This window comes from Medicago sativa, chromosome 1 (genome assembly GCF_051527215.1).
Source record: "Medicago sativa cultivar Bolivia chromosome 1, Bolivia_mono, whole genome shotgun sequence".
NCBI classification, from domain to species: domain Eukaryota; kingdom Viridiplantae; phylum Streptophyta; class Magnoliopsida; order Fabales; family Fabaceae; genus Medicago; species Medicago sativa.
The window spans coordinates 89,863,586-89,916,982 of record NC_140749.1 but is presented as its reverse complement, the minus strand read 5'-3'; the positions used below and the strand labels follow the sequence as shown (position 1 = coordinate 89,916,982).

The following is a 53,397-nucleotide window of genomic DNA, read 5'->3' as shown; positions in this document are numbered from 1 at the left end:
CAAAATATTCAATTTCCAAATACATTGTCGAATATTCTTCGGAAATCCATCTATTAATCAAACAAAAAATATGTTATTACATTTATAACTACATCAAGACTAAAATTCAATGCAAACTATCTGCAATATACCAATAAATTCAATCAAATGCATCAAATTCATCTAAATTTAAAGGCACGAACTTTAAAATCAATCACCAAATGATTTGTTTATAAATTACTTTAAAAAATATCTAATCAAATTATGTGTTTTCTAAATTTCAAAAAAAAAAGTCACCCCCGTGAGCTTAGCTCAGTTGGTAGGGATATTGCATATTATATGCAGGGGCTGGGGTTCGAACCCCGGACACCCCACATCTCCACAATTAAATTGTGTGAGCTCTAGCCACTAGGTTACTTGACAAAAAAATAAATTCAAAAACAAGTCTTATCCTACTCAAAAACAAGTCTTATCCTACCAAAAAGATCTTTATCAATTAAAGAAAATAAAATTCTTTTAATAAAGTTCACATAACTTAGGTCTACATATAACAGTTTTAATAATAAACCAAAAAGCAAAGTTTTATCAAAAAACCATATAACACATCAAAGATAGTTTTATCAAACATCATATTTAATATTTAATATATTACATTCACAGTTAGCATGAAATCAACTTTTAATTAGATAAGCTAACTTAAATAAAGAATTTCACAAGAAAAGTGACCATCAGCTACAGTTTTTTTTTCCTCATAAAAATGAAAACATTTCTCAAAAGTTAACCTAAACCAACACTTAATTAATTAAAGAGTTTTACATGAAAATTAGGGTTTTTCATAAAAATGAAAATATTTCTTAAAAGTAAACCCTAAATTATTGTTTAATTAAAGAATTTCACAAGAAAATTGACCAACAACTACAGTTTTTTTTTCTTCATAAAAATGAAATATTTATCAAAATTTAACCTATATGACCATCTGGTTGCTCAAAAGTTAACCTAAGTCCACACTTAATTAAAGAATGTGACATGCAAATTAGGGTTTTTCCATAACCTAAATCAAAACTTAATTAAACAATAACTAATAAAAACCGACAATACCTCTCATAAGTTTTATGGTACTTTTATTTATTTCAATGACACCAACAATATAATATTTAATTGATTCTTACTTAGTTTTAAAAATAATTATTTTTCACTACAAGAAATCTTGCATCTTGCCAGGGGCGGAAGCCCTGACAAAATGCATAAAGCCCTGGCAAATGGACGTTTGCCAGGAGTTTTGCCAGGAGCAGAATACCCAGCAAATCCGCTCATCGCAAATGACCCTGCCAGGGCTTTAGCTCCTGGTAAATGCGCTCCTGGCATAGGCCCTGGCTCAACCCCTGGCAAATTGCATCTGCATGATTGCAGGCTTTTATGACGCATCCTGTCTAATGCAGGCTTTTGCAGGTGTGTCAACATCACATCAGTCATTTTCAAAACATGCCAGGGACATTGTGGGGGTTAACCCCTGGCAAATTGTGTACGAATTTTTTTTTTAAAACGTTAATAAAATATTTAAAATAAACGTTTTTAAATTGTTTTTTTTATTTCCTTTTTTAAAAATTGTTTTAATAATAAAAATAATTTTAAATAAAAATTATTTCAAATGTTATACTTTTTTAGGGATCATGCTTTGTTATATTTTTAAGTATGATAAATGTAAACATATAGACTTAACATGGAACAATGAGATTCAGAGTCAATAAGAGGACAATACAAACATAAACAAACTGCAAATCATTAGTATAATACTATATATTGTTCGTGTCTACAATGGTATATTGTTGCAGATACATGCTTAATTTCTAGCATCAGTAAAGGTGTAAAAGAAATTAAAGATGTTACACAACAAACTATGAAAATAAATTAAACAGCTAGCATGAGTGGACACCGACGCAGGATACCTTCATTGCCGCCCCTACATCGTTCTTCTCAGAATCAATATAGGCATAAGAGAAAAAGAAAAAACAAAAACATATTAATGATAGCTTCAATGAAATTGAGAATTAGTTTGATTGTTTTTCTATTCAGGAGCAACACCAACAAAAAAAAAAGGAAAAAAAAACTGATCCAAGTATGCTTCAATGAAATAGAAAATTGAAGATTAGTTGATTGTATAACATGAAATAAAAAATTGAGCCTATAAGTATATACATAAGTTTATTAACAGGAAATAGAAACATTTTTCTGCAGTTTCATTGTTTTCAATTAAAAATTGTACCTTCGTATTGAAACTTGAAAGTAATGAAGAAAGGAAATAGAAAACTCTCATTTTTCTCTCATCTTTTTCAACAACCCCATAAGCTTCTCCTTCTTCCTCATGTTCTTTCCTGTTTTTGCTCTTACTCGTCAGATCTAATGTTACTCCCAAGTCCCTACAACTCCGTCGAAATCCAAAATGAAATAAATATAGCAAATATGAGTTTCAGGAAATTGGATGTGATAAACAGGAGAAGAAAAAAAACAAAGTGAACACTGACATCCAAACAAATACACAAGTGTTCTCAGTTTGGAAGAGAGTGTTTTGTGGAGAGTAGTTTTTGGTGATTTATGCTCTCTGTTAAGAAGAGAATTTTTTTTTCCTCTAAGTGTTGTGACTGAAATGAAAGGGAACGATGTAATTGTATAGATGCAATTTGCCAGGGGTTATCCGAGGGTCTTGCCCCTGGCAAACTGCCACAGAGCCCCATGCCTCTTTAGTCAACTCATTTTAGCGCTACTATACAGCTATTCACGTAGCCTTTGCAGGCTTTGCTGATAAATTTGCAGGCTTTGCAATTTGCCAGGGGTTTTTGGTGGCACAACCCCTGGCAAAGTGTTGTACCGTCCTGCTTTTTCTGACCACACAAGAATCTTTTTTGCTGCATACATTTTGCCACGACTTTTGTGAGGGGTTGCCCCTGGCAACTTTGCCAGGAGTTTTCCCTGGCATAGCTCATGGCAAATTTGCCAGGAGTTCTTGCTCGTGGCATTGTTCCCTGGCAATATGCAAGATTTCTTGTAGTGTTTTTCAAACACAAATCATACTTATTAGTTGTGAGAATTGCTCGTATAAAATTGATTGGGTATGTTTAGATCCACATTTATCAAATGTCAAGAAAAAATTATCTTTACTTCAACTCCTTTAAACAAAATTAAAGCTACAACTATGATATTCAACTGATATTAGATACACAGTATGAAAATTTAAATGTTGAGACTACTCCTTTACCAAATTGAAATATTGATGTTGAATATAAGATCAATATTCATTGAACCATTATTATAAGTAACTAATTCTGTTTAATATTTGAAGATAACAAAAAACAAACTTTAATTTTACAAATATATAACATTAATTAGTTTTATTGAAGGAAAAAATAAGAGTAATTAAGAAGGATATAATTGATAAATTGTATCCTTAAAATACTAAAATGACAGTTAAATAAGAACGTTAAATCCATAATCAAACAATACTTAAATACGGACGAAAAGAGTACTTTCTTACAAAATAGAGGTAAAATCTTATAATTTTTTTTTTTTTTTTGTATTTCAAACTGGAGGTAGTTGCTTTGGATGAGGTTTCTCATGAAATTATAAGAACATTAACCTTCAAAGTCACACGATTGTTTGGTATTCCGAAACACTTAAATATTGTTTTTCAAAATTCTCATCAGATTTGCATGAAGTATTAGAACTTAAATATTGTTATTCTTCTCCTTTTATCAATGACAAAACATAATCATTAATTGGTTTAATATAATCAAGTGTTCCTCGTGAGCATAGCTCAGTTGGTATGGACAATGCATAAAATATCCAAGGTCAGGGTTCAAACCCCGGCCACCAAAAAAAATAAAAAAAATCAAGAGTTGACAATTACTCCTAGTTTTTGTCGATTTATTAACGGTTCAGATATTATTCTCATGACCCACCAACGATCCAACACTCATGGTTGGGATTTTAATAGAGTTTGATAGTATATTTTTATTTTCTTTGTTTCAAAGAAATTAAAATTTGATAACAGAAAATTTACAACGATTAAATTCAAAGGAATTTTTGAAGTACAAATAATTATTTTGGTCTTTAGTGTATATTTTTTCTAGCACAAATAATTATTTTGATAGAGTAATAGAAAACGAAATTTTGAAAGGGAATGTCATATTTTACTTTTCATGGTGACATGTTGGTACCTTTGGACTTGGCGAAACAAATCCATTTTTGAAGAGGGCTTCCGACACCCAAATGATCCACTTTTGGTGATCATGAGGAAGGTGAAAGAGATTGAGACTTTTGAGCAGACTCGTTTGGCTGGAAGGCGTAATCAAAAGGAGACCATTTACATCGGTTGGAAGCATCCGCATAGGGATTGGATCAAGCTTAATTGCGACGGAGCTTACAAGGGTTCATTGAACATTGCAGGGTGTGGAGGTCTTTTTCGGGACTCGGATGGTCAATGGCTTCAGGGGTATACGCAAAGGATTGGAGCTTGTGACGCCCTTCATGCTGAAATGTGGGGAATGTATACAGGAATGCAAGTGGCGAGAAGACAAGGATACACTAATCTTATAGTGGAAAGTGATTCTAAGTTTTTGATTGATATGGTAACAGGGAGTTGTAAGCTTAATGGCAATACCCCTATTTTGGTTCGTCGTATCCAAGACCTCTCAAAGTTACAATGGCATGTTATGTTTATGCACACCTGGCGTGAAGGAAACAGATGCGCTGATTGGCTAGCTAGTTATAGTCTTAACCAGAGTTCGTATGATGTGAGCATTCTTGAGGTTCCACCTAGAGAGCTCCAGAATCTCCTCTTTGATGACTTTTCTGGGGCTTGCATGCCTAGGAGTGTTAGCGTGACTTTGTAGTGTGTTCTTTTCTTTTGGGTTTTGGCCCTCTTTGTTCACCAAAAAAAAAAAAAAATTCTCAGAATTGAGCCAGAACAAAATATTTAAGTTCCTTAACTATTTGATCCATGGTTTGATCCTTAGCCGGTGTATATTTTTGACCCAAAAGAAAAACTGGTGTATGTCAAAAACCATTGTTTGAGAGATATCAATCCTTTAAACAAGTCTTAGATACTTTAACATGATTAAACAGTGCAGTTACACAAGGATGATACATTTAGTATAAAAAAAATACTTCAAGACCCTTGATATTGAAAATTCATGAAATTTATTATCCAAACAAAATAATTTATATTAAAAAGTTTAAATTACTCTTTAAAATTACATTACCTCGTAAAATTTCCTTATCCTTTGAAAACTAATGAAAGATTTCGGGAACCAATAACCCTTAAATATATTTGCAAATTTACCAGGTATATATGCATGAATTCAAGCATGCATATTCGTTGGGAACTATGAGAAGCATGTTTACCACAACATTAGTTAATTATTTAAAAGCAAATATTTCACCGGCCACGACCATTAACTTCATCATCTTTCTTTATAAATAGTGAACCAGGTATACTGTGTTTGTACAATACCACTATCCATTTAGAAAATTCTTATATTTCAAATTGTTTTTGTGATCATTTGAAACATGGGTGGCAAAGGTGGTAGCGGTGGCGGTGGTGCAAAAGGTGGTGGTGGAGGTGGCACAAAAGGAGGCGGTGGTGGAAGCAAAGGGTCCACCGGTGGCGGTGGTGGTGGTGATTCAATGAAAGCACCGGGAGGTGGTGGATCATACATATCTCGTGGTGCATTTGAAAGCAACCCTCAGGGCTATTTTAGTGGTCTTCATGCTGCTGACAAGGCCAACAAGTAGTGCTATTTCATCCAGCTTTTACTTGTTTTTAACCCGCCTCTTAATTTTCTCATTAATAAATAAATATGTAACTGTTTGGTGGTGAATGTGATTTATATATGTCACTATTATTATCACTATAAATAAACAAAGTTTGCTTTTGTCATCCCTGTGTTGTGGGGGGACTCCAATTCCTTAATTTCCTATAAATATTTGCACACGGGTAGATTAAATTAAACAATTTTTCTCTCGTTATTTTACACACAAAATTAAAACACGCTATATTAATTAAAAACTGAATAGATGTTTAGTTCAATTATGATAAATACATGTCACAATTTCAAAAATACATGCATAAAACTTTAATAGCGGAGCCCTTCATTTCTTTTAAGAAACGGTGAGATCCCTTCTCAAATAAAACAACTAACCATCATATGAGGAAATGACGGTTCTTATTTATCTACTTTTATTTTTGATAAGATCGTTCTTAGTATAGATATCACTCAGTTGACAGGGATTGTTATATGCAGGGGTTGGGGTTTGAACCCCAGACATCCCACTTATTCATCTTGATAAATGTGAATTCTAGCCGCTAGGCCACCTGACCAAAAAAAGATATCACTTGTATATGCGCAAATGAACAAGGAGGGATACAAGGCAGATGCTAAAAGAACCAATGAGAAAAACAAGTCCAATTACACTAAATGTCAATCCCATAATCTCTATGGACCGTGATACTATACTATCTTTCTTGTACTTACAGTCATAATAAAGCTTATAATTCCACCCACATGTATGTGTAAGTGTAAGCCTCTCCATCTTTCTTACTTGTTGAATTTTTTCCTTTAAGACACTCAAGTTTGCATCAACACTACTCTTTGCTTGCTTCCCTACCAAAACAATCAGATAATCAATACAAAATAGCATATGGTAGTACAGTCAACGTAATAATAGAGAAGAAAGAGAGATTTAAGGATTTGTGGAGGACAATAAATTTACAAGGGTCAAAGTTAAGACTTATAAGAGGGTTATTTTGCTAGGAATTTAAGTTTATAGTGCATATTGTTTTCGAATAATTTTGTGCTGATAGCTAGGATGTAAAGTATCTATATATTACCATTATCCCTAAAGCCATGAGATCTTATTTTGGGGTGATGGAGAGACTTATGCGTGAAAAAAGCACGGTTTAAGCTTAAGCATGCCATAAGATATTGGATGGACACTTGCTTTTTATTCTGTTGTGTATTTATATATAAGTGGTCATCCTCTCGAAATTGAACTTGAATGAATCTACTATGTAATGAAAGTGCCCATAAATAATATTTTATTTGAGTATATGCATGCATGATACTGTCTTGGCTTCAAGCTGAGTGATGTGCCTTTTGATTGGATATTATTATTATGAAGTTGGGGGACATGTGTATTGTTCGAAGGTCTTACACACGGAACCACTTTATCCGATCTAAAAATTAATTGGAGAAGAAAAAACTACGAATTCTAGTTTTAAGTTAGAACCAATTCTTTGATTATACTTAAAAGAACATTCAAAACTTGAAACAATTTTAGCTCCTCCAAAATAGAACAAACATACATGTACATAGTGCATCACTGAGATCGGAGAGAATTACATGTTTATGTTATTGTGTTATACAATAAATTGAATGTAACACCACACCAAATTTGTATGAACAATGCTAGTAACATATTCTCTCCAAAATATATATGGAACGCACCTGATGTGGTGCAACTACTATTAATTTTAATTGAGAGAACGCATTAAAAATACGTGTCAAAGACAGAGGGTGTGTAGCCAAAAACTCTTATAATTATATATATGCATGAAATTTAAATATGTCTATTTATCATTGTTGTTCATAAACGTCGCTCGTAGTGTATTCAAGGCCCTCGTTTTATACATCAACATTTGTTAATCCAATTATTTCGTATAAATAAGAGACCGAAGAATGTATTACATATGTATAACCCAGGCAAAGCATAAACAATACAAAAATAGCTTTTCCCATACAAAATTAACACACAAATAGCCGGCACGGTTTGTTGAAGTAGTAGGTAGACAATGTCAAGAACATCAAAACCAAGTGTCACCAAACTAAACCGCGTCCATCTGAGCCAGATTCCTAGACAAATTTGCGATCCTATCTTATCCTTTTAATGTGTATGTATAAATAATATAGTGACTTAAATTATGAGAAGAGAACAAAAGAAAAAGAGGTAGAAGTACACTTGTTATTCTCATATGATCATGTAAAAAGTGACAGAAAATATATCTTACTGTAATATTGTATTTGTCTTTGCTGTTCTTTTTCTCCACTTAGTTAAGTAGACCGATGGACACGTACACAACCACTTTGCACTTTCCAATTAATTAATACAACCAAACAAGCATATCAGCATTAAAACGACAAATTTAGATTACGATGTTTGCTTTTAATGAAAATATTGATTAGTATCCTTTTGTTTGAAAATAAGATAAATTTGTTTGTTACAAAGCTATTTGACCAACACGGTAAATATTTTTAAGTAATTTTTTTTTTAAAATTAATTAACAAAGAGCGTTTTTATCAAATTAACTAAAACATTATTTGTGTGTTACCTTTACACATACACACACATCCATCCATATGATCTAATCTTCACTCGGGTGTCAGATATTCTGGAAACGCAAAAAGATTGATCATCCTAATTCCATTGTCGATCAAACACCTTGTCTTCATTCACCAAAAATAAATTACGGTGGATTAAACAGGATTTCTGAGTAATGTATTTTATTAATATCCCATTAATAATCGTGGCTCCAACGAATAAGTACGTTTTTGTTATTACTGCACTAGAGGTGTCCTGACTAAGATTAGTTACATGCACATATAATATAGGTACAGATTCCAAATCTACTATGGACACTCAAGAAAGATAGTATGATATGCTAAATCTACAACATGCATACATGAAGGGTTGCAAGTAGCAACCTAGAAATACCACATCTATGACTAGGGCGCCACATAAACTCATTATATTACATAACTGCACATAGATCTTGCACTACAGAAACTGCACATTGGAGGATGGGTGTCTGGATATGCTAACATAATAGATATTATGTTAACTCAAATATCCATGTCAGCAAATATTTCATCATCGTACTCGTCGCGTATCTCATCGAAAGAAAATCCATCAGCAATCAAGTTACTGCCACAGACAGCATTGTTCAAACAATTAATAAAGATGCAAACAAAATGTAACTAGACACTTAATGAAGATTATAAAATCTTAGACTCACCTAAAACAACTTAAACGAAAAGTCACAATCCGCTTAAGCTTTCTATTGTAAAACAAGAAATTAAAGGACCAGCTGCAGAAAACAAAAAGATGGTTATTAGGATGATCTATAATAGATATTGTGGTGCTAATATTTTAAGCATATGTAGCAAAAATATAATAATTACATGGCTCCTCTCTCTGGTAACGGATCTGCCTCAGAATCAGGTAAATAACCATAAATTTCACAATCGTCCAATGACACCACCTGCATCACAAAATAAAATATCACAAAAAAGCCTCTCTTAGATATCACTTCAATTCATGTTCTAAATGAAACTCACCTCATCAACGGCCTTGAACAAGGCATCCAGCAGAGAAACACCCCCAAAGGTTTCAGCCCATTCCTGCAGTAGACAAGTCATCCAAAACCAAAGGTGCCTTAAATCGCAGTAGCAAAACTAATCATTAGTATCAAGCAACCATGCAATACAATTTTTGCACCAACAAAAGAATGACAGACAGAATGAGATATGTAGAATCCACTACACACTATAATTAATGTCAATATAGGAATAAAAGAAACCATAGTGCCCTACTGCCCTCTATCCAGCTAAGATGTTCATTCTGGGGGATGAGATATGCCTTTTCCAGTTCGCGAGAATCTTAGATGCCTAAGGACATAGTTGTTCTTGAGCAATCTGACAGTACTATACTGCTCTGGTAACAGTATAGTACTTGACCAAACAAGAATGAATATTATTGAGCAAACCTGGATGGTTACCAAACTGGCCAGATTGTGGTCGGGGACTGATAATTAATTTACCAATTGATTAGAAATTATATAGAAAAATGAGAAAATCATTGTGCACATTAAAGTTTATAATTCTAATTAGGTTTTTAAAAACATAATTAGAATTACACCGTCACTTACCTCCACTCGCTATTTTGCACCGTTCCACTAATGTTTAATAAACAAAATCCCTAAAAATATATTTGTCCTCTTCTTCAATACTGTTTTTAGATAGTATTTTCTAGATATTTACTAGTAAAAAAGTTTTCACAAAGTTCCATTGTCACCATTGAGGCATTGACGTTACTTAATGTAGAAGGACAAGGAGTCCTCCACAGGTAGAACGTTCATCATCCCAACCCTCATACACTTGACAAATTGTGCAGAACCACTGATTGAAAATCAATACAGACTAGGCAAATCACAAGCGAAATAACACATAGCTGAACTTACTAGGGAGTGACACTAACAACTCCCAATCTTCACTTGTCCTACTTTGAAACCTTACTAATTAAAGTTTCTCTTAGAGGGGGGAGTGTAATTTCCTCTTCATTATAGGTTTATGTCTTGGTATAAGAACAACAGGAAAATGTATAGTTCAGTGTAATATATTAATAACTGAATAAAAAAAATGGGGAATTGATTAGCACATAAATAAACATCTAATAAAATCATCACTACTGTATCTTAGAATAGTTTAGAGCATCTTAAATGATAAGATTGGGCTCCAGATGTCACGGACACAGCATATTTCCTGATATGATTAAGACTAGGAATCTAGTACTAGCATAAAAAAGATAAGCATTTCGTATCTGGTATCACATCATTATACATAAGATCCCATTTCTCAAAATTATTTTCTCCCTTTTTTCCTTCCTTACTTTAACCATGTAATTTCAACACAATGTATTATCAATGTGGTACCATCCTCAATAACCTAGCTACACTATCACTATTTCATTAACTAGAGCCCTACCCTATTGTAAAGATCTAGTTATCTCCATGATTATTTTCTTCCAATTCCCGTGGCTCTCCCAAACTTGTTGGACTTTGTACTGTAAGAATTAAGAAATCTAGTTTCCATTTTGTTAGATGTTGCTAGCCATTACAGTGGACTCATCCATCTTCTGTTAAAAAATATAACAGAGATCTGTTTCAGTTTTTCTTTGTAGTCACTTCTCATAGGTGCACTACGTGGCCATTTTGTAGCACCCTCTTCCAGCTTCAATAAGTCTGCTTTTAGGTAATCCCTCCAAGTAAAATGTCTGCATCCACCCTAATCATCAAAATGTCCCTCCCATTTCTCTCTTCTTAAAAAACTGCTATCTCTAATTTGCACTTCTACTTTCCATCTATCCTCAAAACATGTTTTCTTCAACCATCAGATTCTCTATCCTATTGCTTTCACGTCACGCAATGTCTGCCGCTAATTTGGGATTGTGTCGTCCTTCTCTAGTGTAAAAAACCCAGCAAGTGACTAAGGTGATGGCGTTGCAGCAGGAGCAACGGTATGATGGTTCCCGGATACTGTAAGTTTAACCTTCGTCATGTGAGAAAGTGTGTGATGCGCACTTCCTTGGCACTGTGGCCTCCCACTGTCTTTCCTTTGTGTCTCCTATCAGATTCAACCTTTCTTAGTTCCCCTTGATCATCCCTTTCCCAAGCTGCTTGGCTCCCATGGGCAGCACTTTGCCATGTTTGGTTTGGACTCGTCAAACCAAGTGTGTACTTCCTACTTAATCAGTTGAGTTTTTTTTCTTTCAGTTGGGTCAGGTATTTCTTTGTTCTTTAAGTTGCATGTATAGTATGCAAACGTACCACTCTACTCTGTCATGTAACAATTATACAAGCTCTTCAGCCTGATGATGATTCAAGCTATCTTCTTATCCACCAACGACACTCGTCCCTTAGATATATCTAGAGCTCCTGGGTTGCCTTTTCAATCATGTTTTGCTGGGCCATCTTCATGCTAATTTGAAGAGCCTCGTGATAAGTGATAACATTATTGTATATAAGATTTTTTCAAATGATCTCTTAATGTACCATTATTTCTACCGATTTGTTTCCTTAATATGAAACAATAAGAGTGTGGTATTTAGTTAAATATGAGCTAGTACTTTGTATTCTGTATCATGGTATTATCATATAATGCACTTATCATTACTCCTTTTGTACCTCCTAAATCATACAAGTATTTTTAGACATTGAAAGAGCATACACTATTGCCAAACAATGCCTAGTACTCTTAAGAGGTAATACAAAATTTGGAAATCTTGTATAAAAAAGCACAAATTTTAACCCCAAGCATCTTATGCCCTAACATCCAAGATGCTTATAAGATTTATGCACATTAAACGCCTGCAAATACTTAAAGAAATCTTAAAACAACAAAAAGACAATGTTTAATAGTAGCACCTTTGAGGCTTCAAACATGTAGGCGTCAAAAATCTGCTTAAAACTGTCCCATGATTCCTCTGTGAAAAACTGGTGAGCTTTAACTGCGCTAAAAACCATTATACGCGTATGGTATTATAGGAAAACTAAAAAGAAGGATGCAAGAGCAGAAACACAAAGTAAAAGCAAAATTGTTAAACCACTTATTTGACCACAATAGTATTTGGGAAATGGAGAGACTTGAACTCTCAGCTTCAAGAGCAACAGTATTTAACTGTCTGTCAAGCCTTTTGACAACACTCCCAATGAAATAAAAAGGATTATATAGCGGGTTGCCATGTCGCAGTCTAAGCTGACAATAACATTACCCATAATCCTTCTTTTTAAGTTTTTTTTTTATTATTATATGGACGATCTTCAATACATCATAAGATACTAAGGTACCTGAAGTCATAATCTGGATACATGTGATAGAGGGCAAGAACTAGGTAAACCAATGTCTTCCGGCTGGAAAAAACATATAATTAAAACATGTGCGAGAGCTCTCAGTAATAATATTCTCTTTGCAAAACTTATCTAGGTAGTACGTAATGGCTACCTGGTTCTGGCTGATAAGGAGTCAACCGGTGAGGATAAGGAGTCAACCGGTGAGGGAGAGTCATTGTCCGATGATTTTCCAAGATAATCAAGAATCTGAAATTTAAGAAGTTCAATAAATAATTCATAAATTGACAACAACAAAAATTAAATAAATTGAAGTGCCAAAGGCATGTCATATGGCATGTGCATGAACATGAACAGATAAACAACTAAGTTTAAAACACGGAGAATTAAATTACCAAAAAAATCCTTAATTAGCAATATCCTTAATTCTACTTTTAATACTTGTTAAGTGTATGTTTGATTCCGCTTTTGGAGGAGTCAAGATTGATTCCAGAGGTGTAGAATTGATTTTGACATGTTTGGTTCTTCTAGAGTAGAATTGATTTTGTCTCAAAAATCGATTCTAATTAAAGTTAGAAATTGTATTTGTTCATATTGAATTCAGTTTTAAAGAGAATCAATTTCATACATAGAGTTAACTCACTCAAGATCAATATTTTTTTTACATAGAGTTAACTCACTCAAGATCAGCTTTTGTCACTAAAACCAAGCAAACACTAAATCAGGTTGCTAAATTAATTAACAAGATCCTTAATTATACTATTAACACTTACCAAACCAGCTTCAGCTGCATTAAAATTTTGTAGGGATGCAAAATTCGGCTTACCTCATTACTCAAACTGATAGAAAGTTTCTTATCTGCTCCAGAATGTTTACCTATAAATTAAATACAACTAACATTTATTATTCACTACCCCAACCCAACAAAATCCAAAAAACAAATTTCATTTATGCCACCAATTCATTCTTACAACTATAAGCTTCAATGCATCCTTTGATAGTACGTTCTCCCAGATTCAAATTACTCAAGAAATCGCTAATCCTGAAAATAGTTTTTTACCAGACTCTTATCATATACCAAAATTATGCAACAGAATATCACAAAATTCAATTCAAATTCGTTCGAAGTTTCAATTACCGATCCAAAGGAGCACATTCAAGGAACTTCATGATGAACTACGTTTTGATAATTCAAATTTGACAGCGATAATCGAAGCTAGAACCCTGTAAGATAAAAATTAATCGAATATTACGAAAATTTAACGAGATTAGAAAGTTATATAACAGATTGCGAAATCAAAGCATGTGAAAATGAAAGAAATTGAATTGAAATTGGAAATAGGAGTGAATGATTGAAGTACCGAAGAGAAAGAAGACGAAAATTGATTGGTTTCTTGAAGATTTGAAAAGATACAAACGTAGATTTGCGATGTTAGGGTTTGAAAATTTGGGGGAAATAAAGGGATTAGGAAGCGGTGAAAATGGAATATTCTGTATTTTGATTTAGATCAGATCGTTACGTGGAAGATAGAGAGAGGTTCGTAAACGAATTTTTAGGTTGACAATAAAGCATATTCCAGATTTCCGCTAGAACATTTTTATTTTTTTTATTTTGTTTGAGTAAATCATCACTATCACTCATTTAAGAATTTTAATCATCTCCCAAAGCACCAATTTTTTTTCCGTGAGCTTAACTCAGTTGGTAAGGATAATGCATAATATATACAAGGTTTGGGGTTCGAACCTAGACACCACAAAAAAAAAGCACCAACTTTTTTCTAAGATTTCAATATTTTTCCCTCTAGTTTAATGGTTGAACTTGAACTTCCATTCCAAAAAAATTGAGAGAATTCGTTTTTCTAATTTAAAGTGTGGTTGATTTTTTTGACAAATATGATTTTGAGATATATTTCTTCAAAAAAAAAATGATTTTGAGATATATGTTTGAATATACAGTGATCAAAATTTATTTTAGTTCTCTCAAAAAAGAAAATTAGTTTTAGTTATGAGTACTTTTTCTTTTTACAAGTTTAGTTAGAAGTAAGTCTAATGTAACGTAATTTAAAAAAAAAACATAAGATGAGATTATTAGTTAAAAGTATTCCTCTACTCAATGTGACAAAAATAAATGATATTTATACAATCATTTTGTAATAACTTTTAAATAATTTTCTCTTTCGTACTTACATGAGATTTTTATCATCTCTCTTCATTTTTCCATCTCTATTGTTTTTAACTAATAATAAGAGAGAGAAACAAGGCTGTTATCAAATAGTTGTTCAAATATTATTGATTCGTGACAAAATTAGACAATTACTTGGCGTTCACAAGATAGAAATAGAGCACCAAAACAATTAAACAAGGTGGCTACAATAAAACCCAAGATTCAAAGTGAGTGAGCATCAAGACCTAAACATTTGAAAGGTTCTAATCTCATCAATAACTTGTAATGAAGGCACAAGGTGTATAATTCAATGATAACTTTTGCATTAATTCAAGAACGGCCCAAGCAAATTCACCACGTCAATAATTGAACTTTTATGAAGAAGAAAAATGTTAACTTGTGCTCTTAAGACACATATTAGCAAGTCAAAAATAAAAATATTTTGTTGTAATCGATGCGTTTGAATTTAATTTTTTACTTTTAGTTAGTTGAATGTACAAAATTTAAAAAAATGTTTTTACTTTAGAGTTGTTTACCATATACCTTTAGACACAAGTTAACATTACCCAACTTTTATTACGATTCTTTTGGCCAAAAACCATTTTGTTACGATATTCACATGTTGTTTTACCACAACGCATCAAGTTAACTTTTATTGAAGAAAAAAAATGTTACATATCTAAGTGAGTACGTACTTCTTAATTGGTAGGTGCATTGTGTTGTGTGGACCGAGTTTTAAATTCTAAATTCTCCAAATGGAATTCCAGCGATACGTTATTTGAAAGAAATAAAAAATAACAAAAAAAACAACATTTTGTATATAAATCAAATTCCTAATTTTTTTTTTTTTGTGAATTCAAATTCCCTGTATTCGATTACACATTTCTAGTTCACATGAATATCACGATTCAATTGAATACTACCCCTAATCTAACATTTTAGGTAGCCCCTATTCATAAAATACATGGCAGTACAAGTACTTCTTAATAAAATCTCGATGGAAATTAAGACAGGAGAGCAATTTTTAATTTTTTTTGTTAACCCTTCAATTTTGAGAGAAAATGAGTTATGATAATGTAGAGTTTAGTTCGAGGTAAGTAAAGTATGACAAAAAAATATTTTCACAATAAATTAATTTAGAGGTTATAATCCAACTCACACATGATAGAAATTAACATACACTTAACAAAACCATTCGGTCTCAAGAAATTTGACAATTCATGTCACAAGAACTTCAACAACAAACCATTCATCTAGTCTCCATATAGGGTTGAGAATAGGGCAGACCGGCCTACATGGGCTTACGATCTGCTATGGCATGACCTGACCTGTTTAGTGGAGAGACCTATGCTATTTACAAATCTTGCTTAGTTAAATAGGCTCGACTTAAACTTTCAGAAAAGCTTGTTAAACTTGATAGCCCGAACTATTAATACATATCTATTAAAAAATGTTTTTTTATATTAAAATAATTACACACATCAAAAACAGAAACACCCTTTTCTCTACCTATCAGTCCTAAAATAGGCTTTAATGTTGTTAAAATTTGCTTGCAGTGAAAGACACTTTTAAATAGATTTTAAGGTCCGTTTAACCTATTTAATAGGTCAAATAAACAGTTTGATGACCTTAATGCGAAATAGGCCAAGAAAAACGGCCTATGATAGAACATAGGTCAGACTCAAGCTTATAAATTCTTTCGTAGGGCAATCTCATGCCTTTCAAAACTTAGCCTATCCTACCTATTCCCACTCCTATCTCCATATAAAATTCAGTCTCTAAATCAATAAAATTTAGTTAGGACAAATAAAATTGACAATTATCCAATTCAATTAACAAGAAATTTGACAGGAGCCATCTAGTCTAGTCTACTTGGTAAAAGCTTTTGATTATACATTTAACTTTGCAGGTCAGTTCATAATTCAATGAGTTAGTACTGTGTTGTTAACAGAGAAAAATGAGGTAAAGTAGTCAAACATCCATCATCAAGCCTTCAATAAAAGTACCATCAGCCAAAGGGCAAAGGCATTGACTTAAGATGATTTCCAAAATAGTAATTGTATATCCTCTAAAAAAAAAAAAAATTGTATTTCTCAAACTCAAAGTACCGTTTTCTTTCATTTATTTATACACGGACACTTTCTTTAATGAAAGGAATTTTGAGAATAAATTTAATTTATATTCTGATTCTTTGAACCACAAAACATGTTTTTAAATATTTCCTTAAAAAAAAGAAAATGCTTTTAAAATACAGTATTTTCTTAAAAAAAAAAGAAATATAGAAACATTGAATGATTATTTTTTTGACTGGATAAATAATGAATAATGAGTTTCCATAAAATAAATACTAAAAGCAAAAAAAAAAAGACAAGAAACGTAGAAGAAGAGAACCAGGTATAGGAGGAGCAGAGGGGGTCCTGTTTCCTCCATCTATGTCTTAAGCCATTGAAACGTAAGTAAATCTCCAACGGACCCTTCTCCTTCATCTCCATCAAAACAAATATCGTTGGTTACACCAAAATCTATCACATTCACATACACCAACGAAACATACAATTAAAATAATAACAGATCCATTTTCTGAAACAATCCACAAAACCCTACTCTTCTAACCCTTCATTCCGATCCATATTCGTCATGAATTTATTATATTTGGCTCTGTTTCTGTGCACGGTTTCTGTTTCTTCTTCTGCTACTTCCTCCTCTTTTCCCGGTCGTTCGATCCTTCGTGAGGTTAACGACAAGGATCAAACTGGAACAACCTATCATGATTATGCTGTTGAGCTAAATGCCACTAATTTCGATGCTGTTTTGAAAGATACTCCTGCTACCTTCGCTGTTGTTGAATTCTTTGCCAATTGGTTAGTCTTTTTAATTCTTTAATTATTTTCCTGTATATCTTGAATTCTCTTATAGGTTCTGTAAAAAGTTCATTTTTTGTGAAAGGAATTATATATATTTGATTGAAGTTGAAATACCCTTTTAATCAGAAAAATTAGATCTCAAGTTATTTATTACAATCAGGAGAGATTAATTCATTCATGATGCAAACAATCCAATGCTTTGGGATATTTTGGTTGATCGGTTTGATTTTTATAATGTGGTGTTGTTTTCAATTGTTACCACTTACCACTAGTTCAAGGTAGTTGGTGCTGTAGCCAACATTATGCAATTGATTCTATGAATTGTTAAGTGAAGGGTTCAAAAAGTAGGTAAAAAAAGTAGTGTGGTATATTAAGAGTTCACATGAATATTGTCCGTCTGGTTAAGAACATGAAACAGTTTAAAAGTTGTTTGTGACAAAAAATGACTGCCCAAAACCTGCATCAAATTTTTGTACACCATTGGTATCTGATCTGGATGTATTTTATACGGTTATACCTTTGTTTGCTAAGTGGCTTGCATTCGTTCAATGTTTTTCTGAGTTGAGTACGAAATATGTATACATGATATGTTTCCGATGAAGACATTGCTAAATATCGTTGTTATTATTGATGTCTTAATATCTCTTATCATAGTTAGTAACTTCGATTATTTTAAGAATGTGTTTCGAATTTTTGAATTCAAAATTCCTAATGAAAATTGTTTTTTCAACCATCTAACTGAAAATCAAATGTGTACATTCTTTGATAACAAGTATTTTACATAATCCTTGATGCACATTGGTAGATTTATAAAGGATGAAATATGAGTATAAGAAATTCTCATTTCTCTTTTTCCTTCGCTTGTCTCTCAGGTGCCCTGCTTGCAGGAATTATAAGGTATTACATGCTAAAACATACAATTTGTTTTGGGCCTTTTTTCAGCAAGCATTTTAACTCACCATCATTAACGCACTGAACTAATAATGCAGCCTCATTACGAAAAGGTTGCAAAGTTATTTAACGGACCTGATGCAGTGCATCCCGGAATAATATTATTGACTAGGGTTGATTGTGCGTCAAAGGTACACACATATTTTTTACGTTGTTCATAAGATAAAGTTTTCCATTTATAAAAAAACACCCTTGGTGATTGGCATATTTCTGTTCACTTTTTTGGCAGCACAGATAAATACTAAGCTCTGTGATAAGTTTTCTGTTGGTCATTATCCTATGCTCTTTTGGGGCCCTCCTCCTAAATTTGTAGGCGGTAGTTGGGAACCTAAACAAGAGAAAAGTGATATACATGTGATTGATGATGCACGCACAGCTGATCGGTTGCTTAATTGGATCAACAAGCAAACATCCAGGTATGAGGTATACATACATTCATTGTTAATGTGGTTACAATATTTGTAGGTGACCATTTTATTTAAGCCAGATGATGTATTTGAATTCATTAAATCAACATTATTAACTTACAATGCACTACAAACTAATCAGAATATGCAAGTGTCTAGAATTATGAGAAAGCATTCCTGTTGCATCTGATGGAACATAAAATTTGCCATGATATAATAATGTATTTTTCTTATTGCAGATGTAGTTTTATTTTCATGTTTGTTGCTTATAATGTTTGTAATGTCACAGTTCATTTGGTCTGGATGATCAGAAGTTTCAAAATGAACATCTTTCATCTAATGTATCAGACCCTGAACAGGTCCTTTTCTTAACCTGCCAACATGTTTGATTTTTTTTTTTTAATTTTTTTTTTTGTGTGTTTTATTTTTGAAAATACTAACTTGTATGTTTTGCACATCTTGTATAGATTGCAAGAGCTATCTATGATGTTGAAGAAGCAACTTCTACAGCTTTTGATATCATCTTAGAGCACAAGGTATATAAGTTTTCCCTGATTGACCTTTTGTTTTGTGCTCATTCTTTTGGATAACAGAACAGATAATTTCTTTTTGGTAGATGATAAAACCAGAAACTCGTGGTTCGCTTGTAAAGTTTCTCCAGCTTTTGACAGCTCATCATCCTTCTAGGAGGTTAATAAGATGTACCTTTTATTGATCTCTTATAATGTATTTTCTTCTTTTGGCAGCTCATCATGATTGTTTGTGTGTTTCTGGATTATTTTTTTCAGATGCCGGAAGGGTGCTGGAGATTTACTTGTGAGCTTTGATGACTTGTATCCAACAGATTTTTGGTCATCTCATAAGCAAGAAGATGACAAGAGTTCAGTTAAGAACTTTCAGATTTGCGGAAAAGAGGTGCCACGTGGATACTGGGTAAGAGCTAAATAGTTGTTAAACTTTTTAAATATCTCTGTAGTGCACTTCTGCCTGGCTTTTGTATGAAATGTTTGATTTGACCATTTATATTGTCTACAACGTGTAAAAAATTATACTCATAATTACATAATGGATGCGTATGCATGGCAAACAAATAGATGAGTGACTAAGGTAAAGGAAAACCCTATACCATAATGGTATCTGTGCGGAAATTCTGTTGGATTTGAAGGTACAGTTTATCACCGTGACGGCCACTGCTGACCTGCCATATGCGAGTTTGGTGAGATGTAAAATGATTTCGTCAAACAAACGGGTCATTGCCAGACCTGTTTCTTTATCAGCGATATAACTTTTTGTGTTGAGTTTAATTATTTATTATGATTCTTAAGTTTGTTTTCATACATGAAATTGTGAATTTTCTTATTACGAGGTAGTTCCTGATAATATGATGTATAAATCTTTCGCAGATGTTCTGCCGTGGCAGTAAGAATGAAACCAGAGGCTTTAGGTACTCTTTGCCTCAAATGTAGTTTTCTAGTTCCATATTTAATCAACTTGTTCAACTTCCATTATCAACAACTTTCCTTGATTGTTTTTCAGCTGTGGCTTATGGGTTCTTCTACATTCACTTTCTGTAAGGATTGAGGATGGAGAGAGTCAGTTTACATTTAATGCTATATGTGATTTTGTTCACAACTTCTTCATCTGCGAGGAATGCCGGCGGCATTTTTACGAGATGTGTTCAAGGTATTAAAGGAATTGAGAATTGCTAATGTCAATATCATTCAAGATTTCCTTTTAGCCCTTCACATGCTGACTTCATATAATTTTCAGTGTTTCTACTCCATTCAACAAAGCTCGCGATTTTGCTTTATGGTTGTGGAGTTCCCATAACAAGGTAAACGAAAGGCTGAGCAAAGAAGAAGCTTCTCTAGGTACCGGTGATCCCAAATTCCCAAAGACAATTTGGCCTACAAAGCAACTTTGTCCTTCCTGTTACCTTGGCCAAGACCAGAGAAGCAACAAAATTGAATGGAACCAGGACGAGGTCTACAAGGCTCTGAAGAATTATTACGGGAAAACGCTTATTTCTCTGTACAAGGAGAAGGGCATTGTCGGGAATGACGGAACTGAAGGAGCCGCACTTGAGGATTTAATAGTCGCGACGAATGCAGTTGTGGTGCCTGTTGGAGCTGCTTTGGCAATTGCTGTCGCTAGCTGTGCCTTTGGAGCACTTGCGTGCTACTGGCGTTCACAGCAAAAGAGTCGGAAGTATTTCCATCACCTACACTCTTTAAAGAACATTTGATTATTAGGAGGGTAATGAACTCTTTTCAGAAAATAACTAATAATTAAGTTTTGCATAATTAAAAGGGATATAGGTATAAGTAGAGGGAGGGAGATTAGTTCTACTTATTTATTTTTCATTTTTAAATTTAAATTTTTGTTTTCATAATGTTTGTTTCAGGCCAAAGAGAACGTGGAATTAGGAATAGCGGATACATACACAGAAAAGCAAATGCATAGAAGCTCTTGTAGATGTTCAATTTGCATTTATTGTCTCTTTCTCCAAAGGGCATTGTTAAGCTCCTTTATGAATTAATTATCCTTTCTTGATAGAATGTACAGAGTACAATGCTCTTGGATATCATTACTCATTTGTGCTACTTTCTTTTGGGGGAAAGAAGCACATAACGTGTAACATTTTTGCTTTGTAATTTTGGGTTTTATTTTATTTTATTTTATCATCAATGTAACAGTATAAGTTATAAAGACGACTTACATTACTTTGTGTGGTTCACTTTTTACTAAACATTTTAATAGAGAGAAATAAACCTTTACCTCGGAAACCCCTGATCTAGATATACCCTAAAATCTTGGCACAATTTGCATTCATCCCACCATTAAACTCCTGGGTATCCATAAATGAAAAACAAATACTCATTTGCCATAATATGAGTCGTGAGAAAATAACGAAAGCAAACTACCAAGCAACTCTTTGGTTTTTTCTTAGCTCATGCATGTCTTTGTTAAAAAAGTGATTTGATCTTTAGAGGTGAATGTAAGCTAGCTCAACTTGAACATATCATCTGGCCTTTTAAATGTGTAACTCATTTATTTAGTAAAGTATTTCTTTAAACTTTTTAAAAATGTGTATTTATTTAAATAGTCAAACTAACCCATTTGGGGTTGGCATAGTGGTTGGCTAGGGATCTTGAAGTTTGCTCCTCCAAAGGTCTCAGGTTCGATTCCCTCTGGTGCCAATTTCGGTGGGCTAAATCCATATAGAGCTTGCTCTGGCTTTAAATGGGGTCCCGCAAGTGGGCGGTGAGATTGGTCCCCTCGGATTATCGGATACCGAGTTTTCAAATAGAGCTTGCTCTGGCTTTAAATGGGGTCCCGCAAGTGGGCGGTGGGATTGGTCCCCTCGGATTATCGGATACCGAGTTTTCAAAAAAAAATAAAATTAAATAGTCAAACTTGACCAAGAAATACTTTCTCTAACCTTAATTATAAGCAAAAACATGTTTAAGAAAATGAATTTATTTGGTCTAAATTATGGACTAAATACATCAACTTTTTCTGATATACTCTTACTTATAATTAGAGTTAGAGGGAATAGCTTAAGAACATTCTATATCACCAACTACTAATGTCAGTCGGTTTGATTGTTGGTAACATTTTCCATTAAAAAAAAAGTTAAACCATTCTTGTGTTTGTTAAAGGAGATACAAATTTTCATCACGCATGGTAAGTATCAAATCAACAAAAAAAAAATTAGTAGACAAAAACAAGCATTGTTGAGGGACCAACAAAGTAAATTAGCCACAAACTTAAAGGATTAAATCTTATTTATTCCATAGCCTCTGGCAGTATATTCTACAGAACATTATTACACCATATTATTGAAGCCATGGTGAGGCATCATTGATCCATCAAACAAATGAGGCTGCAATTGCAACATAGGGTTTTGAAAAAATTGTGGTGGCAACATTTCAACTTGTTGAGCATTTGGCTGATGATGGAGATAAATGTTCGAGGAAGAAGCGTTGCCAACAAAAAATGGATGAGTTTGAGTTGCAGCATGCTGAATTACAAGTTTCTTAAGCTCCTCCAAAGCCTTTTTGAATAATTCAAGTTGATCCCTATTCATCCCATCAACCGGACAAGCCCACCAAAACTTAGCCTCCGTTTCCTTGAGCAAATGGCTCAGCTCATCGCCAATCTTTTTCTCGGCATCCAGCGTGTTGTTGATTTGAGTCATCTGAGCATTGAGTTCACGAACGTTGGCATTGCGGTGAGCCTCAATGAGTTGCATGGTGCCGTTGTTTTGTGGTGGTACCAGAGAAAGATAGCGGTCTATGACCGTATCAAGATTGGGGTGACCAAAGGAAAATACCTTTCCACTAGGCGAGAATACAACTAGAGCAGCATCTGCACCACAAAGGGTGCAAAGCTCACTGACCTTCTTGAAGAGCCCGTTACGGCGCTTTGAGAAAGTAACTTGCAAGTTGCTCTCGTTGCTCATCTTTTTCATCTCAATCTTTTGGCGGCCTCGGCCTTTCCTTGCACTCGACATGGCTGAAGCACAAACAAAGAGAAATAGAAAAGGAATGGTTGGTGGGTGGGTGTGATTATAATTTTAATTTTAGAGTAAGAAATGGCACATTGAAGTTGGGTGTGAAGGGATCATTTTATATAGCCAAATTTTATGTGTATATTTTTAGTCTTGTATTGTGATTTGGCTTAGAAAACCAACCATTGCCTATCTTTTTCAAACGTAGCATCTTTTCATTACATTGATAATTTACTGGATTGAGAGATTCTCAACAAATCTCTTTTCGCATGTCTTATATGGGAAGAAATTCAATGTCGAAAAATGGCGCCTTTTGCCAATTTGGATATTTCGAGGAATTTGTGATAACTAATTTCGATGCTGTTCTAAAGGATACTCCTGCTACCTTCGCTGTTGTTGAATTCTTTGCCCATGGTAAATCTTAATTAATTTCGATTCATCAACTTGTGGGCACTTAAAAAAGTTCATCTTTTTAAAATAATTTTCTCACGGTAGGGATTTTTTTAATTTGGGGTAATTTGATGGACATTGAAGTACCTTTTAAGTTTAATCAATAAACTAGGTATGTTGTATGCAGTGTTAATAATGAGAAGAGATGAATTCACAATATGAATCAATATAGGTCTTTTTAGACATTTTGGTTGATTGGTTTGTTAGGATTGTTTTTTACGACTAGGTGTCGTTTTCTATTGTTACCACTAGTCCAGTTGAAGGTAGTTAGTGTTGGGGATCGGGAGGTACGGGTGCAACAATGGGTCAAATGCTCCAAGAACAATGAATCAATATAGGTCTTTTTAGACATTTTGGTTGATTGGTTTGTTAGGATTGTTTTTTACGATTAGGTGTCGTTTTCTATTGTTACCACTAGTCCAGTTGAAGGTAGTTAGTGTTGGGGATCGGGAGGTACGGGTGCAACAATGGGTCAAATGCTCCAAGAACACGAAAGAGTGAGACACCACATCTCCATCCAAAACCTTACAACATTATATGGATCACTTCTCTTATTTATCCAACATTTTATCCATTCAAAGACGAATGTGGGACTTAACCACTCACATTTGAAACCCAACGATCTCCCCCTCATGTGTGAGTTCCTACCTCCTATAACAAGATCACACAATTTATCCATTCATTGTGTTTTTTTAATGCAATTTTTGCTATGAACAGTGAAGGGTTCAAAATGCAGGCAAAAAAAGTAGAGTAGTATTTCAAGTGTTCACATGAAAATTGTCTTTTTATATTTCTGCTTCTGGTTAAGATGAAAAAGTATCCAAATCTTTGTTATGACAAAAAATGACTGTCAATAATACCTGCATCAAATTATTGTACACCATTGTTATCGGATAGGATGTTTATTATATTTGCTATGCTTTGCATTCTTTCAATGTTTATCTGAGGTGAATTTGAAATACATATTCATGATATGTTTTTGATGAAGCAATTATTAAATTTCATCATCATCATCATCATCATCATCATCATCATCATCATCATCATCATCATCATCATTTGTGTTTTAATATAAACATTACGGCATCGATTGATCCATGTAGCCGATCCCATTTAGTGGGTTAAGGTCTGGTTGTCGTTGTTATATTATTACTTATGTGTTTAAAGTTTAAATGTCTCTTCTCATATTTAGTTTCTTAGAATACAAGTCTTTTAAGAATGTCTTTGTGAGGGGTTTGGAGCATGAGCTTCTCACAGAGGTGAGAACTGATGAAACCTCCAGAACCAATAATGCAGATTGTTATCGGCTTGATTGGGTTGCCATCGAGATCAAGTCTTGTTGAAGAAGGAGAAGACATGTTGACTAGTTCTATGAGGATTGAAGACGGAGAGAGAGTCAGTTTACATTTAATGCAACATGTGGTTTTGTTCAAAATTTCGTCATTTGCGAGGAACGTCAACAACATATTTACAAGATGTGTTCAAGGTAAAGGAACTGAGAATTGGTAATGTCAGTATACTTCAACCTTCCCTTTTCACCCTTCCAATGTTGAGTTCATATAGTTTTTAGTGTTTCAACTCCTTTCAACAAAGTCCGCGACTTTACTCTATGGTTGTGGAGTTCCCATAACAAGGTTAGTGAAAGGCTGAGCAAAGAAGAAGCTTCTCCAGGTACCGGTGATCCCAAATTCGCGAAGACAATTTGGCCCACAAAGAAACTTTGCACGTCCTGTTACCTTGGACATGACCAGAGAAACAACAAAATTGAATGGAACCAGGACGAGGTCTACAAGGCTCTGAAGATTTATTATGGGAAAACACTTGTTTCTCGGTACAAGGAGAAGGCTCCAAAGGGCATTGTTAAGGTCTTTTATGAATCAATGATCCTTTCTTGATAGAATGTACAGAGTACAATTCTTGTTCTTGGATATCATTACTCATTTGTGTTAACTTTCTTTTTGGTGGAAAGGATCACATAACGTGTACTAGTAACATTTTTGCTTTGTAATTTTGGATTTTTATTTTTGATCATCAAAACAACTGTATAAGCTATAAAGACGAATTATATTACTTTGTGTGGTTCTCTTTTACGAAATATTTCAAATCATGTGGCCTATAGTAGATTGTCGCTTGACGACCGCAAATACTTATTGAGAACCAAAGCTAAAGTGAATATTAAAGCGAGGCTTTTACAAAAATATAAGAGGTCTCACTGTATGAAATGAAATATATGTGCAAGAATCCTATATAACATCGGTGATCTTCTCTCCAAACATAGTCAAAGACTTGCAAGTTGGGCATGGGGATATATCTCTAAAAACACGGCACAAGTTGCATTAATCTCACCATTAAACACTTTTTTAGATTATGTCTAGAGTAATGCAAATGAAACAATTGTAGAAACCTGACATCCTAACTGTGTTGATACACTCCACACACAAAAATACACCAACTCCAGAATTATTTGCAGCACCACACAAAAAATTTAATATTAGAAAAAATTTAACTTGGGAGACTAGGTCAAAATCCAAGAATAACAATCAACTGAATGTATAAGAAGGCAAAACCATGCTATTAAAATAAAAATCCTCAGAAAGCCACCATTGAAGCACACAACCAAGTAACTTTTACTATTTTTTTCTTTTCCCATCATTCCTTCATTCAAAAAGAGATTTGATCCTTTGTCGAGCTTTCAAAAATTCGTTAGTGTGTATTTAGGGGTGAGTGTAAGCTAACCCAACATGAACATATCATCTAGCCTATAAAATTTAACTTATTTATTTAGTATATGTTTAAGCTTTTAAAATATTATATTTATTTAAATAGTCGGGCTTAGCCAATAAATACTTCCTCTAGGCTTAATTATTGACAAAAGTAGGTAAAAAAAATGGATGTATTTAGTTCTAATTTTAGGTCAAATACGTCAAATGTTTTGACCTATTTTTAGTTATAATTAAGGCGAGAGAGTAGCATATTACAAAAGTGTTACGTATCACCAAACGTTAATGTGGTAGATGTATTTTGATTGTAGGCCTGAAATCAGAAAGTAAATTCAATGGATAGAGTTCCAACAGTAAACCATTCACTGTGTTCGATTTTAAATTACTGACTAATACTTATTTTGCCGCCTATGCTGATAATTTTAGACACACACTTGTGCCATCATTATGCACGGTAAGTACAATCAAATTAACAAAAAAAAAATTAGTAGACAAAAACAAGCATAGTATAGGGACCAACAAAGTAAATTAGCCACAAACTTAATAGGATTAATTCTTATTTATCCCATAGCCCCTGGAAATATATTCTACAGAACATATTATTACACCATATTGTTAAAGCCATGGTGAGGCATCATCAATCCATCAAACAAATGAGGCTGCGATTGCAACATAGAATTTTGAAAAAATCGTGGTGGAAACATTTCAGCTTGTTGAGGATTTGGCTGATGATGGAGATAAATGTTCGAGGAAGAAGCGTTGCCAACAAAAAATGGATGAGTTTGAGTTGCAGCATGCTGAATTACAAGTTTCTTAAGCTCCTCCAAAGCCTTTTTGAATAATTCAAGTTGATCCCTATTCATCCCATCAACCGGACAAGCCCACCAAAACTTAGCCTCTGTTTCCTTGAGCAAATGGCTCACCTCATCGCCAATCTTCTTCTCGGCATCCAGCGTGTTGTTGATTTGAGTCATCTGAGCATTGAGTTCACGAACATTGGCATTGTGGTGAGCCTCAATGAGTTGCATGGTGCCATTGTTTTGTGGGGGTACCAGAGAAAGATAGCGGTCTATGACCGTATCAAGATTGGGGTGACCAAAGGAAAATACCTTACCACTAGGTGAGAATACAACGAGAGCAGCATCTGCACCACAAAGGGTGCAAAGCTCACTGGCTTTCTTGAAGATCCCGCTACGGCGCTTTGAGAAAGTAACTTGCAAGTTGCTCTCGTTGCTCATCTTTTTCATCTCAATCTTTTGGCGACCTCGGCCTTTCTTTCCGCTCGACATGGCTTAAGCACAAACAAAAAGAACAAAGCAAAGCAAAGGGTGGGTTGGTGTGTTTGTTATTTTAGAGTAAGAAATGGCACATTGAAGTTGGGTGTTAAGAGGTCATTTTATAGCCAATGTTTGTGTGTACATATTTTCACTCTTATTGTGATTTGGCTTAGAAAATCAACTAGTGGCTATCTTTTTCAAACATTGCGCCTTTTCATTATATTGATTATTTACTGGATTGAGAGATTCTCATCAAATCTCTTTTTGCATGGCTTATATGGAAAGAAAGTCAATGTAAAAAAACTGGCGCTCTTTTGCCAATTTGTATATCTTACCTTATTTGGCAAACTGTTGGATAAGCTGAGCGGGATATTTTCAGGAATTTGCTATAACCAATTTCGCTGTTTTGAAGGATACTCCTGCTACCTTATCTGTTGTTGAATTCTTTGCTAATTGGTTAGTCTTTATTAATTTTGATTGATTAACTTCGTATTCATGTGGTGAACTCGTCGCTCATATGTTGATTCTTGTTTCCAACATATTTTTAGTCATCTCATAAACAAGAAGATGACAAGAGCTCAGTTAGGAACTTTCAGATTTGCGGAAAAGAGGTGTCACAGCTGTGGCTTATGGGTGCTTCCACATTCATTCTCTTTGAGGGTTGAGGATGGAGAGTCAGTTTACATTTAATGAATTGAGAACGTTTTTACAAAATGTGTTCAAGGTGATAAAGGAATTGAGAATTTGCTAATGTCAAAATAATTCAAATGTCAATGTCATTCAAGGTTTCCTTTTCACCCTTCTAATGCCGTGTTCATATAATTTTTAGTGTTTCTAGTCCTTTCAACAAAGCTCGTGACTTTACTCCCTGGTTGTGGAGTTCCCATAACAAGGTAAACCAAAGGCTGAGCAAAGAAGAAGCTTCTCTGGTTGTGGATCCCATAACAGAAATGCATATGCATAGAAATTTTTGAAGACGTTCAATTTGAATTTATTGTTAAGCTCCTTTATGAATTAATCATCCTTTCTTGTTATAATGTACATACAATCTTGCTCTTGGATATCATTACTCATTTGTGCTACTTTCTTTTGGGGGAAAGGAGCACATAACGTGTAACATTTTTGCTTTGTAATTTTGGGTTTTATTATTATCATCAACACAACGGTATAAGTTATAAAGATGACTTACATTAATTACTTTGTGCTGTTCACTTTTTACTAAATGTTTGAAACCATGCAGCCTGTAGTAGATCAGTTTGGATCCTCTCCATTTTCTCCCTCCATTTTTCTCCATTTTCCTTTTTACGAAACATTTCAAACCATGCGGCCGATATTAGATCATCGCTTGATGGGAAACAAACACTGCAAAATACTTATTGAGAATTAAAGCTAAAGTGAATAAGTGAGACCTTTACAAAAATATAAGAGGTCTTACTGCGTAAAATCAAATATTGCGCAAGAATCCTATATGTAACATTGGTGATCTTGCATCCAAACATAGCCAAAGACTTAGGGGTGAGTGTAAGCTAGCCCAACATGTACATATCATCTAGCCAATGAAATTTAACTTATTTATTTAGTATATGTAAAAAAAAGTCTTTTTTTTCCGAGTAAAATATTCTATTTATTTATAATCGTCAGACTTATCCAATAAATATTTACTCTAAGCTTAATTATAGACAAAAGTAGGTCAGGGAAAATGGATGTATTTTGTTCAAATTTTAGATCAAATACATCAATTTTTTTTTAGATTTTTTTTTACTTATAACTAAGATCAGAGAGTAGCATATTATATGAGTGTTCTATATCACCAACTATTATTGTAATAGGTGGATTTGATTGTAGGCATGAAATCAGAAAGTAAATTCAATGGATAGAGTTCCAACAGTAAGCCATTCACTGTTTGATTTTAAATTTCTGACTACTAATTATTTTGCCGCCTATGCTGATAATTCTAGACACACACACTTGTGCCATCATATGAGTTATGCATAACTAGACAGAAGAAAAATCAAACATATTGGTAGTTATCCTTGATTAATAGAGATTAAAATTATCATTACGTATGAAAAATATCAAATCAACAAAGTAAATTAGGCACAAACTTAAAGGATTAATTTTTATTTATTCCATAGCCTCTTGAAATATATTCCACAGAACATATTCTTACACCATATTGTTGAAGCCATCATATTAGCTATGCATAAGTAAACAGAAGAAAAACCAAACATATTGGCAGTTATTCTTGATTAAAGGAGATAAAAAATTTCATCACGCATGGTAAGTATCAAATCAACAAAAAAAAAAACAAATAGTAGACAAAAACAAGCATTGTTGAGGGACCAACAAAGTAAATTAGCCACAAACTTAAAGGATTAAATCTTATTTATTCCATAGCCTCTGACAGTATATTCTACAGAACAATCTTACACCATATTATTGAAGCCATGGTGAGGCATCATTGATCCATCAAAGAAATGAGGCTGCAATTGCAACATAGGATTTTGAAAAAATTGTCGTGGCAACATTTCAGATTGTTGAGCATTTGGCTGATGATGGAGATAAATGTTCGAGGAAGAAGCATTGCCAACAAAAAATGGAAGAGTTTGAGTTGTAGCATGTTGAATTAGAAGTTTCTTAAGCTCCTCCAAAGCCTTTTTGAATAATTCAAGTTGATCCATATTCATTCCATCAACCGGACAAGCCCACCAAAACTTAGCCTCTGTTTCCTTGAGCAAATGGCTCACCTCATCGCCAATCTTCTTCTCGGTATCCAGCGTGTTTTTGATTTGAGTCATCTGAGCATTGAGTTCACGAACTTTGGCATTGCGGTGAGCCTCAATGAGTTGCATGGTGCCATCGTTTTGGGTTGGGACGAGAGAAAGATAGCGGTCTATGACCGTATCAAGATTGGGGTGACCAAAGGAAAATACCTTTCCACTAGGCGAGAATACAACTAGAGCAGCATCTGCACCACAAAGGGTGCAAAGCTCACTGGCCTTCTTGAAGAGCCCGTTACGACGCTTTGAGAAAGTAACTTGCAAGTTGCTCTCGTTGCTAATCTTTTTCATCTCAATCTTTTGGCGGCCTCGGCCTTTCCTTGCACTCGACATGGCTCAAACAAGGAGAAATAGAAAAGAAAGGTTGGTGGGTGGGTGTGTTTGTGATTTTAATTTTAGAGTAAGAAATGGCACATTGAAGTCGGGTGTGTAGGGGTCATTTTATATAGCCAAATTTTCTGTGTATATTTTTAGTCTTGTATTGTGATTTAGCTTAGAAAACCAACCCGTGGCATCTTTTTCAAACGTAGCAACTTTTCATTACATTGATAATTTACTGGATTGAGAGATTATCAACAAATCTCTTTTGGCATGGCTTATATGGCAAGAAATTCAATGTCGGAAAAATGGCGACTTTTGCCAATTTGGATATTTCGAGGAATTTGTGACAACTAATTTCGATGCTGTTCTATTTTTTTTGGGTACACTTTCGATGCTGTTCTAAAAGGATACTCCTGCTACCTCGCTGTTGTTGAATTCTTTGCCCATTGGTAAATCTTAATTAATTTCGATTCATTGACTTGTGGGTACTTCAAAAAGTTCATCTTTTTAAAATAATTTTCTCACGGTAGGGATTTTTTTAATTTAGGGTAATTTGATGGACATTGAAATACCCTTCTAAGTTTAATCAATAAACTAGGTATGCTGTCTGCAGTGTTAATGAGAAGAAATGAATTCACAATATGAATGAATATAGGTCTTTTTAGAGATTTTGGTTGATCGGTTTGTTAGGATAGTTTTTTACAATTAGGTGTTGTTTTCTATTGTTACCACTTACCACTTAGTCCAGTTGAAGGTAGTTAGTGATGGGGAGCCGGGAGGTACGAGAGGATCAACGGGTCAAATGCTCCAAGAACACGAAAGAGTGAGACACCACATCTCCATCCAAAACCTTACAATATTATATAAATCACTTTTCTTAGGGTGTGTTTGGATTGATGGTTTATGAGGGGAAGGGAGGGGAGGACTCGTTTTTATTTTTTAAATTACAACCAATGTAAACTAACCAATGCATGATATGTTTTTGATGAAGCAATTATTAAATTTCATCATCATTATTATTTGTGTTTTTATTGATCCGATCCCACTCAGTGGGTTAAAGTTTGATTGTCGTTGTTGTATTAATACTTATGTGTTTAAAGTTTAAATGTCTCTTTTCATATTTAGTTGCTTAGATTATGGGTCCGTTTGGTTCGAGAGTTTTGGAGGGGAGGGGAGGGGAGATTTTTAATTTGAAGTGTTTGGTTCAATTTTTAAAAGGGGAGGGAAGGGGAGGGGAGGGGAGCAAATTTTATTATTATTAGGTTATATTATCCTTGTAACAACATTTATTATAATTAGGTTATATTATCCTTGAAACAACTTTTACTATTATTAGGTTATAAGTTATATTGTCTTGTAACAACTTTTATTCTATATTATTAACAATTTTTTCTTCTAACAACTTTTATTACTACTTGCAACAACCATATTATTAATCCATTATTCCATCGTCTACATCATGCTGTTATCGATTACATCGTTATTGTTTCGTTTCTTTATTATCCTTATTTAATTAAGTTTAAGGGTAAAAAAGTAAAATAATTTTAAAATCCCTCCCCTTGTGAACCAAACCCACTTTTAAATAAAATATCTCCCCTCCCCTCCCCTCCTAATTCTCGAACCAAACGGACCTTATAAGTCTTTTAAGAATGTTTTTCAAAATTCTAAATGAAATACATGCATTGATTGATGATAAGTTTTTACAATTTCATCCCTCCTTCTTGTGTTTTTTTCACGTTCATGTCATTTCTAACTAATCAACAACAACGATTCAATTTTGGCGGTATCATTTCAATCTTTAAACTACCAAATTGCACTCAAACTCATTGTGATCAACATTAACAATACAATTTTTAACTAATTTCATCATTAACAATGCAAAAATCAAACAAAATTTCATTGACACATTTTATCAAACACATAAAGTTCAACATAAAATCTAACAATTTCTAACTCTAATCTACCATATTTGAGGCAAACATACTTTAATCAACATTTAAACAACAATTTATAGCTTAATTCATCGTTAACAATCCTAAAAACTAACACACAAACCAAATTTCTAAAAAACTAAATATGTTAAATTTCTCCACAAAAAAATAATTAAACCATAAAAACTAATGCAATAGGATAATAAACACTTACTTGATTTTGGGGTTGAAATTGGCGTTGATTGAGTCAAGAATAGTTGAAATCGCACTTGGTGGGAGAAAATCCGAACTTTTTTCTTTGAAACATAATGATTTTGTGTTCCGGTTGTTATGTTTCTATAACAGAATTTAACGTTTGTTAAGTCACGTTAGATGTATCGAGCATGACTTAACTCACGCTGAATCAACATAACTTAATTCATGCTGGTGCTATCGATCGTGACTTAAGTCGAGCAGATACATTTTCAGTACTTCGTTTGAGAGTGAGCATTTCTCTTTTGCGAGAAGAGCAATTTTCGTGGATTATTGCTCCCCACCCTGCACTTTTCGCTCGCGCCCTGCAGCCACGACGAAAATACCCCTGCGTGAGTCCGCGTGAGTTAACTCACGCATATGCATTAACCAATGTGACTTAAGTCATGCTCAAAATTTCAACACAGCAACCATCTTTTTTTGAACAAGAACACAACAAATGATAGAGCATGAATTTTAAGAAGAAATAATTTGCTTGGGGGAGAACGAAAGGGGCTATGTGTTTGCTTTATTTTTGACTAAAAAGATGTGATTGCTTTGTAGCTGGTTTAATTGCTTTTGGGATTTGTCTCAAAGTTTCAAAAGGTTTGTCATGCTCTAAACTAAAGCAAACCAAAAGCAATTATTATAAGGATGAAAGAAAGAAAGGTTGTTGAAGAAATCCCACCAATTTGTCTTATAGAGCAGAACGATGGAAGAAAGAAAGACGGAAGAAGCTGGGTTTGAAGGAGGAGAAAGGTTTTATTTCAGCGTGAGTTAACTCACAAGGCGTTAGTTAAGTAACGCATAGTTTAACACTTGCGTTACTTAACTAACGCTGCGGTAGTTAACTAGCACAGATGTATTTTCGTCGTGGCTGCAGGGCGCGAGCGAAAAGTGCAGGGTGGAGAGCAATAATCATTTTCGTGAACTAGATAGTAAGCCAAGCCACACATTTTGTAGCAAAGCCCAATAACTCAATATCACTAAACCCATTAACCCAAAAGAACTATATAAATATGTCTCACAAGCAAACTATTGTATATCCATCCTCAAACCCTAATATTTTACGTGTGGACGCCGCACAAACACTACCATCTACTACTTTCTAAACTAAAATTTTTCTACTCAACTATATCACTATTCTCTAATTCTAAGTTTCGATCCAGATTTGTTCATCCAAATTTGTTTATAGCAGCGAGATGTTTGGGCCTCACAGTTTTTTTCCCTTAAATTCTCTCACTCCATTTTCATTTCATGTTTGCTCGTGTAGCCTCATGAGAAAACCACATTTATTTCTTCCTTACGTTTTCTCCATCATCATTTCATCTTATTATTATTGGAACTACTTTTATTTTTATAAAATTTTATTTTTTATCAATTCGGAGATCACCTTGAAATAACCCCGATATTAGGTGCCTACACTTTAGAGATTAGAGACTTAATGCTTTTTTTTGTTGGCCCAACAAAAAAGCCCAACCAAGCCCAACTGGCTATAAACATATACAGTGGTTTCCCGCCTCTTCGTTCTAACCGTTTTCTCAGCGCTTGTGGAGCTCTCAAGAGCTTCACCGATTTCGAGCTTTGCAGACAGCGATATTTCACAGCTACGGAGCTTCAGAGGACTCTCTTTCACAGTTTCGGAATTTCTTCTTCTTCATCATTTCATCATCTCAGGTAGTTTACGATTTTTCTCTTCAATTATTATTGTTCTGGAACCTTGATATTCTTGTTTTTCTTGTTTTTGTTGATTCTCGATCTTATAGTTTTGTTGATTTTTGATCTAATAATTGTTTTGTTTTATTGTTTCTTGATCTAATAGTTTTGTTGATTTTTAGGCTTGTTCATATTTTTGTTTCTATTTTTGTTTGATCTGATTCATTCGAACCATTTGATTTGATATTTTTGTTGATTCTATTTCTATTATTGTTCTTGAACCTGACATTCCTATCTTGTTATTCTTTTTAATTATAAACTTTGATTTGATTCACTTAAACTAGTTGATTTTATATTTTCGTTTCTATTTTCGTTGATTCATCAAATAATTTTGTTGATTCCTAGGCTCGTTCATATTTAGGTATTTTGATTTGCACTTTCTATTTGTAATATTATGGACTCTGATTTGCATTCTCTTTTTGTTTATTTATGGGTTTGATGTTATTTTGATTATATCCTTAATTCCATTCATTTCACAGAATTTAAGGGAGTTATGGTTGCTTGGTCACAGTTGGAATCAGAAGCCCTCTATTTGGGTTTAGGAGAGTTTGGCAATGATTTTGATGCCATTAAGGCTAAGTATCAGAATGAGCTTGCTAACAGGTCTGTTCGCTCTTGTCACCGTAAGGTGGCGAGAGATGACAGACGCTACGCTAAGAGGCAAGTCAAATTACAGGAATTGTTACAGGAGCAGGTTGGGCTTTACACTGCTGCCCAGGACTATGCAGCGGTGCAACAGATTCAGAATCTTCAGCAGGGTTTGGCAGAGGGATTTGCTCAGTTAGCAGTGGCTAATCAAGAAGAGGCAGTTTCGCAGGAGGTGAATGTAACGTTCCAATCCCTTACAAATCTTCTTAAAGGTATTCAAACTAGATTGTTGACTAAGTTTAAGGAATTTAAGCCTTACGTAGTTGAGATTGAGGAGGGTCTGGATGATGATAGTATTGATATGGAGCAGCCTAATGAGAATGCTGGCTTGGATGTTTTGACCGACAAACTAACAAAGGGTTGTGAGAAATTTGAAGAAGCTGTGGCTTTCAAGATCAATATTTTGCTAGCTGCCTTCAAGAGCCGTTTTCCTTGAATGCTGTTTGATATGTGGCCCTAAAGGGTTAGTTTGCTCCTGATTTCAAGAAATTCTGTTGTTAGAATTGCAGTTTTAGAATTTGTTAATATTCCCCAAGTATAGTAACTGAACCTTCTGTATTGATATGTGGTATGTACTGGCACTGGCTGTATTGGTATTGTAGTTACACTCTTGTGTGTTTAGATATATTTTGCAACGGTGTTATCATCAGAGATATCATAAACCCGGAGCAGCAGTGAACCGAACTAGATACAATTTATGCTCTTTTGTTCAATATGTGAATTGCAAAAAATTCTTATTGCAGTGCTAATATTGAGTGCCTGGCTAATTCACTGTTCTTCTGCCGTTTGGATACATTAGCTTATGAACTGTAATCTTCTAGACTTCATGGTTCCTCTGTCTAATTCATATTAATTTGTTTTACATCAAACATGAAGATTTGGCCAATTTCCTGGCAAACTTTGATTTTTATGAATTTATGTTTCAGATTCTCCCATCTTCAAATTTGTTTGGATTCTTTATTGACATTCTGTTCCTCTTATGGTTTTGAGAATACCCATTAAGCATCCATGTTGACTGCCTCTTTTCATTCTGCTATTATTATTGGTTCTTTTAAATTTTAATGTGATTCGTTCTATTCGGTGTTTCTTGTTTATTTTTGGTTTTGCTCAACTTTCTGTTTTTTGGAGCATTGTTGTTTCTGCATTAGGACCTTTTGACTTGTATTATCTTCCTCTTAGTATACTTATGATTGTTTTAAATATTAATGTTTCTGTTAACTTGTAGAAATTTTTAAGTACCTGTTTTCAGTCTGTCCTTATCTTGTTTGTCTTATGTATGTATTAGTCTTGGCTTTAAGATTATGACTTGACAGTTCTGGGTATTTAAAAAAATTTCCTGAAAGCAGGTTACATTTTTTGCTTACTTTTCCGGTCCATATCAAAGTTTTTTTAGAAAAACTCATTTTTGCTTTCTCAGTTTTTTTTTTGTTTTGGTGATGACATTTCAAAAATAGGGATAAATGTGTTGATGGATAAATTATGAATAAATGTGTGTTGATGGATAAATGTGTGTTTGGTTGGAATATATCTATTTAATTTTGATGAATAAATTATGAATTCTGTTCTTTAGCATAGGATGGTACCTCTAGTACTCTTAAGTTTTTAAAACTGAACTGGATGACTCAATTGGTTCATTTAGTAACCAGTCAGTTCGTCAGATAGTTTTCTGGTTAATGGTTACATTTCAGTCTGTTGATTGTTGAACCAGGTTGAAATGAAGTTGTATTGGGTTGAGCCAGTTTCAGCTGCAGTTGATTAAACCGAGGGTTGAGCAAGTTTCAACAGCAGTTGACTGAACCAATTGAATTCTTCAAAAATATAAATGACTCTTTGAAAAAATGTTAAAAGATTTTACCATTTTTTCCCTATATTTCCAATATATTTCCAACCCTTGAAAGCCTTCCATTCCCCTCCCCTCCCCTCCCAACTCCCAAACAAAGCTTAAGAATATCTTTCAAAGCTTCTTTGGAAACTCCATTCCAAAAGCTGAGTTGAATTTTTGTAAATACCAACCAATAACACATTAACCCAATATGACAACCTGATTGCCAAGGCTGTTACCAAAGTTGTGAATCCAGAGCTTATAAGCATTGGATCATCCACCTATTGTATTGAGGCATTGAATGAAAGCATTTGGTAAAAGGCCAGGGATCATCCACCTTTTAAATATTCCAGCCTCTTGATTTCATGGTCTAGAAGGACAAGCATTGTCCTTTGTGTGTGAACTCCAAGCATGTGATATTGCCTAGCTTACAAACTAAGTGGCATAGTTGACTAGTTTAAAAGTTGTAATGAAGTTTATCAATAAAGTATTTTTTTTCTCTTGGATTTCTACAATAAGTCCTACATGAGACTATTTCAATTAGTGTTTTTAAAAACTGGACCTAACTGACCAATTAAATTAAACTAGTTGAACGTTGGTTGGTTCGTTTATGATTGTGTCGTAGTTTAATTAAATTAGATTGTATTGTAATTGAACTATGATTGGTTCAACTGGTCCAACTATGCACCCTTTTATCTTACCTGCTACTACCGGTTCAGAAAAATATATTAATGTATTTGAGAAAAAAAAATATTATATTTAATTATTGGTAAAGTGATGGGAAGTTAGGTATGCTTTTTCTCAGCCAAAAAACGCAAAGAATGCCCATCTCCCCCCAAATCCCATGAAAGGATTAACAAAACCCCAAATTTCCATCTCACCCTATTTTTGGATAAAGCTCTTATCTGCAAATTAATTCCTTCTTGTTCAAAACTTTTTTGCTCCGATCAACAAACTTATATATATATATATATATATATATATATATATATATATATATATATATATATATATATAGGGTTATGTTACAAGACACCTTCAGAAAAAGTAGTGTGGTGTCTTTTATCAAGTCACACCTCAAGGTGTGATTTTCACTTTTTTAGTTATAACTTTGATAAAAGACACCTTCATAAAAAGTAGTTGGTGTCTTTTAACAAATGTTCATAGAGTAACTTGATAAAAGACACCTTCACAAAAGGTGTCTTCTATCATAACCCATATATATATATATATATATATATATATATATATATATATATATATATATATATATATATATATATAGGGATTTGCTAGAACACACCCACTAGGTTTTACGTGGGAGTGTTTTAGCAAGCTACACCTTAAGGTGTATTTAACTACTTGTTAGTTATAACTTGCTAAAACACACCTTCTAAAAAATTAGTGGGTGTATCTTAGCAAATGCCTATAGGAGTTGCTAACATACACCCACTTATTTTTTAGAAGGTGTGTTTTAGCAACATTCACCTTAAGGTGTATTTAACAACTTTTTAGTTATATTTTTGCTAAAACACACCTTAATAAAAACTAGTGGGTGTATCCTAGCAAACCCTATATATATATATATATATATATATATATATATATATATATATATATATATATATTTGTGCTGCTGACATAGCTTACGAGATCTGGATCCTCATTATACGCCTTTGAATTCATGCGATCCTCATTATACGCCTTTGAATTCATGCGATTTGAGAGGAAATTCAATTGGTGGAGACACACTCTCCTACTACTCGATCTACTCTTTTTATAGGTACTGATTTTACTTACTATCTCGCTTTTTTAATTGAAATTAAATTCTTTTAGTCAGTACGCATGTTTTTATTCACAGGTGTAGTTTAATTTAGTTGAGCCTCTTCTCTGCATTCTCCAACTCAAGAACCCTAACCCCCTTTTCATAAACGCTTCTTCAGGAATTTCTCTCCTTCAATTTTAAATCTGAAACTTATCACTTTTCTTTTTCATCTGCAAATGATACAACAAATTAGTTTGGATTACAAATAATAATATTATTATTATTTAAATTTATTCAAAATATATTTTTTTATTTTTTTTAAACAATCAAATTGATTTGACGATGATAGAATAAGAAAATTATTTTTATATATAAAAAATAACTTACTTTGAAGTAGGCTTCTTCAACAAAAAAAATCTAATTTATTCGATCAGTAGCTTCACACTTTTAATCTCTGCCGATCGCCGCTGCTCAACTTTGCAAATCAGCCCGCGAGCTGCCAAACCCAAGTGCAATGGTATGCTTCTCGTCCTCCTTGAAGATCCTCCGAAATGACAATGATGCCTTGGCGTATCTTAAGGCAGTCAAAGTTGAATTTCAATATAACACGAAAAAGTATAATGAGTTTTTAAAATTCATTAAGGATTACCAGGTTAGAATAATTCGTATAAGTCCTGAAAGGCATGACGAGTATTTAAACCTGGTCAAAGCAAGAGTAATGAAGCTGCTTAAAGAGCATACAAGTTTAATTTTGGGATTCAACATCTTTCTGCCAAAGCAAAATCATTTCACGCTTCCATATCAACCTGAGACCACTGGTTAGTAATTTATCATTATCCATTGCACTTCTCATACGTTGATACTTTTCTGCAATTTTATTTTTTTTGCTATTTATATCCACCATGTTTCTACCACATGCCGTAATGCCATATTTGGTTTGTCGCCATCAACCATAGTTCTATATGTCGAACACAGACCAAGTTTGCTTGATCAATTGATGAACTAAGTTGTGACACTCTGCATTGTTGAAGAAGAACTAAATTGATGGTAGAATTTTTTGATGTAATGAACTGAAGGAGTCTATATTTTTGGTTAGGCATGCATTTTATGTCCTTGAGAAACTAATGTCTACCGGTAACAACCGTCTTGAACCAAAAAATATTTTGCAAACTTTACAATTAAAAAAACAACTAAAAGAAATTGTCATAGGAGAAAGAAAAAAAAAACAAGAGACTCCTCCTCATTGTATTCGGCTGATAATTTTTGGCCCATTATCCATTAAACCTAAAAAACAAATACCATGGAACGATGGAGTGGCCTACACCATTTTTTTCACTCCTCACCTCACTACTCTCGTCTCCTTAACCTTTATCACTCCGTGCCCATTCTGTTAGGATTCTTTATTTTCCCTTTTTTCCAACTCAGCATACTTCTCATTCTGCCCATCCTCTTATGACATTATCTATCTCTTGTGCACCTTGCTATCTCTTTATAGGATACTTCATAATTCCACTCTAAGTTGTTCCCGTCATAAATACAATGAAGTTGATTCATTTCTGTCTTTGATAACATAAATGGTTTTATCCGTCTGTTTTCAACCCTTCGTAATTCCCTTCTATTGTTTTTCTTCGCAGTATTTATTTTCACTATTCCGAATTTTCAGTTTTATTAGTATTCTATTATCTTTTATGTTTAAGAATTAATCTAAATTTTTCATTCTAGTATCTTTTTGTTTTTTCTCACACGATTGTAAGGGAAATTCATGGAAATGTTTTTTCCTCACTACTTTAGGGTTTAGAGTAAAATTTCATTCTAGCATCTTTTATTGATTCTTGGTATATTTGTTATTTCTCACATGACTGCAGGGGAAATGCATGAAATGTTTTTTCCTCACTACTCTCGACCTTTTCATTTTTCTATGTTGGGGAGTAGGGGTCAATAACATGTCATGCCTAATATTTAATGCTTTTAGTTTTATTGTTAATTTTTATGTGGATGAAAATGAATATCTATTGTTTGCTATACATTGGCATGATCCATGATCAAAATAATGAGAAAATAAACTACTGACAAGAAAGGGAAAAAAAGAGAGAAGTGGATCACACATATATGTATTTTACGTTGATATGGATTTTTGTTTGGGGAAAATGCGGTAATAAGTATCTTATGTTTCATATAAACAAATATCTTATGTTTCAGAAGTAAATAAAAAAGCATGTTTAGACATTACCTAATATTTTCATTTTATGATACAAAGGAAAACAGGTGAAGATGGGACAAGAGAGCCGTGAACTTCCTTTGGATGTGCTTGATATCATTTCCAAAACACTAGATTTTGACGACCACTTTCAATTTTCTGGTGTGTGCAAGAATTGGAGGGCTTTTCATAAAATTTACTCTAGAAATTTCTTGGCATCCCAAGAACCTTTACTTCTTCAAATTTCTTGTCAACCTACGGGATCATTTTCCTTTATTTGCATACCCGACCAAAAAGTTTATTGCTCGAAGATGGGGAAGTACTTCTTCCGCTCTGCCTATGTTACGATTTCTAGCGGATATTTTATCATGGCGGGGTATGATAATTCATTTATGCTATTGAATCCATTTACAAGAATAAAAAAGGTGGTCAATACCCCTATTTCTAAAGTTAAAGGTTCTTATTTAACTAGACGTGCCTTGCTTGCTTTTGGCAAAAGCTCCGAGGAATTTGTCTTGGTGGTTTTATGCAATTATTGTTTGCATGTCTATCAATCTCGAAATTTAGATTGGGTTGCTTATTCGAGAATGGAAGATCCAGAGGTAATTGTTGACTTCGTGGTTTTGCATAATGTAATATATGTTGTCACTGACAAGGCCAACATAGGGGTGCTCAGCTTGAATTCTGCAAGTATTAAATTTCTAAAACTGAAGAGTACTCCTGGAAGCTTTTGCTTTTACACTAGGTTGGTTAATTGTGATGGGCAACTTTTAGTGGTTGATTTAACGTCCAATAAAATATGTAATGTGTACAAGATAGACTTCTCAACCATGAATTACGTCAAACTGGAAACTTTGGGCGACATTGCATTATTTTATGTTTCATACAGAAGTTGTTATGCATTGAGCAACCCCAACAGGTGGGGATATGAAAGCAACTCTGTGTATATCATCAGTTCTCTATCTTCAAGTTGTAGTGTGTATTCGGTTGGTGATAAAAAATTGCAAAAGAACATTACACTTTCAACTCCTCATGGAACAAGTTCCTTCAAGTCTGATTGGTGTTTTAGACATCAACATTTTGAGGTAGATTATTCTCTAGTTGAGTGACTTGTATATTGTACACCTTGTTACCTATGGTCTGTGTTTCCACCTATTTTCCTTTAGTTTGCCAATAGTTTGATTAGGGCTCGAAAACTTGTAGTGGTTTGTAGTTTAAATATTAGACAAGTATTGTGAGAAAATAATACATCGATTGGTATTGAGAATAGTTCAGTTCTCTGTTAATTAGAATTGAATGTGCTGGAGATTAATAGGTTTGTTTACTTTGGTGCTTTATGTTTTTTTTTTTTTTTTGAGTTGTTCGGGGTTCGAACCCAGACTTTGCATATATTATGCATTGTCCATATCAATTGAGTTAAGTTCACGAGGACTATGTTTTATTTTTATTAATGAAATACAATTAAAATATGCAAGGGAAAACTTTTCATGATGCATTTTATAGGGAAAAAAAAAAACAATTAAAGCCTAGTGAAGGTTACTCTGAAGCATCAAATCAGTAGACAATGCACAATGCGGTGGACAGTTGGGGAGGGCAAGTAACACTTAAATAGGGGTGGGAATAGGCCAGACCGCCCGTCAGGGGCCTATGGCTCGGCCTAATAAAATGAGATATTGTTATATGCCTCAATTTTGTTCATTCCTTTTTATTTTATATTTGCTTTTATTTTCTAATATTATTTTGTATGAATAATATCGAATCAATATTTATTTTAAGTGCATAAATAAATTTGAATATAGTAGCGTAATGAATAAACTTGAAAAAAAAGTAGCAAAATGAATAAACTCGAAAAAAAAAAGTAGCGTAACGAATAAACTCGAAAAAAAAAAAAGTTGCGTAATGAATAAACTTGAAAAAAAAGTAGCGTAATGAATAAACTTGAAAAGTGAACAAATAAACTCAGCGTAATTTCGAATAAATAAATACTAATTAAACTCAGCGTGAATTTGAATAAAAATTGTGTATTAATAAATTCGAATGAAGGTTACATGACATTACATTAAATTAAATTCAGAAATGTACCAAACAACAAGACTCCAGCATTCACCCGACATTCATGTTTTCCTTTGAAAGAATAAATTTTTGTTATGCTTAGTTTGGATGACGGTATCCAAGTGCCACCGAAATGAGGTACATTCCTTGACACTTCAATACTTGCATCCAAATCAACCTAACAAGAATTTAATCTTTCAAAGGAAAAACATGAATGCCGAGTGAATGTTGAGGACTTGTCTTTTGGTACATTAAATTCGGGAATGCACCTTCCAACTACAACAATTATCTTACCTCTAAATGGGGTAAATTCAAACTCGCTAAACAACAGTTCTCAAGCATTCACCCGAAAGTTTTATTGTTTCATTCCAAATGTTAAATTCTTGTTGGTCTTGGTTTTAAATGATAGTATTCAAGTGCCAACGGAATGAGGTGCAGACCTTGACACTTCAATACCATCATTTAAAAGAAGCCAACAAGAAATTAACATTTAGAATGAAACAATAAAACTCCGGGTGGATCGATGCTTGAGAATTGTCGTTTAACGAGTTTGAATTACCCCATCTAGAGGAAGACAATTGTTGTAGTTGAAAGGTGTATTCCCTACCTAATTACGATCTTCTGGCAGAATCAAACTTTTGATAATATCTTCAGTTAATCTCAACAACGTTACACGCATATCGATCCACTTGAACTTGGTGTGCTCCCAAAACATGTTTGTCACGTTTTCGTCGTTCTTTAACTCCACCCAAGTGAATGACACTCTCCCCTCATCGAGCGTTGGACGTTTATACCGAACGTTTTCCACCCTCCTTGTGTCTCCGGGGTTGACTCCTTCGTATAATGCATTCAACTCATCCTTGAGGTCTCTTAACGTTACACCGAGGCACCGAACTTTCAACCTCTGAGGTTCTCCGCCGTTGAATTGTGCACAAACATTGATCCATCCGGCCATTGTTTCAAATCTACACAATAAGAAATTAAAAACAATCAATGAAAACTCATTCAAACATTTCATCCAAAAAAGGATAAGTACAACATAAACATGCAACATCTAAATAATTAAACAATATTACTCATTTGCATGTAACATTGTATCATATTTTGAAAAAAAAAATTATTAAACAAACTCTAACATAATCTAATAAAAAAATATCATATCTTAAACAAACCCTAACTAAATCTAAAAAAAAAAACCAATCTAAGTGTAAAAAATCTAACATAATCATACAAGCATCTAAACATCATAACAATTAAGCACTATAAGTCATTTGCATGTAACATTCTATCATTTCTTGCAAAAAAAATAATTAAAATTTTAACAAAACACTAAACCTAAAAAAATTATAGATTAAGTGAAAAAAATCTATCATAATCATGCAAACATCTAAACATCATAACAATTAAGCACTATAAGTCATTTGCATGTAACATTCTATCATTTCTTGCAAGAAAAATTAAAATTTTAACAAAACAATAAACCTAAAAAAATTATAGATTAAGTAAAAAAATCTATGATGCCAACATAATTTAAGTGAAAGCTTACTTGTTCTTGTTGTTGGAGTGTTGTTTGATTTGAAGTTGAAAGAATTTTTGGAGATAATTTTTGAGAGAGTTTGAGATGAAAATGGAGGAATGAGGCAGAATGAGTTTCTGCCTGGGCTTATAACAGATTGTAGCGTGACTTAACTCACGCTGCGTGACTTAATTTGCGCTACTTTTATAACTAGCGGAAGTTAACTCATGCTGCATGAGTTAATATACATAGATGTATTTTGGTCATTTCACTTGGGAATGAACGAAACTATTTGGATAAAGAGCAGGATTCCAACGAGATATGTGTTTTTTTCTATACAAGGTTGGGCTTTTTTCTAAATGGGCACGACTCTGAGAATCAAACTAAATACTTTCCTTGAAGGAGAGTCATGTTACTACTCTCCTAATGTCGTGCTGGTAATTTTATAATCATTTTAGTAATTGTAAATCTTTTATATATAAAACTAATGGAAAGAAGAGGAAAAAAGAAAAGGATAAGTGGGTTCGTTTGTGGTATAGACTAAGAAATGGTACATTGAAATTTGGTGTGGAAGAGTCATTTTATAATCAATTTATGTGTGTATACATTCTTAATAACGTGTTGTGATTTGGCTTACAAAATCAATCCGGGTTTATCTTTTTCAAACGTTATATGGTTTCGTACATTGAAATATTTATAGGATTAAGAGATAGATACTCATCAAATCTCTTTTTGCATGACTTATATGTAATGAAATTCAACCTGCAAAAACTCTCACCAATTTAAGTTGTATATGTATTAGTTTATTCAATGTTATTATACGCCTTCAGAGAAATATAGAGAGAGAAGGGATGAAAAAGGGAAGAGCGGTGGATGCGATATAGACAAATGATGGAGAGAGATAGAGAGAAACGGAGATGTTAGATAAGTGTAGATACTTAAAGAGGTGTTCAAAACTCAACTTTTATAATACCCGATCATTATTATAAGCAAGACTTTTTGGTTGACAATGAGTTTGAAAGAATCACAATAAATTTTTTTCTTCAAAAAAAGAATCACAATAAGTTTTTAACAAAATCAAAGTGATATATTGTGATTCTGTCGAACTCATTGTCAATCAAAATATCCGCGCACATTTAGTCTTGTTTATTTTCTTCTCTTAAATTGGAGATTGATCATGGCATTTCTAATTGTCACCACCTAGGCATCTAATTCAAAAGTAATAGATTTCAGTTGGATTATATTCTTGTTCTTGATTAAAGGATATCAAAATTTATCATTAGACATGCAGAGTATCAATTCAACATAAAAATTACTAGTTTATTAGAGAGAGAGAGAAAAAAAAGCATAAAAGAGGGACAAGATATAGATCAGCAAACCATGTAAACTACGCAAGAAACTTAAGAGAGATTAATTCTTATTCATTCTTTAGCACATGACAATATATATTCTACACAACATATAATACCATAGCCAGAACATTATTAGAAAAAGAAATTAACTAGCTAGCTAATTCTTCTTGTTATCCTTTTGAGCAGCATGCAAATCAGCAAAATAGCCTTGTGGGTTTTTCTCAAATTGCTCCCTTGAAATGTTGGATCCATCTCCACCAGGTGCTTTCAATGTATCACCTTTAGTAGTAGTACCAACATTGTCTTTGGGATTGTTTGCTGCAGCAGCACCAACATTGCTGTTATTTCCTTTGCCGTCCATAGTTCAAAATGTTCCCAGAAATATATAATAAGATCAATAAAAAGACAAGGTTTGTGTTTCAAGTGAGGGTATGAATAAGAAATTGAGCAGCTAGTTATGGCTTTATATAGAACATTATTGTGTTGAAGCTGATCTCATCTCCTAACTCTTCATGACTGTATCTTCATTTTTCAAGGTCTCAGTAAAAGTGCTGTCAATTGTTCTCATTTCTGATGTTAATTTACCAATGAATTGTGTGGCCGGTGTGTTAACTTAATGCATGGTATGAATGAATCACGTGTGAAAATATTCAAAATAGATTCATCTTTTTTTTTTTTTTTATCATAGTAGTTTTTAAAAAAAAATCTGAAGAAAATTAATTAATATTGCTTCCATATAAAAATTTGATCCAATTTTTTTTTTTTTTGTGGTCGTGCTTCCATTTGGACCCATGTTCTTTAGATTTTGGCCTAATTAAGATGGTAACATTTTCTTTAATAAAACATAACTATGTAACTTATTCTTCCTATAACATTTTCAAGGATGATGAAATTCTCAAATGCATTAGTAATAAGATTTAGACACTTTCAATATCAATGCTAGTAACAGGCAAACGTTATAAGACTTAGGAGGTGTTAACAAGTCGATCTCAGCAATCTCACGACTCAATCCAAAACGCATGGTTAAACTTAAAGACTTAGGATTACGGGTTTTGCATTTCATTCTCGCGACCGACTGAAAGTAATTTGTGAATTTGTTATTTTGAGTATGTAGTTTAAGACTTTTAAATGTTGCATCTTGAAGTGTTTAATTTAGTTTAAGAGCTGAAATTTTAATGTAGATAAGAATTTGATTTATTGTGTTCTATGTCCAAGTTCCTTTCATCAGTTTGGTACGAGGTTTATGGGTAGTTGGGTGTCATGTTTGTCATGCCATCTGATAATATTTGCCACGTCTGTTTTGTCTTTTAGCATCTCTTGTATTCCAGCAAAGGGACGAAAGGGACTTGCTTTGATGTAACACTCTTTGCTTCGAGTCTTTTGATTGTGGGTAGGGGTGGACAGCGGTCGGGTATGGGTGGGTTCGGGCTCAGAAAGCTCAATCCGAAACAATCCACGGTTGGGAAATCAAGGCCCAATTTCACCCAAATGAAGCAACGGTTATGGCGGGTCTCGGTTAATCGGTTTCAGCGGATGTTATGGGTGGGTTATGTCGGATGGGGCTAACATTGTGCCAGTTGCGGTTTCATACGAATTTTATCCCCTGTAAATCTAAGTTACCAATGAAATACAAACAAATTAGGCCTATTTTTTTGCCAAATCATACAAGAGTTTAGTTGGCTTAGAAAAGCCTAATTACATCATTTGATCATTCATGATTCAGCCCTGTAATAGTAAATAAACATGAATTTAGTTGGCTGAAAGAAGCCCAACTACATCATTCATGATAATTCATCATCCATGTGATATGTATCATAATATTACAGACTTCAAATAAATAAAAGTACACTTGTGCATTGCTTCAAGTTGTTTAGAGTTGATAAGAATCTACTTCAAATAAATATTACAAATCAAACTTGGGAGTTGTTCAAGTCCAGTCCACAACAAGCTCATTATCAACACTTCACAAACCGTGAAGCACCACCATAGCATAGTCGATCACCATCCATGCATCATCAGATATCATCACCACAACACAACATCAAAATGATCTACATATGTTAAAAAAACAAAATCAGATGTGTGCATTTTTTAGAATTTGACTCTATTAAAAAATGGATTAAAATCCCTCACCATCATAAGTTGTAAATCCCTCCAAATGCTTCCAACTTCCCGCCTTTCGCTTCCATCACCTTGACTTTTACTTATCCTTCAACTGTATACATAAATATTTCATTTAGATTAATATTAATCAAACGTAGCTGCTGAAATCTTTTATAATTTACAAATATTTGTGTATAATAAAATTTACCCAATAACTATCCACAATATAGCTTGCTTCATTCACCAACTTCACCTCCATCATAAGTTGGATTAAAATCCATCACCATCCTCCAGATGCTTCCAAAAAGAGTTGTTGTGTATACCGGACAAATTCCACAAAAAGAAGTAGATTCTCCAAAAAATGCACTAAGCAAAGTCATTAATCATTATGATTAATGACACCAAAAAAGGGGTTAAGAACCTGTAAATATAAACAATAACTAAATTAATAAAATAAACAATGGCATAAATTAATAAAATAAACAATAACATAAACACAATCAATGGCTTCCTCCTAGTATCCAAATAAATTATTCAAATCTGTACCATAAAAGCAATCAAACAGCCGGCACAGTTGCTGGTGGTGCTCCACCTGCAACTGCTTCCCAACACCAAATGGTCATTCCTTGATTAACTTCTGTTATCAAATCAAAAAAAAAATATTTAATATATCAATCAGCAGAAATATTAAATAAAAAATGATAGAAAAAGATATTTAAGGCACCTGGAACAACACCCTCATTGACCTCAAACTCGTCTGTTGGCTTCAACCAGTTTCGTGAGCATATCAAAGCTTCTGCAATTCTCGGACTCAAGGAACTTCTATAACCGTCTAACATCCTAACTCTCTTGCTGAAAATGCTATCTAAAGATATTGTAGTTGGAATGGCCAAAATATCTCTAACCATCGCAGCCACATCATTGGATGATGCATTGTTAATGGTCCCTCAATGACTCTTCAACTGTCCTACCTATTGTGTTACTTGTGTGGTTTGGAACCAAAGTAAAGCTAAGGAGCCTTTTTTGGTATTTCAATTCATTATCAATGAAGTGGGCAGTTAAGGAAATGTAGCTAAACTTTTGAATAGAAGTCCATACTTCGGGAGTAAGTGCTAGCCTACTGCAGTCAGATTTAAAATAAGCTCTAAGCTTAAATTTTTCATCTCGAAACATCCTAAAACAATCCCTAGCCACGATCCTTCTAGATGGGATATTCCATAGGGGTTGCAAAAGCTTACATAAGCGGTTGAAGCTGTCAGACTCAACTACACTAAAGGGCATCTTAGAAAGGATAACAAATCTAGCAATTGCCTTCCTACAAGCATCATTTGGAAAGTGGGCAGCAGCTGCTTCAGTTTCAACAACAGCAGCTGCACCATGATCATATTCACCATGATAATAAGAGTACGTATAAGAAAATGAGAAAACTATACATAAAATTATAAAAAAAAACTAAAATTAGTTCTTACAATCAATATTTTTAAACTTACAATTAGCTCTAGCTCCAGTTTCCAAATCCATAGCAGCAATCCTATTAACCTCCCTAACAGCTACAACTCCAAACTTAAACACCACCAGTAAGCCAATAACCTTCAAAAAGAAAAAGGACAATTGTTAGTAAAGCTTGTTTAGATGGATTAGTAAACTTCGATTTCTTCTATGATAAAAAAACGCAAACCCATCCGCAAAAGATGAACAACACATACCTTTGTGAAAATCGATCTACTAGCACCAAACAACTGTCAAACACATCCGCAAAAGATGAACTTAATTAGATGGATATCAGAAAAATCAAGAGATTAAGTGAAGAAAACGAAAACGAAAACGAATATGAACACTTACACAACTTTGAGACAGACATCTTCTTTGGGTTTCAAAATGAAATCGATGGAGAGAGAGAGAGAGGAAGTGGTGGTCAATACGTTTACAGCAGCGGCGCAGGGAAACCAGGGTTTCCTTCAACTTCCAGAACTCGTTCTCTCTCTTTCTCTCAACGAATGGATAAGTATGAGTGTGTGTTTTGATATAACCCTAGTTTGTTGTCAATGGATCTAAAGAATTGGGCTTAAATTTGATCCAAGCAAAAAGTCCAGTAACTTAACAAGAATAGGGCCTTAGGGGTAAAAAAATATTGATTGAATATTAGTTGGGCTCGGTCGGATTTGGATTTCGATGGGCCTGAAAATTCAATCCGAGCCCGCCCATCTAAACCCACTTGAAACCATTCCTTCAATCCGCCCAACCCGGAAACCGACCCGCTACCCACCCAAACTTCCAATTTTCCAACGGATTTGTCGGGTTCGGGTCGGGTCGACTATTGTTGTCCACCCCTAATTGTGGGTTCCTAATGTATCAAGGCCTTATCATGAATGATATGCTCAACTTCAATTGTGTATTATTAATATGTCAATCTTAACTTGGTTGGCTTTTACAAATTTCTACCTTTATACAGTCTCTTCCTGTGTCTGGTTTGGATTACCCATTGAGTGACCCTTGGACAATGATGCTTATATTCGTTCCCAACAAGAAAGCTGTTGAGAGTTGAGAAGGGGTGAGGCAGTCACAATGTGACAAAGGTTCCAATCAGAATTACTGCAGATAACATCATACGCTAATTATCTATGGCTCTTTTATAATAAATAGGCTGGTCATACAAACAGCATGAAAAACAATGATAAAATAAAACTTTGATTCTATTCCTTTGCTGAAATAAATATCACAAACGTAACGATTTTTCATTGCAATCATATACAATTAAGTTGTACATCCATCTTTGTTATTTACATGTGTAATTTTCTATATATAATAGTGTCCGGCTAACGTGTGAAACCTTGCACACGATAAGTTTTGTTGATTTTCCTTTTCTTTAGTTGGAAATTAATGATCCTTATCGTGTGCAAGATTGTAGACGTTAGAAAAACCTTTTATAATTATCTAGCCATACACTTAGAATATTGTTTTGAATCTGAAGAATTTAAACTTGAAAGCAAAACAATAATGCAAACATAACTAGCTGCTGCAACCTGCAAGACTTGCTGATGAGTAAGACATTATTACAGGAACTTTGATATATGAATACCCTGCAATGCCTCTATTAGCTATGACACCTTTGCGACTTAGAAAAATTTCAGTGTCTTCTCTTGTGACTATTTTTATCCTCACTCAGCAAAATCAAGGTTCTCAAAGAATTGCCTCCACCAATTTCCATCAAATCAGAACCAAATTGCAGCAGCTAGAACTGGAGCTTTTCAAACTTCATTTACATAAAGTGGTTACATTGTTTTTACACTAAATGCATGATATGAGGTTGTGACTGCAAAGCTGCTTCCTCGATTTCATCATCAGATGAACTGACCAAGGCACTAGGATGCTCCTAATAGTTACAAATGACCAAGGAAAAAAACACCAGAGAATTTACCGTGAGTATATGAAGATTCATGTACCCAATGGCGAAGAGACAAAAAAAAAAAGGTTAATCTATGATAGAAACTCACTCGATGTTGTCTCCGATGTCGCTGGATTAGTGCCATGGCTCTAACCATGAAGTATATAGGTACAACGATACCAGCACTCCGAAATAATAACACCTATCAAAACTCCATCAAATTGAGAAAACCTTGGTAAGAGAATGATCAAAACCATCGCTGAAATTGTATGTTATGCAGAACATACCATGAAAAGGGGGAAAGAATAGTCTTTATTTCCACTAATTACGAGGGGAAGAGTGTGTCTTAAAATCAGCAGAACCATGAACTGCACATGAGAAGAAATGAAGATTGAGAAATGTCGTAACCAGAACGTGTAAAGGCATACATTCTTTAGAAGGGAGTGAGAGAAATTACAATGACAGCAGCTGAACGACAGCATATCAAACTTCCCGAAGAAGAGGTTGAATATTGATCATAGTTAGAATTGATAAGGCTCTGGTCAGTGGGAACCATGCTAACCAAATGAGTGCTGTTTAAATCTCTTCGCGAAATTTCCCAATTCCCCCTGATATAAACAGCATTGGAATGCATTGGAAAATGGCATCGAAAAAACAGGGTTAACATATTAACTTAAGGAGAAAAAAAAATGAAAATATTGTGCATGGAAGTTACCTGAAACTCATTGGAATACGTCCAAACTGAAAAAGTGGAGGAGGAGCTGTGTAATCAGGCTTGAATGGCTGAAATTTACAGTATAAGAAAAAAAAAATCATCAATTATAACATAGTAGGGGGGAAAAATCACAAATAAAATATCATTGTGTACAAGTTTGTAAAAAGGAGATGCAAATCAGAAACTTGGAACAATTTAAGTTACCTGATGGCATATCTCACAGGTGGTGTCGCCCTTCTCATTACACCACCGCTGTATACATCTTCTGTGGGCGTACTGCAAAAATCAATTAGAGTTTAAGCTATCGACAACTATTTTAGAAAAAAAACAAAATAGACCAAATATCAGTTGAGAAACTTTCGTCAGGCATAGAAAGCAGGAAACTTAGGACCGTTTACAACTACTTGCATTATTTATAATCCATGGGAACATCACATACAAAACTGTAATTGCAAAGGCCTTCACCAATGCAATGCATGTTAGAACAAATATAAGCAATGTAAGCTGGTTGGTATTCCCCAAATTCTTCTCTGTTGTGTAAGGTGTCTAAGGTCTACTTAATGATAGCATGTCAAACAAATAGTGACAGAAGCTTCCATAATGTGGTCTACTTAATGATAGCATGTCAAACAAATAGTGACAGAAGCTTCTATAATGCATAATTCACACATTTCTTCAAAATTTCGTGCAAAATAAGAATGCTTCCGGTTAATCACGTCTTGTAAGTTCTTTACCCCTCCTTCTGCTGTCAAGGATCTACTGGAGAAAAGGTCCTATCTAACCTTGCCAGAAATACTCGGATAGAGATATTTGTTCCTGGTATTTTAACCAAATCTTTTTATATGTAACTAGGTAAGATGGATTA

At 33.9% G+C, this 53,397-nt stretch overlaps 7 protein-coding genes and 3 pseudogenes across 12 annotated transcripts in view; 4 read left to right on the top strand and 6 right to left on the bottom strand.

Moving 5' to 3' along the window:
• The first annotated feature begins 5,347 nt into the window (after positions 1-5,347).
• Positions 5,348-5,999, top strand: LOC146958956 (uncharacterized). The gene has a single exon (XM_085740459.1). The coding sequence runs from the start codon at positions 5,542-5,544 to the stop codon at positions 5,764-5,766; it is 225 nt and encodes a 74-aa protein (XP_085596585.1). The 5' UTR covers positions 5,348-5,541; the 3' UTR covers positions 5,767-5,999.
• A 2,515-nt stretch (positions 6,000-8,514) lies between these two features.
• LOC146958955 (transcription regulator) lies at positions 8,515-14,083 on the bottom strand. The gene is made up of 11 exons (XM_085740458.1): positions 14,014-14,083; positions 13,791-13,876; positions 13,624-13,694; positions 13,479-13,528; positions 12,807-12,901; positions 12,653-12,715; positions 12,230-12,317; positions 9,366-9,428; positions 9,210-9,289; positions 9,044-9,115; positions 8,515-8,952 (listed from the first exon to the last, which is right to left on the bottom strand). Exons 2-11 carry the CDS (start codon positions 13,820-13,822, stop codon positions 8,871-8,873), a joined length of 696 nt encoding a protein of 231 aa, XP_085596584.1. The 5' UTR covers positions 13,823-13,876; positions 14,014-14,083; the 3' UTR covers positions 8,515-8,870.
• Positions 14,084-17,185: 3,102 nt separating this feature from the next.
• Positions 17,186-21,824, top strand: LOC146958954 (sulfhydryl oxidase 2-like). Of its 2 annotated transcripts, none has more exons than XM_085740454.1 (12): positions 17,186-17,677; positions 18,553-18,577; positions 18,670-18,762; positions 18,866-19,047; positions 19,328-19,397; positions 19,506-19,574; positions 19,655-19,728; positions 19,827-19,971; positions 20,442-20,482; positions 20,575-20,721; positions 20,809-21,246; positions 21,443-21,824. In XM_085740454.1, exons 1-12 carry the CDS (start codon positions 17,454-17,456, stop codon positions 21,462-21,464), a joined length of 1,530 nt encoding a protein of 509 aa, XP_085596580.1. In that variant the 5' UTR covers positions 17,186-17,453; the 3' UTR covers positions 21,465-21,824. The 2 variants fall into 2 exon arrangements, with proteins under 2 accessions (XP_085596580.1, XP_085596579.1); XM_085740453.1 differs by having other exon boundaries at positions 20,809-21,294.
• A 1,043-nt stretch (positions 21,825-22,867) lies between these two features.
• LOC146958953 (agamous-like MADS-box protein AGL62 pseudogene) lies at positions 22,868-23,557 on the bottom strand (annotated as a pseudogene).
• Positions 23,558-27,286: 3,729 nt separating this feature from the next.
• LOC146958952 (agamous-like MADS-box protein AGL62 pseudogene) lies at positions 27,287-28,053 on the bottom strand (annotated as a pseudogene).
• Positions 28,054-30,421: 2,368 nt separating this feature from the next.
• Positions 30,422-32,224, bottom strand: LOC146958951 (agamous-like MADS-box protein AGL62 pseudogene; annotated as a pseudogene).
• A 2,079-nt stretch (positions 32,225-34,303) lies between these two features.
• LOC146958950 (uncharacterized) lies at positions 34,304-36,374 on the top strand. The gene is made up of 2 exons (XM_085740448.1): positions 34,304-34,938; positions 35,457-36,374. The coding sequence occupies exon 2, from the start codon at positions 35,471-35,473 to the stop codon at positions 36,059-36,061; it is 591 nt and encodes a 196-aa protein (XP_085596574.1). The 5' UTR covers positions 34,304-34,938; positions 35,457-35,470; the 3' UTR covers positions 36,062-36,374.
• Positions 36,375-39,095: 2,721 nt separating this feature from the next.
• LOC146958949 (uncharacterized) lies at positions 39,096-42,701 on the top strand. Of its 4 annotated transcripts, none has more exons than XM_085740452.1 (3): positions 39,096-39,230; positions 39,701-40,030; positions 41,470-42,701. In XM_085740452.1, exons 2-3 carry the CDS (start codon positions 39,727-39,729, stop codon positions 42,516-42,518), a joined length of 1,353 nt encoding a protein of 450 aa, XP_085596578.1. In that variant the 5' UTR covers positions 39,096-39,230; positions 39,701-39,726; the 3' UTR covers positions 42,519-42,701. The 4 variants fall into 4 exon arrangements, with proteins under 4 accessions (XP_085596578.1, XP_085596576.1, XP_085596577.1 ...); XM_085740450.1 differs by having other exon boundaries at positions 39,650-40,030; XM_085740451.1 differs by having other exon boundaries at positions 39,647-40,030.
• Positions 42,702-47,957: 5,256 nt separating this feature from the next.
• Positions 47,958-50,435, bottom strand: LOC146958948 (zinc finger BED domain-containing protein RICESLEEPER 2-like). Its single transcript, XM_085740446.1, has 8 exons — positions 50,275-50,435; positions 50,139-50,171; positions 49,923-50,022; positions 49,157-49,802; positions 48,979-49,069; positions 48,641-48,853; positions 48,463-48,544; positions 47,958-48,380 (listed from the first exon to the last, which is right to left on the bottom strand). Exons 3-4 carry the CDS (start codon positions 49,951-49,953, stop codon positions 49,369-49,371), a joined length of 465 nt encoding a protein of 154 aa, XP_085596572.1. The 5' UTR covers positions 49,954-50,022; positions 50,139-50,171; positions 50,275-50,435; the 3' UTR covers positions 47,958-48,380; positions 48,463-48,544; positions 48,641-48,853; positions 48,979-49,069; positions 49,157-49,368.
• A 711-nt stretch (positions 50,436-51,146) lies between these two features.
• The window catches only part of LOC146958947 (RING/FYVE/PHD zinc finger superfamily protein), a 4,120-nt gene continuing 1,869 nt past the window's right edge, over positions 51,147-53,397 (bottom strand). For both annotated transcript variants that reach the window (XM_085740444.1, XM_085740445.1), the window contains exons 3-8: positions 52,737-52,808; positions 52,533-52,600; positions 52,275-52,425; positions 52,105-52,185; positions 51,927-52,019; positions 51,147-51,805 (exon numbers count right to left, since the gene is read on the bottom strand). In XM_085740444.1, the coding sequence (XP_085596570.1) occupies positions 51,716-51,805; positions 51,927-52,019; positions 52,105-52,185; positions 52,275-52,425; positions 52,533-52,600; positions 52,737-52,808 (555 nt within the window). In that variant the 3' untranslated portion in view covers positions 51,147-51,715. The remainder of the gene's footprint in view (positions 51,806-51,926; positions 52,020-52,104; positions 52,186-52,274; positions 52,426-52,532; positions 52,601-52,736; positions 52,809-53,397) is intronic.

What these genes read in the sequence shown, in the direction of transcription:
- LOC146958956 (XM_085740459.1), top strand. Translation starts at nt 5,542, where the DNA reads ATGGGTGGCAAAGGTGGTAGCGGTGGCGGTGGTGCAAAAGGTGGTGGT.
- LOC146958955 (XM_085740458.1), bottom strand. Translation starts at nt 13,822, where the DNA reads ATGAAGTTCCTTGAATGTGCTCCTTTGGATCG. An exon ending in GAATGTGCTCCTTTGGATCG is followed by an intron (nt 13,695 to 13,790) that starts GTAATTGAAACT and finishes AACTATTTTCAG; the next exon opens with GATTAGCGATTTCTTGAGTA. An exon ending in TGTTCAAGGCCGTTGATGAG is followed by an intron (nt 9,290 to 9,365) that starts GTGAGTTTCATT and finishes TTTGTGATGCAG; the next exon opens with GTGGTGTCATTGGACGATTG.
- LOC146958954 (XM_085740453.1), top strand. Translation starts at nt 17,454, where the DNA reads ATGAATTTATTATATTTGGCTCTGTTTCTGTGCACGGTTTCTGTTTCT. An exon ending in ATCAACAAGCAAACATCCAG is followed by an intron (nt 19,048 to 19,327) that starts GTATGAGGTATA and finishes GTAATGTCACAG; the next exon opens with TTCATTTGGTCTGGATGATC. An exon ending in TTTTACGAGATGTGTTCAAG is followed by an intron (nt 20,722 to 20,808) that starts GTATTAAAGGAA and finishes TATAATTTTCAG; the next exon opens with TGTTTCTACTCCATTCAACA.
- LOC146958950 (XM_085740448.1), top strand. Translation starts at nt 35,471, where the DNA reads ATGGTTGCTTGGTCACAGTTGGAATCAGAAGCCCTCTATTTGGGTTTA.
- LOC146958949 (XM_085740452.1), top strand. Translation starts at nt 39,727, where the DNA reads ATGGTATGCTTCTCGTCCTCCTTGAAGATCCTCCGAAATGACAATGAT. An exon ending in ATATCAACCTGAGACCACTG is followed by an intron (nt 40,031 to 41,469) that starts GTTAGTAATTTA and finishes TATGATACAAAG; the next exon opens with GAAAACAGGTGAAGATGGGA.
- LOC146958948 (XM_085740446.1), bottom strand. Translation starts at nt 49,953, where the DNA reads ATGGATTTGGAAACTGGAGCTAGAGCTAATT. An exon ending in AACTGGAGCTAGAGCTAATT is followed by an intron (nt 49,803 to 49,922) that starts GTAAGTTTAAAA and finishes ATCATGGTGCAG; the next exon opens with CTGCTGTTGTTGAAACTGAA.